General features: G+C 47.1%; 1 protein-coding gene across 6 annotated transcripts; it reads left to right on the plus strand.

Moving 5' to 3' along the window:
* The first annotated feature begins 15,863 nt into the window (after window positions 1–15,863).
* On the plus strand, window positions 15,864–59,594 carry SLC25A37 (solute carrier family 25 member 37). Of its 6 annotated transcripts, none has more exons than XM_054656591.2 (5): window positions 15,926–16,285; window positions 23,895–23,965; window positions 53,182–53,410; window positions 55,384–55,440; window positions 58,393–59,289. In XM_054656591.2, the coding sequence occupies exons 3-5, from the start codon at window positions 53,188–53,190 to the stop codon at window positions 58,911–58,913; spliced, it is 801 nt and encodes a 266-aa protein (XP_054512566.1). In that variant the 5' UTR covers window positions 15,926–16,285; window positions 23,895–23,965; window positions 53,182–53,187; the 3' UTR covers window positions 58,914–59,289. The 6 variants fall into 6 exon arrangements, with proteins under 6 accessions (XP_016814726.1, XP_001159098.1, XP_054512566.1 ...); XM_054656590.2 differs by lacking the exon at window positions 23,895–23,965 and adding an exon at window positions 30,126–30,249 and having other exon boundaries at window positions 15,946–16,285; XM_016959237.3 differs by lacking the exon at window positions 23,895–23,965 and having other exon boundaries at window positions 15,864–16,285; window positions 53,182–53,879; window positions 58,393–59,594.
* The last annotated feature ends 11,386 nt before the right edge of the window (window positions 59,595–70,980 follow it).

A 70,980-nucleotide genomic window follows, 5' to 3' on the forward strand; every position in this document is an offset into this window, starting at 1 on the left:
AGGCTGGGCATGTGCCTTCCTGAGGACAGTTAGAGCCTTCTGTGACCAAATAGGATGCCCACAAAGCATTTGATGCCCCGAGCAGAGGAGGAAAGAGTGGGGAGGGAGCGTAGAGTCATTGAGGAGCCCCTGACAGCAGGAAGGACCTGAGCCCTGATGCCGGCTCTGCATGGTCTTGTGTGAGTCACGGAACCCTCTCGGTTTCCCCATCAGTGAAATCCATGCCCTGTAGCTTGGTGCTGTCTCTGGAGTTTCTGCCCTTCTTCCTTACATTTAAAATGTGGCAGGCCTTGAGCAAATTGCTTGAGAACTCTAAGCCTGGGTTTCCTTGTAGGTAAAATGAGGACTATGATAGTGATGTCTCGGGGAGTGGTAGAAAGTCCGTGATATACTTCATACTTAACATAGTTACGACATACTGAGTGCTCAACAAATGTTCAAAACAGACAACTAAAAACTCAAAAATTAAAAAGGACCTGAAGGGCCAACCTGTCTAACTCCCACCCAAATTCAAGAATGTCCCTATATTTTCTTTAACCTCTGCCTCAGCTCATTTGCTGCCATTGTCTCACAGGGCAGAGCCTTATTTGTTTGCTGATTTTTTTATTAACCCATTTAAGCCTAGAGTTCCGTAATTGCAACGCTAAGCATGTGGGAGTTATTTATATCCTACTGCTCAAGGTCATCACCAAGGTCTGCAAAAATTCCAAAAATTGCATAACCTCACGCATAAATGGGTTAAAAATTTAATTTTTCCATTATTTATTGTGGTAAACGACATGCAACATAAAGTTTACCATTCTAACGATTCTTTTTTTCTTTTTTTTTGAGATGGAGTCTCACTCTGTTGCCCAGGCTGGAGTGCTGCAGTGGCTCGATCTCAGCTCACTGCAACCTCCGTCTCCTGGGTTCAAGTGATTCTCCGGCCTCAGCCTCCTGAGTAGCTGGAATTGCAGGCACGCACCCCAGGCCCGGCTAATTTTTGTATTTTTAGTAGAGACAGGGTTTCACCATGTTGGTTAGGCTTGTCTCAAACTCCTGACCTTTTGATCCACCTGCCTCAGCCTCCCAACGTGCTGGGATTACAGGCGTGAGCCACAGCACTCAGCCTCTAACCATTCTTAAATGTACAATCAACCGGCATTAAGTACATTCATGTTGCTGTGCAACCACCACCACCACCATCTTTAGAATATTTTCATCTCCGCAGACTAAAACTCTGCACCCATTAGCACTAACTCCCCATTCTCCCACTCTCCCAGCCCCTGGTCACCCCTACTCTGTTTTCTGTCTCTATGAATGTGACTCTTTTAGGTACCTCACGTGAGTGCAATCACATATTGTCCTTTTGTGACTGGCTTATTTCACTTAGCATCATGTTTTCAACGTTCATCCATGTTGTAACATATGTCAGAATTTCATTGCTTTTTAAGGCTGAATAAAATTTCATTGTATGTATAGAGCACATTGCGTTTATCCATTCATCTGTTGCTAGGCCCTTGGGTTTTGAAATTTTTAGTATTTCTAACTACTAGTTCCTTCTTACAGGGAACTGAAATCTGCCTTTCTAGGACTTAACTCTCACCCCTCAGCTCTGCCCTCAGGCCCCACTGCACCAGATGAATCCTCTTCCCACAGGAATCCCTGGATTTGAAGGGAGATCCTGAATTCCCACCCCAACTCTTCAAAGGCTGAGAAGTTTCACTGACTATTCATAAATTGCAGACTCATTGCCTTTGTGGTTTAAGTCTTCAGACCCACTTCAGTGGACTGATGTCTTTTTGAAAACGAGTCATCGTAAACTGAGCTGACCTGTACCCTACGCTGGAGAAATTGGGATAAATAAAATATATTATTAACATTAATTTCACCAGTTTCCTGTTACATTTTTTAAGGTGACTACTAGAAAATTTAAAATTATGTATGTGGCTTATAACAGCCTCTCTTATCTTGACACTTTATTAATGCAGCTTAAGAACACATTCTCCTCTTTTTGGCAGCCATATTTCATGGATTTATTTATTAAACAATTTTTACTAAGTGTCCTGAGAAGATGAGGCACTTCAGCGTAGTAGTTTAGAACTTGAGCTCTGGAGCCAGATTTCCTAGGTCAGAATCCAAGATCCATCTCTTGCTATGTGCCACTGTATACATTTCCTAAATTTTCAGGGCCTCAATTTCTTTACCTATAAAGTAGAGATAGCAGTAGTACCCACCTCACTGAGTAGTTGTGAGGGTTAAATGAATTAGTGCCTGTAAAACACAGATGAGTGCCTGGCACTTAATGCATGTGCTATTTCTCTCTACAGAGCACTGCCCCAAGGTGTTGGGGGTACGGCAGTCAGCCAGGCTGACCGGCTATGGGCTCTTTGTGGTTTGTAGTCTAGTGAAATGGTCAAACCATTACGTGACAACTGGAATTTATTCATGGGCAAAGGTGTAATGAAAAGATAGTTTTTGTTTATTTGTTTGTTTGTTTGTTTGAGATGGAGTTTTGCTCTTGTTGCCCAGGCTGGAGTACAATGGTGTGGTCTCGGCTCACTGCAACCTCTGCCTCCTGGGTTCAAGAGATTCTCTTGCCTCAGCCTCCTGAGTAGCTGGGATTACAGGCATGTGCCACCATGCGTGGCTAATTTTGTATTTTTAATAGAGACGAGGTTTCTCCATGTTGGTCAGGCTGGTCTCAAACTCCCGACCTCAGGCGATCCACCCACCTTGGCCTCCCAAAGTGCTGGGATTACAGGTGTGAGCCACCACACCTGGCCAAAAGACAGGTTTTTATGTAGAAACAAACCTCTGTCAATTACATGACAGGATACAAAATCTTATGATGAGAGAATTCAGAGTGATACAGGAGTACCGAACATTTATCTGCTCATTTATAAAAAATAAATACTTTTTAGGTTTCTACCATGTCTTACAAACCTCTGTAGATTCTGGAAAGTATCCATAAACAGACTGAAGTTCTGTCTCTCTTGAGACACATTTTCTGGGGGGAAACAGTTAATAAACACAAACAAATAAGCACAATAAATAAAACCATAAATAATCCAGTTAGACACTTAAAAAGACTACATACAGCTATACTGTATATTGGAAAGGAACACTTTGGAGGTAGAGCTGGCATGATTCTTGACTGATGGAATTTTCTGTGTGAAAGACAAGGACTTAAGAATGACTCCAGGGTTTTCGGCTTGAGCAACTAGAAGCAAACATGTGAGGTCAGCATGTCTTCCCAGAGGAGGTGACATCTAAATGGGGACTGGAAGGACAAGTAGCAACCATCCAGGTGAAGAGAGACAGGGAAAATTGTTCTAGGAGCTGGAGTTTGTGCCAAGCTTGGGGGGCGAGGACAATGCCATGTGAAGTTTTATCTGCTTAGGAGTGCTGAGTCTTGTCCAGTAAATCCCTAATGTTTAGGATTTAAGTGTAAAATTTTATACTTTTAAAGATTTTAAAAATAATTTTGAGGCCAGGTGCAAGGGCTCACATCTGTAATCCCAGCTCCTTGAGAGGCCGAGACGGGTGGATCACCTGAGGTTGGGAGTTCAAGAGCAGCCTGACCAACACGGAGAAACCTCGTCTTACTAAAAATACAAAATTAGCTGAGCATGGTGGCAGATGTCTGTAATCCCAGCTACTTGGGAGGCTGAGGCGGGAGAACCGCTTGAACTCTGAAGGTGGAGGTTGCGGTGAGCCGAGATTGTGCCACTGCATGCTAGCCTGGGCAACAAGAGCGAAACTCCATCTCAAAAAAAAAAAAAAAAAATTGAATTTTAACGTTCTAAGAAGTGACTCCCCCTAGCTTTGTCTTCTAAGAGGTTGATAAATCTGCATCCCAGGACTTTTTCTAGTAGTTGATTAAAAAAAAAATAGTTGAGTTGAACCTAAGTCAAGGACAGAGTCCTTTGTCCCACCCCCTTCCTGCTGATATTGTCACCATTAATCAACCCTCCTGGGGTGCAGCAACAAATGGACCCAAGTATCATATAAAATCACATGGCCTGCATTTCTCCAGCTTACTCCTTAATAACAGCCCTAAGAAGGAAGGGAGATAAGATATCTGAAAGTGCTGGAAAGTTATCAAGTTGCCATTTTTTAGGATGACTTGGCCACCAACTTCCGGGAATGGAGAGACACTGAAACTAAGTGAGTTCACTGGTCTCCTAGGACAGTGACGGAAGGACAGAGGGGAATAGAGCAAAGCTACAAGAAGGCACTTTGTGTTTCTACCTGTGTAAATGTGCTCGACTGTAACACCCTTGTGCCTGGGTGAGTGCACAAGCCTTTTAAGTAACATGGTTTACTTGTGCCAAATTGATCAATTTTGAGAGCCTGCTAATACCCTTAAAGTAACTTTTATGGATGTGACACAATTGATGAGAATTTGAATTGATCTATATCTTGAAATTAAGTTCATTAAACTGAGCAAATCATGTTCATGTCCTGATTTTATATACTTGCATTTATCAAATAGATTTTGATTTTTGGAAAAAAAAAAAAGGACAATTTTTTTTTTTTTTTGAGACAGAGTCTCCCTTTTGTTGCCCAGGCTGGAGTGCAGTGGTGTGATCGCAGCTCACTGCAACCCCCGCCTCCAGGGTTCAAGCGATTCTTGTGCCTCAGCCTCCCTGAGTAGCTGGGATTACAGACGCCCGCCACCATGCCTGGCTAATTTTTGTAATTTTAGTAGAGATGGGGTTTCACCATGTTGGCCAGGCTGGTCTTGAACACCTGACCTCAGTTGATCTGCTCACTTTGGCCTCCCAAAGTGCTGGGATTTTATTTATCCATTCTGCTACTGATGAACAGTTGGGTTGTTTCCAGGTGTGAGCCACTGCGCCTGGCCAGAGGACACTTAAAAAGCAGAATTAACTGTGGATTAAGAGACAGATCTTTGGTGAACATAAACATGCTATGAAAAATCTCTATGGCAGACCAGGCATGGTGGCTCATGCCTGTAATCCCAGCACTTGGGGAGGCCGAGGGTGGATCACCTGGGGTCAGGAGTTCGAGATCAACCTGACCAAAATGGTGAAACCCCATCTCTACTAAAAATACAAAAATTAGCCAGGCGTGGTGGTGGGTGCCTGTAATTCCAGCTACTCGGGAGGCTGAGGAAGGAGAATTGCCTGAGCCCGGGAGGCAGAAGTTGCAGTGAGCCGAGATCGTGCCATTGCACTCCAGCCTGGGCGACTGTCTATGGCTACAGTAAATGCTGACAAATATTAGCCAAACACTAAGGGGAAATTGACAGTTTGGCATATATATATCACTATTATATGTATTATATGTTATACATATAGCAGTAGTCTATATATGTATAATAGCATTAATATATATCAGGTGCCTTCTGTAATTTCTCATTTAATTCTGCAATGTAGGAATTCTTTGTGTTCATTTTATAATTGAGAACCAGACTCAGAGATGGTAAGTAATTTTTCCAAGGACATGCAGCTAGGTAGCAGGTGGTAAGTCAGGAGTTCTGACTTCAAAGTTTACCCTTCCTGTAAACTTCAAACTTTCCTGCTATTCTCTGCTTCCTCCTCAATCAATTAAACAAATATTTACTATATTTTTTCTCCAGAATATATAAATATTTCTACATTTATAGTTATATATTGACTTATAACATATATGTTATAAAAAGTGTAGAAATCGTAAGTGTCCAGTTCAATGAATTTCCATGAAGTAAACACACCAAATAAAAAAACCCAGAACACAACCAGATTCCCAGGAGGTCTCTCACGCTTCCCTGCAGCCACAGGGGTAATGACTATGCTGGTTTCTGACACTATCAATTAGCTTTTTTTGTTCTTGAACTGTATGTTAAATGAATCATATTGTCTACTATTTTGTGTCTGGCTTCTTTTGCTCCACATTGTGTTTGTCATATTGAACCATGTTGTTGTCCAAAGTTGAGAATCATTCCTTTCTGTTGCTGTGTCACATTGCATTGTGTGAACATACCACCATTTATTTATCCATCCTGCTACTGATGAACAGTTGGGTTGTTTCCAGCTTGGGACTATTGTGAATTGTGCTGATGTGAGCATTTTTGTGAACGTCTTTTGGTGCACAAAGTAGGTGTTCCTGGGGTATATATTAGGAGTCGAACTGCTGAGTCATAAGTCATGTGAATATGCAGCTTTACTAGATATTGCCAGACCGTTTTCTAAACTGGTTGCATCAGAGCTGGTTAGTTTTAAAAACTGGACTAAAAATACTCTTTCTGATTATGTTCACCAAATGTCCTGATTCTTGAAAATCTGTCCTGAGTAGGCAGATTTCTTGGGGAAAACTGCTACGTAGCATCTTGCTACATAGACAAATTTTATGAATTACCACATTTGGGCTCAATTGAGAAGGGTGTGTTTATTACATCAAGGAGGACTCTGGAAATTAATAAAGCAGAATTAAGAACTTCACAGTGTGTATGTGGCTGAATTTCCCCATAGCCTGGAGCTTTGATGTAGGGAAAAGGTACCATCCAGCCCATTCTCGCACAGCCAGAATACTGGGGCTCAGATACTGGGAGTCTCAGATACTGGGGCTCCATCTACCAACACAGTAGCTGAAGTGTTCAGCCTGGGAGCCTGAGAGGAGGGGGAAGATCTGGCTGCTCTCTGAGGCCACTCCCAGGGTTCCTCTCTGCTACCCAATGTTTCTGAAGGCCTGTCTCCACAGGCCACCAAGTGGAGATCCTTGGTTAACCCTTCTCTCCCACCTGAGAGACTCTCGGTGCTAACTTTGCCCCCCCTGCTTTGGTAGGTGGCAACCTGGCACCCTTTGCACATCTTTCTCCTGCAAATTCACAATCACTCTGCAATTGCCCCCCAACAGCAGCTGAAACAGAGGTCCAGACTTGAGAAACACATATGACTAAAGTCAGGAGAGACCAGCAAGGCATAATTAGATGCTGTGGACAGAGAAAACACATGGAACGCAAATGGAAAACCACAGTGGTTGGTGCTTCTAACTGCAAATGAGCTGCTTCTCCCAAGGGCAACTCTTGGAAGCAGTGGGTTTTACTCAGTCCTGATCTGTCTCCAAAGCACATGCTTGTTATTTTTATGCGACATCATCTCCATCCTCCTACAGAGGGGCATCTTCTCTGCTCAGTAGTCTATTTGAGGCAGGGAAATACAGAGACTTTGCTACCTGAAGGATCGTGGTCAGTGAACTCTCTTATTCACTGTGCAGAGAGCTCAGTACAAAACTGTGCAAATGTGGCCATGTGCTAATGTGCTGTGTCAGGTGAACCTGACCAGAGTGGAGAATTGATGACTATTGATTTTTACAGAGCAGGCATCTGAGATATGACAAATGATAGCAATAAAGGAGTTTTATCAGGCTCTGAGTTTATTTCAAAGGCGAGTAAGTGAACGAGTATTGAATGACACACCTGGGGTTTTATCCCAGCTCTGCCGCCAACCACTTTTGTGTCCTTGGACACGTTACTTTACCTTGGATCTCTTTTGTCCACCTGTAAGAAAGGACTTATAGACTATATCATACTCTAGTTCTCTTCCAGGTCCCCAGCTTAGTAACTCCATGTTGTCCTAAGAAAGGTAGTCCCCTGGCCGGGCGCGGTGGCTCATGCCTGTAATCCCAGCACTTTGGGAGGCTGAGGCAGGTGGATCATCTGAGGTCAGGAGTTTGAGACCAGCTTGGCCAACTTGGTGAAACCCCACCTGTACTAAAAATACAAAAATTAGCCAGATATGGTGATGCGTGCCTGTAATCCCAGCTACTCGGGAGGCTGGGGTGGAGAATCACTTGAACCTGGGAGGCGAAGTTTGCAGTAAGCCGAGATCACACCATTGCACTCCAGCCTGAGTGACAGAGCAAGACTCCATCTCAAAAAAAAGAAAAGAAAAGAAAAGTAGCTCTCTAATTTAGTGTTTGTGACATATACTTTGGAAGAAAAAAAAAGTCACCTTTTTCTCTCTTCTCCACAACCTGTGCTCAGAATCTCCAGCTCTGAGGTGCAACATGTTCTTTAACTCCCTCGGAATCATGGACGTCTGCAATATTTCATGCTGTTATATAGGAAGATGAAGCTCTTTTCCAAAGAAATTCTGACTCATTTAATAATATGTACTGTTTATTCATTGTGTGTATTCAAGGAACTTAGAGTGTAATGGGAGGGCTAAGACATGGCTTCCAGAGCTGCAATATAAAGTGCAAGATTCTAAGTAAGAGCTGTGGAAGAGGCAGGGAAGAGCTCCAGGGTTCCTCCTACTTTTTAGGGGTCAGAGAAGACTTCATGGAAGGTGAGGTGTCTGAGTTGAGAAATGAATGTTGAGCATCATTTCAACAGTGGAGATGTGGAGAGTCTTCCCTTCCAAGAGGATATAAGAAGAGACAAGGGCCATAGGTTGAGGGACATGGTTTTGGGGGTGGCAAGCAAGGTCTGCCTATAATTAGGTGACTCTATGTCCTGGTTTTCCCAGGATAGTCTCAGCTTATACCCTCTGTCCTGGTGGAATTGTTAACAGTGACCCTTTCCATTCTCAAAAAGTGTCCCAGTTTGGATGATAAATTACAGAGTCACTATAGCTATAGATGATGCTATCTCAGAGGCTGGATCCAGATGTGGCTAATAGGATCTAAGAGTCAAAAAAAGAGAGAGATGACTCTATGCTTGGCCGCAGGTTGGTAAAAAGGAGGTAAATGCAAGGGGAAAAAATGGCATTAGAAAGAGTTGGTGGCCAGGCGCAGTGGTTCACGCCTGTAATCCCAGGTGGACCACTCAAAGTCAGGAGTTTGAGACCCGCCTGGCCAATATGGTGAAACCCCATCTCTACTAAAAATACAAAAACTAGGCCAGGTGCGGTGGCTCACGCCTGTAATCTCAGCACTTGGGGAGGCCGAGGCAGGTGGATCACCTGAGATCAGGAGTTTGAGACCAGCCTGGCCAACATGGTGAAACCCCATCTCTACCAAAATACAAAAATTAGCCGGGCGTGGTGGCGGGCGCCTGTAATCCTAGCTCCTCGGGAGGCTGAGGCATGAGAATCGCTTGAACCCGGGAGGCAGAGGTTGCAGTGAGCCGAGATCATGCCGCTGCACTCCAGCCTGGGTGACAGAGTGAGACTTTGTGTCAAACCCGTCCCCCCGCAAAAAAAAACACGAAAAAATCCCCAAAATTAGCCGGGAGTGGTGGCGGGTGCCTGTAATCCCAGCTACTTGAGAGGCTGAGGCAGGATAATTGCTGGAACCTGGGAGGCGGAGATTACAGTAAGCTGAGATCACCCCACTGTGCTGGGTAACAGAGCGAGACTCCGTGTTAATAAAAAAGAAAAAAAGAAGGAGTTGGTGATTGTGAAGAAAGATTAGAAGGACAGAGCTGGAGGGGTCTGCATACCAGTGAGTCCAATCCAGATAATCATTTCACAGATGAAGGAACGAGAAAAAGGAATGTTAGGACAGGAACGCAGGCCTCTTGGTGCTCTTGCCTCACTGGACTGAGTTGAATAGTGTCTGTCCCTCCCGCCCAATTCATGTCCACCCAGAACCTGTGAATGTGACCTTACTTATAAATACAGTCTTTGCAGATGTAATCAAGTTAAGACAAGGTCATACTGGATTAGGATGGGCCCTGAATCCAATATGACAGGTATCTTTATAAGAAGAGAGGAGTTGGACAGGCACAGAGACACACAGGGAGGGTGCCACATGGCAACAGAGCAGGGGTCGGAGTGATGCGTCTACAAGCCAAGGAGGGACCAGAAGCTGGGAACTGGCAGGGGAGGGTCCTCCAGGATAGCTTTCAGAGAGAGCATGGCCCTGCTGACACCTCCATCTCAGACTGCTGGCCTCCAGACCTACCTACCTACCTACCTTCCTTCCTTCCTTCCTTTTTCTTTTTCTCTTTTTCTCTTTCTTTCTTTCTTTCTTTCTTTCTTTCTTTCTTTCTTTCTTTCTTTTCTTTCCTTCCTTCCTTCCTTCCTCCTTCCTTCCTTCCTTCCTTCCTTTCTTCTTTCTTTCTTTCTTTTTTTTTTGACAGAGTATTGCTCTGTTGTCTAGGCTGAAGTGAAGTGGCACGATCTCAGCTCACTGCAACCTCCACCTTCCGAGTTCAAGCGATTCTCCTGCCTCAGCCTCCCAAGTCGCTGGGATTACAGGTGCATGCTACCATGCCCGGCTAATTTCTGTATTTTTAGTAGAGACGGGGTTTCACCATGTTAGTCAGGCTGGTCTTGAACTCCTGACCTCGTGATCCACCTACCTCGGCTTCCCAAAGTGTTGGGATTACAGGCGTCAGCCACCGCGCCAGGCCACATTTCTGTTGTTTTAAGTCACCTAGTTTGTGTCATTTTGTTAGAGCACTCCCAGGACACAAATATTGTACGCTTTCTGAGCTTTAGGTGCAGCAGAATATTCAGGTAGAGCTGCCGGGAGGCAGATGAACACGTGGGACTGGAATGAGGAGGAGCTGGGGTTGGTAACTGGGGTGTGGGAATAGGAGAGATGACCAACGGGAGGACAGGACAGCAGCTGCCAGGACGGGGTTGCAGGGAGGGAGGAAGGAGAGGGAGAAAAGGCAGAGGGCCCCAAGAAAGCAAGCGGAAGTGAGGAAGGGATTCCAGAGGAGGCGGAGGCTGAGAGGTTCATGCTGGGAGGAGCAGCTGATGTGGCTGGCACGCAAAAATTCCTGTAGAAAACTGCAAGGGTTAGAAACTGCCACGCAATGGTGGCAGGCGCCTGTAATCCCAGCTGCTCAGGAGGCTGAGACAGGATAATCACCTGAATCCTTGGGGCCGAGGTTGCAGTGAGCCGAGATTGCGCCACTGCGCTTCAGCCTGGCGACAGAGTGAGATTCTGTCTTAAAAAAAAAAAAAAAAAAAGAAAGGAAAAGAAAAGAAACTGTCACGCAAAGGGTTAAGGACTGAGTGCATTTTTAGCAGAGAGAGCAGGGAGAGTCCTCTCCCGAGGACTTTAGGATGGAGGAGAGACTTAAGGTACTAGCTTCAGGTAAGGAGCAGGGAAGAGAGGTTCTATTAGGTGATGGGGGCACCAATTGTATTTGTGGAAACAAGCGAGGAGAGGGAAAAATGCAGATGTCAGCTCTTGCGGTGGCCCACCCACGTCACGTGGCATGATGATTGGTAGAGTCAAGCAGCAGAGTGGGAGGACGCCAGGGCACAGGCAGGCTCCTGGGAGGCAGATCAACGCTTCTCTCTCAAGTTACTGATTACACCCCAGCTCTGACCCTTGCCAGTCACCACTGGTTGTACAAGGATGCCTGGTAAAGTGAGGCAGCCCTGTGTTCTCCCATCTGATGACTCTTTCCCATCTCTTCTTTATTTGACTTGGGGTTTGAGAGGGAGGCTAGCTTTTGCCTCCATTTATTCGTCCATCTCATGGGGAGACTCATTTCTGTATGAGTCTCGGATAGATTTAGAAACACAGCACTGTCCCAGGGAAAGCAAGGAATCTGGGGCTACAGGACAAGACCTGTATGAGGGAGGGAGGGACTGTGTGCCCAGAGTCCTTTGAGGCCCTCCCAACATGTGCACTCCACTTAAAATTACCCAGGATGGGGATGAGAGTGCATTATAAAAAACAGGCCAGGTGCAGTAGCTCACACCTGTAATCCAAGGACTTTGGGAAGCTGAGGCAGGAGGATTGCTTGAGTCCAGAAGGTTGAGATCAGCCTGGGCAATATATAGTGGGACCTTGTGTCTACAGAAAAATTTAAAAATTAGCCAGGTGTGGTGACAAGTGCCTGTAGTTCCAGCTACTCGGGAGGCTGAGGCAGGAGGATTGCTTGAGCCCAGGAGTTCAAGGCTGCATGAGCGGTGATCATACCACTGCACTCCAGCCAGGGTCACAGAGCGAGACTCTGTCTCAAAAACAAACAAACAAACAAACAAACAAACACACAAACCAGAAAAACCCACAAAACATCAAAGATCAACAAAGCCTGAAAGCACACCACACCATCAGGTGCCCTAGTTGACATAATGCTAGCTGCAGTTGCTCCGTGGCCAAGAGTCTTCTCTCTCTCACAAAGCAGAGGAGTGCTGGGACCCAGGGAGACACCCAGCACTGGCTAAATTATAAGTAGGGTAGTAATGTACCTGTGTGTTGCATGGAGCAGATGGATATCAGGGCTAGAGTAATTCTTATGAAAAAAAGCAGGATTTGGGAGAAAGCCTGAACCTCTTCCCTCTGCACCCCTCATTTTCTGTCCTCTTTTCTCCCAACTCTCCAAAATTATATCTAAACTTCACCATGAGCTTCCATGGTGCAGCATATATAATTGAGATATATACTCTTCCAAATATAGAGTTTATTTTCCTCTATATTTTGTTCACCATGTAGTATGAATGACCAAAGTCTACAGAGGAGGAAGCTTGCCAGAAACAGGCCAGAGCCCCTCAGCTAGTGAACACTGGAAGCAGGGCTTGCACAGGTCCACGCCTCCAAGTCAGGTGCTTCTTGCCCTGCACATTCTACAGCTTCCTCTTTCTAAATGGAGCTTGGCTTCCAGTTAGGCCAGGGCTGCATGATGACATCTTCAGAACTACAACGTTCAGGAACTTTACGAAAGACTCCGATAGAAGCGACAAGTCATTCTGAGCTTCCTGGCCTGCCCCATGGGAGAGGACCAAATGAGCTGCCACTCCTCTGCTCCTGGTTGCCATGTTCTTGCCTTTCAAAGACAGAGCTGCTCCCTTCCTGATGGCAGTGTGGCCCAAGCACTGGGTTATGCTGTCTGGGATGCCACCCTCTCGCAGCATGCCTTCCCTAGAGGTCTGGGAGCTGGACCGGCTGCTGCCTTGTGACATCCGGGATGGCGCCTTCATTACTATGCCCTTTCACTGCTATGCACAAAACCGTGGGGAGGGGTTTAGGCACAGATCCACACTGCCAAACTGGCTTCCCAAGGGACTGGCTACCTCTGCCATGGCCTCAAAGGCAAGGAATCAGAAGGCCACCTACAAAGTCACGGTGCGGGGATCGGGAGGCTGCCACTTATCACTGCTGCACCCCCTCATTCCATAAATACCTCTCAGCATCCATGAATCTGGTGACCAAACACTGCCATGCTGTTGCAGTAGGGAACCCACTGCCCGCCCCAACTGTTCCTGCCTCAACTGTCTGTGACCTTGCTAGGCAGCAGAAAACACCAAAGAACAGGAAGGGAGCTTCAGCTCATGTTCACTTTCCAGATCTTTCTAATTCATCTATTGCCAGAATATAATTCATGGCTAGACCCTTGGCTGCAAGAAAGTCTGAGAAATGTGGCTTTACATGTTCTGGCCACTGCAGTCCAAGGAGGAGTGCAAGATGCTAAGTGCCAAACCACCATATCTACCATATATGGGGAGAAAAAAATATTGAATTCTGTTAAATAATCAATATTCCAAAGATTTTCAACTGTTTCTAACATTTATTTAATGAAATTAAACAAAAATCACATCTGTGAAGATTATGGGCATATTCACATTTGCTAAGAATTCTCTTAACCATCAAAAGGCAACTTCTTTCCACTGGTATCACCATTGCAAAGTTCAGAGGGTTTCTCATCCATTAGGAGGTGTGTGTGTGTGTGTGTGTGTGTGTGTGTGTGTGTATATATAAAATATATCTTATACATATGTATTATATATAATATAGGTATATATATAATATACATACATATATAACAGGTGTATATATGTACATAGTAGATGTATATATGTATACATAGGTGTATATATCATATATACATAGGTATATATTAAATATGTGTAAAATATATAGATGTGTATATATCTTATATATAAAATATAAAATTTATATAAATTATAAAATATATAAAATATAAAATTTATATAATATATAAAATATAAAAAATATATATAAATATAAAATCTATATAAAATATATAATATAAAATTTATATAAAATATATATAACATAAAATTTATATAAAACATACATAAAATATAAAATTTATATATAGAAAATGTACATATTTATACATAAAATGTATATATATTTTATATATACACATGGATATGAATGCTGAGAGGCTAAGTAAAAAAATACATTTATATATACACATATATCTATATATATTTATATACACATATCAACATATTTTATATATGTACATATGTGTATATTCTATATCCTATCTATATATCTTATACATATGCACATATCTATATTCTATACATATATACTTCTATATATAGATGTGTGTATGTATGTGTAAATATGGTATATATTTCCTAAAAAGAATGGTTTTTTATTTTTAAATTACAGAAATAATAAAAGTATTATTTAAAGTCTGAAAAATAAAGTCAAAGCAGTTGCCTATAAGCCTCCATCACTAGCACAGTAACCATGCGATTCTTTTCCCGAGCACATTTACATCTTTGTGAATGCAATGGTTATAGAATTTTGTTTTGTTTTTTTCACCTAACATTACATTATAATCATCGTCCATGTTTTGTAATGTAAATTCCACTTGTAAAGGCTGCATAATATTTCACTAATATTATGCACACATCATAATTTCCTTAGCCATTCCCTTCTGGTTGACCATTTAGGTTGTTTCCAATGATTTACTACTATAAGGAATGCTTTGAAGAAGAGCTTCATGTGTATTTGGGTTTTTGTTACATTCCCAGAAGTGGGGCAGTGGGTTCTTACAGACTTAATGCTTAAAGGGCATCCACTTAAAAATAAGGATCAACAGCTTCTGATCAGTATTTCTTAAAAACGACCTTTGACAAAAGTAGAGTTTTCTCTAGCCATTACAGAGATGGCTAAGTAAAAACACAGAGCCTGTTTTTACTTATCACATCCTTAGCACTCAGCTTGCCAGCTACTATCTGCAGCTACCAAAACTAGGGAAACAGTGCTCTTGGTCCTGACGCCTCTATTGACCTCTACCCCATGCTCACATTACTGTATCTCAAATCCCTAAGAGCTGCTTGGGATGCTGATCATGGTGAGGGTAGAGAGTAGGCTCAGCCTCTTCAGCGTCTTCCCCACCCTTTCATATCTCAGGATCCAGCTTTCCTGACGAGAAGCCTTGTCTAGATAAGACAGGGAGGCCCTGGTGCCTAGAAGTTGATCAGCCCAAGTCATCTTAAGCCCTGGAACATGCAATTTAGATGGACACTTCCAGAGGCAGACAGGTCCCTCCCCTACTTTCTGATTTCTCCCTTTTTCCCCAGACTGGAGCAAAACAATATTAAAACAGCCTGGGTTACACTTTATTGAAGAGGCCAGCTTAGGACGACTTTAAGAACTAGGTGACCACAGTCTTAAGACAGGCAGGGGCAAGGCTGTAAGATTTTACTCTCAGCCAGTTCACACTCCTAACTGTGAGATCAGGCCTCTATAGACCTTAAGGGCCTATCAAACCCAAAGAAAATTTCCTGGAGGTGCCTACTCAGAGGGGCTCCCTCCTGGTCACTCCTTATAGCCTTGCTCGGTCCAGGGCAGGGTGGGTTCGGCCTCTCGGTAAGAACAAGAGGAACACATTTAGCTCTGCATTATGTATTTAGGTTGAGAGAAACAATTTCGAATGAATGGGGGTCTCTCCAACAAAGCAGTCTAGAACGGGCCCCTGAGGTTTAAATTCAGGCCTTAGGAATGCCAAAGCTCACTGAGCGATTCTGTTTGCAAACCCACCCGCCACGGGGACGGATTTTCCCCGAGACACTGTCACCCATGCCTCCAGCTCTGGGCATACCCCACTGCGGCCCCTCCCCAATGACCTCCCCTGCCCCTCGCGGACCAGCCCATCCTCAAGATAGTACAACTTTCCGGGCCACCCCACGTCTCCTCTCGCCCCCGTCCGGTTGCTTGGAAATGTGCACGGGACGGTGACGTCACATAGGGAGGCGGGTCCCCACTGTCCCGCACACCAATGGCGCGGCGGCCGCCGGCCTCTTGGTTCCCGTCGATTGGTGTCTCTGGCCGCTGCGCTCCACCCCAGCCCGCCATGGCGTCAGGCGCCGCAGCCCCGGGGAGGTGGCTCCCACTTTAAGAAGTGAAGTTTTGCACCCCTCCCCCTCCCTGCCCACCTCCTGCAGCCTCCTGCGCCCCGCCGAGCTGGCGGATGGAGCTGCGCAGCGGGAGCGTGGGCAGCCAGGCGGTGGCGCGGAGGATGGATGGGGACAGCCGAGATGGCGGCGGCGGCAAGGACGCCACCGGGTCGGAGGACTACGAGAACCTGCCGACTAGCGCCTCCGTGTCCACCCACATGACAGCAGGAGCGATGGCCGGGATCCTGGAGCACTCGGTCATGTACCCGGTGGACTCGGTGAAGGTGAGGCGCGGGGAGACTTCGGGGACGCAACGAGCGGAGAAGGAGCGCGCGCGCGCATTTGCATCCCGCGCGCCGGCAGCCTCGGGGCAGCGTCCCGAAACCGAGCTCTCCCCAGGACCGCGGCTGGCCGGGGTCGCCCCAGGAGCAGCTGCGCGCAGCCTGGGCGCCGCGCCTTCCGCCGACCCCGCGAGGGTGCCCGGTCCTCGCCCCGCACCGCCCGCTGCTCCAGCCGCGTGCCCAGCCCCAGCTGCTGGCGGCGCTGAGGCGGGGGAGGCGGAGTGGCGAGCACCGCTGGCTTCGGCGGCGACTGGGCTCCCGGGGGACGCGATCGCTGAAGCTCTGCACAGTCTTACCACGCTGGCCGTTCGGGCTGGCTGGGGCCGCCCACACGTGCGCGGTTTCCGAGGGAGCTCCCCGCAGGGGAAGCCCTCACCACGCTGGCGCTGAGAAACGTGTGGCCCTGGCCCGGCCGCGCGCCCTCGGGACTTGGTGTGTGGCTGCTGCTCCCCGGGTTATTTCGGGAACTTGGGGCCGGCAAGTCTTCTCTCGACTAGTGGCAGCTCTTTACCGGTTCGACAGCGGCCCGTGGGATCCCCTTTCTGAGGGTTCCTGCACTTCTTCCCCCGACTTTGGGTCGCCGAGCCGCCGGGAGGCAATGACGTTTGCCTTCTCCTTTTGCTTGCGGGGAGGTGGGTGGGCTTGTGCCTTACAGCCCTTGCTGTGGATTGTGTGAGAGGCCCTCAGTTTCCTTTAAACCGTGTCTGTCACTTGCCCCGGTAGTTTTAACTGCATTTCTGTAAAGAGGCAGCGTTACTAGGTGCGTTTTGCCTGGTAGACTGAGGGCTGCCCTCTGTCAGCCTGCCCAGAACACCCCAGGGCCAGGATAGAGTGGTGCAGGAAGTAATGCCAGTATTGACTGTTACACGTTGCACTTTTATAGGCATAACTCGCCTAATTCATGCAACAGCCCTGGAGGTTAACAGATGAAGAAACTGAGGCGCAGAGAGGCGAACCGATTACCTTGCCCAGGCTCCTACACCACCTCCTATCCTCTGGCTGCAGCTGCAGTGTGCTTTGGGGGATTCGGAGGCCTCCCTAGGTGGCAATTATTTTGCAAGGCAGGTCCCACAGAGGCACCCCCAGCAGCTTTATCTTGTTGCTGATGCTGGTCTTGCATGAGCAGGTATGAAGGCCAGAAAGTATAACTCAGAGGGTTTTCCCGGCTCCGGGGAGCTCGCTTGGAGCCAGCAGTCAGTGTCTGGACAGGCAGAAGTCCAGTGAGGAAAGACATGGGCTTCCAAGGTGCTGCTGGACCTAAGCCTGAGCCATCACCCATATGTCCCTCCAGTGTCCCAGTGGGGAGTTAGAGGAATGGTTCTCATCTCCAGGAAAGACACTAGACTGATACCAGGTGGCATTTGTATGGGAAAGAATCTCTCAAATGTAATAAAATTCTCCATGATTGAAGCTGTTGTCTCAACTGCCCTGGGCAGAGTCTGGGGAAAGTTAGGAGCAGGGAGGTGTTATCTGAGCAGGCCCTAGTCCTACTGGTGTCTTGAGATGAATGTTCTATTCGGGAACCCCACAGTGAGTTCACTTCAGAGCATCATTTTAGCTTATTTTTAGGATTAGAAATAATTAGTTGTGCCTTCTGAGCACCCTTTGACTCTCTCAAAAGGCGTTTCTCACATGTTTAAATTGTGTGATCTGTGTTTAGTTTCTCCCTGCCCCATAGATGTTGTTATGTTTTGGTTCAGATGTCACCTGTATACTTAGTATTACTTTCCATAGCAGTTTTCACCTGTGGACAGGTTAACATGGTGTGAATGGTAGAAGGAGCCGGTCTGGTTTTCCTAGACAAGTCTGTAAAACAAGGCGTGGGTTAGCTAATCAGTGAAGTCTTCTAGGTTCTGGGATTATAACTGACCCTTAGGGGCCCTTCCATGCTGAAATGTGCAGGGTTGGTTTTGAGGCTGCCACTGAGTGCCAAGGTCTGCCAACATCAGCACAGTTGTCTGCCCAGCATGAGGAGTCAGGGGCGCATCCTCCATCATGGAAAGGCTTGGGGGAGACCACACCTGTGTTCCTCTTAAGTATTTTGGATGATGGCGAAGACCGGGAGTAACTGAGTCAAGAAACCCGGGTTGGGCTTCAAGCCCTGCTCTCACTTGCTTCATGCCTCGGGCACTGTTCTGTGCCTTAGTTTTGTCACTATAAAGTGGGGACAGTGGACCAGCTCAGTCCCTCTCCACATTTTTAACCCATGCCCCATTTCTCTGAACACACAACACCTATCGTCCTCTTTTATGTTACTTGAAATATCAAAAGAATTATTACAGCTGAAAACAAATCTATGTAAATCGGATCTTGAAAGAGAGAAAGCTTTCTCCAGTTTTGAAAGGCGCCATTTTTAACTTTGATCTTGTAATGACAAATAAGAATGTTGAATCGGCTGGCTTTTTTCTATCCTAGGTAATGTGGACTGTGGAGCTCTGTGCTGGTCACTTTCAACCCTGAACCTGATGCTACTTATCTTGCAGTTCTAAGTGCAAAGTCGGCCTGGTGGATGCTTCCCGTTATAATATTAAATTTGCTTCTTCATGAGGTCACACCTCACATCCCCAATGTCACTTTAATAACTAGTGTTTTTTACATGGTGGGCCATGACCCATTAGTGGACTCTGCATTTAAAAATAAATAAATAAATAAAAGAAGTTATTAGTGAGAGTATAAAAATACGGGTGTGCCTGGCATGCAGTGGGAGAAATGTTGAAATTCTGTTTGGGTTGTGTGTGTGTGTCTCTGAGTGCATTTTACAGACGTGTACAATGTACTTCTGGCTGGGAGTTCTGGTCAAACAAATATGAAAACCACTGAACCTGAGAAAATATCTGTGGAGCCCCAGCAGGCAACACTGAGATTATGAAATGGGTATTTGGAAGACCTTTGGCAATTTTCCTGCTGCTTCCTGTGTCGTCTTCTTTCCCTTGGTCCTCCCATGGTGGGATGTGAGCACTCATTCATCCATAAAGGGCCAGTCTACTGGGACCTTTGGCTGCCCCTGCGATGACAGTGAGCAGCAAAGTGATACCCAGGGAGGGAGTATAGGGTCTCTGCAGGGCTCTCACCAAATGGTGGCAATGACTTACTCCTGTCTAGGCGGGGCCTGGTGGCAGGTTTTCCAGGAGCCTCTTTCTGGTGTTCCAGAGTGGCAAGGGGCACTTGGGGTGGATACAAGAACCCCTGGTCTGGTCAGGAGAGCTCAAGACTTGAGGAGCATGCCAGGTGGGTGGAGGAGGAAATTCCAACCAGATTAGGCACACCACTTGGAGACCATGCCGAGTCCCGCCTGGGGAAAGCAGGGGCAGGAGGAAACAGGAAAGATTTGAAGCCGGGGGACTTCCGCTGACCCTTTCACAACCCTTCTTTTGCTTTGCTTGTTGGGGGAAACCCTGCCTGTGACTCTCCTAGGATGAGCCCTCCTTCCCAGGTTGGTGCACCACGGAGCGTTCCCTCTAGGAGCCTCCTGGCTGACCTTATGGCATGCACAGCCAGCCTGCCCAGCTCAGCAGAGCATTACCTCAACTTCTGACTTTTCTCCTGAGTTTTCTCCTGGCTGCAGGCAGACTGGTAGGAAGGGTGCTGGGGGGCAGTGCAGGCAGCTGCCAGAGTCCCCTCCCACCCACTTCATTGCTTTCCAAACAAAGTGCAGTTCGGTCCATGCCATTCAGCTTCAGAAGGGCGTGAAATCCCAAATTGCTCTAGTTCCTGGGACAAAATTATAATGATTTTTCTCTCTCCCTTCTTGTCTTCTCTCCCTCACATCCCCCCGCTCCCTTCTTTTCTGTCCTTTGATGAGAGGTGATTTTCTTAAAAGGCGAATTTGGAGCGAGGAATCAAAAAAGGGGTATTTGTGAGCTGCAGTCCTGTTCCTTGTTTCATGAACCCCCAGGCAGCCATGGCCTGTACCCCTCAGGCCTACCCTGAGGAGTGTGAGAACCTCATCCACTTTTCTCTGCCCTAAATTGGGGAGGGGCAGGCTGGAGCGTGGTTTGGAGGCGGGTGCCCAAGAGTACTGTGAACAGCAAAGGGGGCCTCAGCTTTTTAGTAGGGTGAGGTATTTGGGGTTGAATGGGAGGATTTAATCAGCTGCTTTGCTTAAACTATACAGGGGTGTGCACCTGGGGTGGGGGATGTGTGTGTCACCTGGAAGGGAGGAATGTGCTTCCCAAACCTTTTCCTGGCTTCCACTTGGGCACGTTTCAGCTGCATGTGGCCATCTCATTAGAGATGAGTTTTGTCCTGTCTTGCAGCAGTGACCAGTCTTGGGGAATCAGTTGCACTTTCTCTGTTTTTTAGTCTTGGGCTTCTGACTCTGTCTGACTTCAGGGGTTTCCTTCTTCTGACTCATCGGATGAACTCACCTGCTGGTGTGGAAGCCTTCAGCATCTTTCTTGAACCCCGGAGCTTTTTGGCTCTTTTCCTGTCTCCACTAGTACGGAACCTTTTCTTGTCAAAGAATTTGCGTTTTTGTTTTTGTTTTTAATCCGAAATACCGGCTGTCATGTCCCATCCATGCTGGCCACAGACATACCCCTGTGATCATGGTGTTGGCTGGACCATGGCAGGAGGCATGGCTTTGCCACTCCCATGCCCACCTTGAATGTTGTGTCTGATGTTTGTCATAGGAGGGGTATATCCAATCTCTTTCTCTTTTTTTTCTCCCTCTCTCTCTCTTTTTTTTGTTTTTTTGAGACAGGGTCTCGGTCTGTCACCCAGGTTGGAGAGTAGTGGTGTGATCGCAGCTCACTGCAGCCTTGACCTCCCAGGGCTTGAGTGATCCGCCCAGCTCAGCCTCCTGAGTAGCTGGGACTACAGGCACATGCCACCATGCCTGGCTAATTTTTTTGTATTTTTTTTGTAGAGATGGTGGCCTCAATTTGTTGCCCAGACTGGTCTTGAACTCCTGGGCTCAAGTGATCCTCCCACCTTGGCCTTCCAAAGTGCTGGGATTACAGGCATGAACCACCATGCCCAGCCTCTTTCTTTTTGTTGAACTGGAAACCTTCCCTAAAGTTCCCTCAACCTTCCCTCAAGTTCCTACTGAGATGGATTTCCCACCCTTAGAGAACTATCTTGGGGTTCAAATTCCAGTCTTTGACTTACTAGTTGGGCAGGACACTTAGCTTCTTCATGTCCTTACTTGTCAAATGGGGATCCTGATTTTCTTCCTGCTTTCTCTTTCCTGACCCAGCTTTCCATTGCTTCTTTCCCACTTCTCTCATTTTTCCAGTGGGCCTTGTGGAAGTTCCTTGTTAACAAGCTCCCTTACATCTTCCCCTCTTTACCGAATGTTTCTTTCACTTCCCCCTCCTGATGGAAATCCAGCTCCTCTTGCTAAGGGTTGGGAGCATGGACCCTTGAGTCCGAATCCCTGGGACCGGGTCCCATTTCCCAGTTAGGTGTGACCTTGGGCAAGTTTCTTAACCTCTCTGTGCTATTTCCCTATCTGTAAAAAGGAGAAGAGATGGTACTGATCTCCCAGGGTGGTTGTGAGGGTTAAGCCCTCGCTGCACTTCACGTGCCTGGTACACGCACAGAACAGTTGATACTCTCTGATGTCTGCTCTCATCTTTATCTTCATCATCATCAGCATGCTTGCCATCACTTTTTCTCATTCCCTGAGGACTCTGGCATCTGATGCACAGACTTCACCTCCACAGATCCCGTCCTCACCCTGAGGATGGCCCCTCTTCGTCCCCACCCAACTCAAGTCCAAATCACTCCATTCCTTACACCTCTGAGTCAATGGCCTTCACCTCCATGGTCCCTTGACCTAACTCAGAATCTTCCTGAGATCTTAAATCCAGATTATTATAGCCTGGACCCCAAGATTGACTGCTGCAGCTGCTGGGGCCTTTAGTTTCTCTGCCTTTGGTTCTTCCAACCCTGGCTTGCCCCACCTGGGTCCTGGACAGCCCATCTGTCCCTTGGGCAGCGAAGCCCTTCAGGGGACATTCACACTGCCTCCAATGCACATGCTCCCTGGCCTCAGCTCCACATGTCTGGGCAGCTGCTTGCATCCTTCACGAGGGTCCTGTTGCCCCTTAGCTCCCCACCCTATTGTTGTCAGCTTCAGCCTGGCATCTTGCTTCCATGTCATAGGGAAACCAGGACCTCAATCAAACCCATCTTCCTGTCACTGTCCTTCCAAACTCTCTTGCCTTCTACCCCCACTATAAGGGAACAGGTGTCTTCATTCCTTTAAGGTATATCAATGTGGCAGAGAAGGGAGATGTATACAAACCACCTTGACACCAGGATTTGAATACTGGCTGCACACCTGGGCACATTACCTAACCTCTCTAAGCTCAGGTTCCTTCTCTGCAAAGTGGGGATATGAATACTGTATTAGTCTGTTTTCAAGCTGCTGATAAAGACATACCTGAGACTGCGTAATTTATACAGAAAGAGGTTTAATGGACTCACAGTTCCACGTGGCTGGGGAGGCCTCACGATCATGGCAGAAGGCAAAAGGCACATCTTACATGGTAACAGACAAGAAAGAGGACAGAACCCAGTGAAAGGGGTTTTCCCCATATAAAATCATCAGATCTCGTGAGACTTATTCACTACCATGAGAACAGTGTGGGGGAAACTGCCCCCATGATTCAATTACCTCCCACTGGGTCCCTCCCATAACACGTGGAGCCACAATTCAAGTTGAGATTTGAGTGGGGACGCAGCCAAACCATATCAAATACCAAGAGCTATTTTATAGGGTTGTTGTAAGAATTAAATGAGGCAACATATGTAAAGTTCTTGCCACAGTGCGTGGTGCGTACGTTGTCAATAAATGGTGATGGTGATGTCATTTTTGTCCCCTCACTCTTGAGTGACTCGGTTCTGGGATCTTTAGCCTTCCTGCTCCATTGAGTTTTTCTCAAAAGTGTTTCTACAGATCCAAGCCCATCCTGTCTTAAATAAACCCCAGACTTCTCACCTTGACCTCACATGCACCCCCAATATTTCTTCCCATAAACAAACTGTTGCCCCTTTTTTTCCTCCTTAAAACAACAAATGTTCTGAAAGAACTATTGACACTGGTCTCTACTTCCTTACTGCCACCCCTGCTTCCTGGCTTTTGCACTGCCCAGCCGCAGCCTCACAGAGACTTCTGGCTACCCATCATCTTCCTGGCCCACCCTGCTGCCTCTGTTCCTGCCAGGGGCACCTCCGAGAGGGGGTTGGCCCTGCGATCCTCAGTTTTCCTCTTTGGGCATGGCTTCTCCTCAGGAATGTGCCCTTCCACCTCATTTTCCCCAGCACACATGCCTCAGTTTCCTCCTGGGACCTGATGGCTCCCAGATCACTATCTTGGGCCCAGACTTTCTGGAGCTGAATCTTCAGTTGCCTCGGAGCCTCCTCAGACTCAGTGTGGCCAGAATGGTGGTCCTGGCTTCCCCTCGGGCCTGCCCTTCTGCCTCCTTCTGCACCCTGGGATGGTCGTCAGCTTTTCTCCCACTGCTGCCCTGTATGCAGGGAAGGCCTGCCTGTGGCTGTATCTGTAATACTTCTTGAATGTGTTTCCTTCTCTCCCTCCCCACAGCTACTTACTGCCTTGGTTCAGGGACCTGGATGTCTCCTCTTCCTTGAGATCCCAGACTGCCCAAGTTAAAAGTGAGTTTAGGCCGAGCTCAGTGGCTCACGCCTGTAATCCCAATACCTTGAGAGGCCGAGGTGGGAGGATCACTTGAGGCCAGGAGTTGGAGACTAGCCTGGGCAACATAGCGAGACCCCATAGGTACAAAAAATAAAGACATTAGCTTGGTATAGTGGTATGCGCCAGTGGTCTCAGCTTCTTGGGAGGCTGAGGTGGGGGAATCGCTTGAGCCTGGGAGGTCGAGGCTGTAGTGAGCTATGATTGGACCACTGCACTCCAGCCTGGGCAACAGAGCAAGACCCTGTCTCAAAAAAAAAAAAAAAATGAGATTACTCTCGCCTGCCTCACATTTCCCTATTGCCCATTGCTGCTTTGTTTTTCTCCCCAGCAGTTGTTACTTCGTAACACACACCATCATTTATTTATATTGTTTACATATTTTACTTATATTTATAGTATTATTTGTATTGTTTATGGTCTCTCTTCCCTCATCAGAATGTAGGCTCCAAGTGGGCAGGGATGTATGCTCTTCTGTTCACCACTGTATTCCCATTGCCAGAAATACAGTAGGTGCTCAGTAAGTATTTGATGGAGGAGCTTCTGCAGTTCATTCTGCACGTCAGTCATGGCTGGTCCTGCTCTTCAGCCTCCAAGCCCAGCAGCTTCCTGGTGGGCTGCAGTTTTCTCATCGGAAATAGAGAAGAGTAGCAGTGCCGATTCTGCCTCCCTTGCAGGTCTTTTTAGTGCATCTAGTTGGAAAATACAGGCAGGTTTGCAGGGAACACAGTTTTCAAAGTGTAAAGCTCAGTGCAGGTGCTAGGTCATGGTGTTTATTGTCACACTGGGATCCTGCGGGAGAGGTAAGTTTAGCTGATTGGAGTGGAAGATCCAGCCCATTCTTCATGGTGCCTGCCTCAGAGCCTGCAAGCCTGCAGAAAGACAGGGAGTAGCCACGTCTTTCTGCAGTTCACACCTGTGTGTCTCCCCACCTGATAATCCCTTAGCACTTCTGTTTGCCTTGCATGTAAAGCCTGACCTTTGCATGGTAGGCACACAGACTGAAACTCTTTCCTCCTCCAGCCTTTCTTGGACTCATCCAAAGAATGACAAAGAAGTATTTTGTGAATATTGGTTGAATGAAGGAAGGCACAGCTTTTTAAAAAAGATGAAAAAAAAAAGTTATGAAAAGCTTTAAAACTTGCTATTGGCTGGGCGTGGTGGCTCACACCTATAATCCCAGCACTTTGGGAGGCCGAGGCGGGCAGATCACCTGAGGTCAGGAGTTTGAGACCAGCCTGGCCAACATGGTGAAACCCCGTCTCTACTAAAAATACAAAAATTAGCTGGGTGTGGTGGCGGGTGCCTGTAATCCCAGCTACTTGGGTGGCTGAGGAAGGAGAATCACTTGAACCTGGGAGGCGGAGGTTGCAGTGAGCCGAGATTGCACCATTGCACTCCAGCCTGGACAACAGAGCGAGACTTCATCTCAAAAAAAAAAAAAAAAAACAGAGAAAAAAAAACTTGCTATTAAACAAATTCCAGTTTTGATTTTTGTTTGGCATTGGTTTTGAATCCATGCATGTTATGGCCACAAAGAAGACTTTCTTGGCTCCGTTGTTTGTCGTGTGTGTGTGTGTGTGTGTGTGTGTGTGTGTGTGTGTGTAGAACCCAGCAAGCAGCAGCTATACCCCGATGAGGCAATGTCTTCATTTGGCCACTCATGTCATTCCACGTTTCCTGAGTGCCCTCTTGGCTAGGCACTGTGCTAGACACTGGGCTACAAAAATAAGAATGCCTGGTCCCCGTTCTCAAAGTAAGCTTGCTTCCTATAATTAGACCCTGAGCTAAGGCGACAGAACCAGCTCCCTTTCAAGACAAGAGTCGCCTGTCTTGATGGACTTTCAGATGGGCTGGGAGAACAAGGTCTGGGGTGTATGGACTCTGGACTGCTCAAGCTGCTGCCGTCTTGCAGGTCTAGAGCCTACAGGGTAGTGTCGTTCTAGTTTCTTTGCTGGGCGCTCTGGAATTTGTTCTTTCTCCTGCGAGAGACAGTGGTCCTCAGTTGTGTTCCCTCCCCACCATCCTCACCCTCCCTCCCACGGTGGTTAGTCATTCTGGAGGCTCAAGTTGGCTCACAGAAGGTGCTCTTGAAAACATCCCCCACCCTCCTCGTAACCCCAGACAGGAAGGGCCGTTGTCGGGTACTAAGAGGTGTTATGGTTTCACATTCGTGCTTTCTCTCTGAAGAGAAAACAAAACATGTTGAAATAGGGAGAAATCCCAGCAGCAGCTTGCTTGAAGCAAGGGTTGCATAACAGGTCTAGGAAACGTCTGGCCGTGTGGGTCAAGTTGAGGGACTGCAGCCTTGTGTCACTGAGGGAACTTCTTCCGGGTCCACCGAGCCTCTGGATCCATCAGATCCATCCAGAGAGCCACTTGGAAGGCTCTGGAACCTTGAGGTCTGGCTGGCCACGTGGTCTGCGATGGCTGTCACTGGTGAAAGAGAGACCCTGGCTGATATTTAGCCAACAGTGTTTATTCCCTGGCATGACCAGAAAGGGTGCATTTGAGACACTGCTGTGGGTGGGGGACCCGGAGGAGTGTTTGTGTGTCAGACTTACGCTGGTGTTGAGGCCCTAGAAAGGTCACCAAACTGGGGCGGGGTGCAGGCCCCGTGAATTTAAGTCCTGGTCCTGCCATTAACCAGCTTGGAAACCTTGGGCTAATCATTTCTCTGGACTGGTTTTCTTGTGAATCTAGACTAGTGTCATCTACTTTACCTTTTTGACAGGGCTGTTGGGAAGCTTAGGTGAGATAGATTTGTGAATGGCTCTTGCAAACCTTAACACGCAAAGCTAATGACAGATTGTATCAGAGGCAATGTGCTTGATTATTAGAGCTGTTTAGGTTAACAGCACAACCTCTGCGGCCAGACTGCCTGCAGTGGCACCTGGTCAAGTTCCTGAAACCTCTCTCTGCCTTATTTTTCTCATCTATAAAATGGGGCTAATAACTTTACCCATTTCAGTGTTGCTGTGAGAATTAATTGAGATGATACACCTAGAATGTTAAGGCACATGGCAAATGCCCCATTAATATCAGCTCCTCTTGTTATTTCTAAAAGTATTACTTCAATGCCTGGGTATGTTTGTATATTGCTGGTGCAATTGTTAATTATATTATTTTTGTATTGTTAGCTTTTATTTGGTCATTTGATCCTCTTAGCTCTCCTTTGAGGGTGAGAAAAGGCAGGTGTTGTTTCTCATTTCATATTTGAGAAAACTGAACTTCAGAAAAATTACATGCCCTAGAACTCGGGCCTTTTTCTGCTCCAGAGCTAAAAGCGAGAGAAGAGAGGAAGGGAATTAGGCTGGAGCAAGTCAGTAGGATGTTGGATGCAGACTCAGATGTTAATGGCAGCAGAGCCCTTGAGCTGGATTCTAGAATATGAGAAAGGGCTGAGATTGATGATGGGGCCCAGCTGCATTGTTGGGACGGAGGAACCAGAGTTGAGTCGAGGGAGTAACTCCAGGAAATCATGGCACCCAGAAAGTGTGGCACAGAATGCAGGGCTCTAACGTATAGTTAGGAGTTCTTTGGGCAAGTACTCAGGCAAGCAAGGAAGAAGGATGATGACATATGGTTATTGCCACAGGATATTTTTGGCTGCGTCTGGCTTCTCTCTCTGAAACAAATTGCAGTTGCTGTGACACCTTCTCATTTCAGCAGTGAGTCGAAGTTGCACTCAATATAGTGTTTTGAATTCGGACTAGTCGTGAAGATTCCTTCCCAGATCATAGTATATGTATATAAGTGACTTACTGGGAAGAGCACTACATCATAGTTCCGTGGTCCACTAAGGCTGCAGTTTTCTTATCTGAAATAAGGAAGGGTAACGGTGCCCATCCTGCCTCCCCTGGCAGGTCCGCTTATGCATGTAGTGAGAAAATACAGGCAGGCTTGCAGGGAACACCGCTTTAAAAGTATAAAGCTCTCTGTGCAGGTGCTAGGTCATGGTATTTATTATCACACTGGGATCCTGTGGGAGGGATAAGGTTAGCTCATTGGAATGGAAAATCCAGGCTCTCATTCCAGCACTAGGACTCAGTGCAGCTGCCTGGCCTTGGGCACTTAACCTCTCTCCTTACAGTGTCTCCCATCTGTTGAGCCAAGACAGGGTGGCTGTCTGCTGCCGCCCATTTGGCTGGCTAATGAGGAAGAGCCAGTGCTGCTCACAGCATGCTCATTTCGTGGTAATGTAGACAGGGGATAGTAGTGGCTGCGTGTAGCAGAAACCAGCAGGGTAGGACCGGATGAGCCCACCTTCAGGGAGGTGTACCCAGGGCTGTTAGTTTGAGGACGTCTGTGGGATTTTATATCCTTACTCTTATTTTCCAAGAAAGTCTGTCCCTTTGAGCACCAGGCAGATGAGTCTGGGGACGCTGTGAGGAGGGGTCCCCCAGGAGCAGGAAGGTGACTAATGATCCCGGAAGAATGACTGTGTGTGTTTGCAGACGCCTGGGCTCTTCCCCACTTTGGCCTTTCCCGTCACTGTTTTCCTCACTTGCTAAAGAGGAGAAGGAGGTAACGCACACAAGTGCCTTTGTCTCAGGGTCCCCACGGTGCCCATCTTGAGGGATTTGCGGGCGCCTTGCATTGCCCAAGGCCTGGCTTGAGAAGCAGAACATGGAGAGAGAGGTTGCAGCCTGCAGGAAGCTGGCCAGCCAGACCTGCCGGGCAGCGGGACCCGCGGGCAGTGCCTCTGACTCACGGCACGTCCTTGATGCGCAGTGCTCCCCTCCCCACTTTCTCTGCCCTCCTGTGGATCACGGGTGTCCTAGGGCTGTTGGGAGCCTGGATTAAAGTTGCTGAGTGGCCGGCTGATGATCAGATCCAGGGAGTCAGACCAGAGGTGGGGACATCTTTTCAAAGGCAAGAAGATGCTGCCAGTGCGTGTATATACATATGAGGGTGGAAGGGGTAAACCCAGGGTGTGCCTTTAACTGAAGAATCAAGAAAGCTGCTTTCCTTAGTCACCCGCCTCTGTGGTTCGTTTGCTAAACATTGGCTTGCGTTAGCCTGATTCACAGTAATGTGGCTCCCTAGGAAGATTCAAATGGTATTTGTGAAAATGTAGGTTCATCCCCTGCCCTTCATTGAATGACTGAATTACAGCCAGCACCACATAACGATGTTTCGGTCAACTGTGGACTCCATGTGTGACGAGACAGTGATCCCATAGATTATAGTGGAGCTGAAAAATTCCTATTACCTAGGGGCATCACAACACATTGCATTTCGCCCGTGTTTGGGATGATGCTGGTGTAAACCTACTATGCTGCCAGTCATGTAAAAGTATAGCACACACAATTAGTAGGTAATGCTTGCAAATAATAATGAAAGACTCTGCTTTCATTATGTATTTACTATGCTATACTTTTTGTCATTACTTTAGAGCGTACTCCTACTTTTTTTTTTTTTTTGAGACGGAGTTTCACTCTTGTCGCGTAGGCTGGAGCGAAGTGGCGCGATCTCGGCTCACTGCAACCTCCACCTCCTGGGTTCAAGCGATTCTCCTGCCTCAGCTTCCCAGAGTAGCTGAGATTACAGGCATGCACCGCCAAGCATGGCTAATTTTGTATTTTTGGTAGAGACAGGGTTTCACCATGTTGGCCAGGCTGGTCACCAACTCCTGACCTCAGGTGACCCGCCCTCCTCAGCCTCCCAGAGTGTTGGGATTACAGGTGTGAGCCACCGCCCCCGGCCTTTTTTTTTTTTTTTTTTTAAGTTAACTGTAAAACAGCCTCAGGCAGGTCCTTCAGGAGGGATTCCAGAAGAAGGCATTGCGATCACAGGAGGTGCCAGCTGCATTGGGACAAGATGTGGAGGTGGAAGACAGTGATATTGATGATCCTGACCCTCTGTAAGCCTAGGCTAATGTGTATGTTTAAGAAAAAAGTTTAAAAAGTAAAAAAATAAAAAATGTTAAAAGGAAAAGCTTATAGAATAAGGATATAGAGAAAAAATATTTTTTGTACAGCTGTGCAATGTGTTTTGTGTTTTAAGCCAAGTGTTATTACAAGAGTCAAAAAGTCAAAAAATTGAAATTTATAAAACAAAAACATTACAGTAAGCTAAATGTAATTAATTAATTTTATTTATTTATTTTTTTTTTAGAGACAGGGTCTTGCTTTGTCGCCTAGGCTGGAGTGCAGTGTTGAGATCATAGTTTACTGCAGCCTCGAACTCCTGGGTACAAGGAATCCTCCCTCCTCAGCCTCCTGAGTAGCTGGGATTACAGGTGCGCACCACCACACAGCTAATTTTTAAATTGGTGTAGCGATGGAGTTTCGCAGTGTTGGCCAGGTGGTCTCAAGCTCTTGGCCTCAAGCAGTCCTCCTGCCTCGACCTCCCAAAGTGCTAGGATTACAGGTATGAGTCACCATGCCCAACCTTGAAATTTAATTTATTATGGAAGAAAGCAAAAGTTTAAAAAATAAATTTAGTGTAGCCTAAGTGTACAGTGTTTATAAAGTCTACGGTAGTGCACAGGAATGTCCCAGGCCTTCACATTTACTCACCACCACTCACTCAAACTCACCCAGAGCAACTTCCAGTTCTGCAAGCTCCATTCATGGTAAATGCCCTACACAGGTGTACCATTAAAAAAAATCTTTTGGCTGGTTGTGATGGCTCACGCCTGTAATCCCATCTCCTGGCTTCATGCCATTCTCCTTCCCCGGCTTCCCGAGTTGCTGGGACTACAGGCGCCTGCCACCACGCCCAGCTAATTTTTGTATTTTTAGTAGAGATGGGGTTTCGCTGTGTTAGCCAGTATGGTCTCGATCTCCTGACCTTGTTGTGATCTGCTTGCCTCGGCCTTCCAAGATGCTGGGATTACAGGCGTGAGCCACTGCGCCCAGCAAAAAACAAATTTTTATGTGGTATTTTCACTGTACTTTTTTTTTGTTGTTGAGACGGAGTTTCACTTTTGTTGCCCAGGCTGGAATGCAGTGGCACAATCTCGGCTCACTGCAACCTCTGCCTACCGGGTTCAAGCAATTCTCCTGCCTCAGCCTCCCGAGTAGATGGGATTACAGGTGTGTGCCACCACACCCGGCTAATTTTGTATTTTTAGTAGAGACGGGGTTTCACCATGTTGGCCAGGCTGGTCTCGAACTCCCAACCTCAAGTGATCCACCTGCCCTAGCCTCCCAAAGTGCTGGGATTACAGTTGTGAGTCACCGCGCCCAGCCTTCACTGTACTTTTGGTATATTTAGATTCATTTAGATAACAAATACCATGGTATTCCAGTTGCCTGCTGTATTCAGTACAGTAGCATGCTGTACAGGTTTGTAGCCTAAGAGCAACACGCTATAGCGTACAGCCTAGGTGTGCGGTAGCTATCCCCTCTCAGTTTGTGTAAGTACACTCTGTGATGTTCACAGAAGGATGAAGTCACCTAACAATGCATATCTCAGAACATATCCCTGTCATTTGCGATGCGTGACTGTAATTAAGGAATGGGGCCTATGGGGTATGACCGTGGGTGCTGGGCAGTAAGGAGATGGAGGCTTGACACAACCCAGGCATTCCCCATGGGAGCCCCTTTGTGGCAGGAAGGACAGATGTCCAATGAATCATTCCTTTCAGGAGTGATGAGCTCAGTCTTCAGGGATCCTGCACCTCATGGGGAGGAGTTGGGAAAGGCCCCCCGAGGAAGGAATATCTCAGTATCTCTATCTAGACCTGAAGGAGATGTGGATGTTACAACTAAACTGTATGATTCTCTGTGTCCCTGAGAACATCACGGCCTATTTCCAAGGTGCCTGGCCATCCCCAGGGTGCCTGCATGCCGCTGACACTGTAATCTGGGGTTCTGCTCTGAGCTGAGAAAGTGTCTGTGGTTTGGGGTCATTAGGTGGCAGCTCTTCTCCTCTCTGTTCTGAAATCTTAATTCCCTGTTTGACTGCCTGGTGGCTTTCAGAGAAGCCCAGCCTCCTCCCAGGTGGGAACTTTCACTGTCGAACTAAGGACCCGAGGAGGGTGGAAACAGGAGGAAGGAAGGCTAAGTGGTCACATCAGAGGCATTTCTGCTCATCGTTGGCTCATAATAGGTGGCAGTAGGGGCTGGTGGAGCAGTGGCCAGGTAAGTTGCTAAAAATAAAACATGCTCATGTGACGTGTGCAGGTTTAGGGTTTGCCTGAATGAGCTTTCCTGGTCCAGGTCACAACTTGTAGGGCAAAGAGAGACTTGAGGATGGTGTAGGCGACAACTGTGCCTTCCAAAGGTCAGAGATGGACCTGGGATCTTGTAGTACCAGGGCCTGCTCTGGAGGCTCAGATTCGTGTGTCACTTCTTGTCTCTTTTGAAAGGTAACTGGAGAGCTGGACACTTTCCTGTCCTCTCTCTTTCCTTGTAGCCTTCCTCTCTCAGAGATGGCCTGCTATCAAATGCCAGGGGCACAGTCAGCTGGGCTTGGTAAAGGGCCTGAGATGAGAGCTTGGGGACTTTCCCGCTGGAGTCCATGATAGTCCAGGGTGTAGACAGAAGCTCTTGGATCTCGCAGCTTTGGAAACCGAGTCCTGTTTCTCCAACAGGCCAGTGCGGTGACAGGGGCACAGACCTGCTATCCTCTCTATTTGTGTGTCCACCGATTCCCTGGTACAGGGGGTCTTTGTTACAAAATCTCCTTGCTGGGTGCTTTGAAGGAGCACGTGTGTGGGCCTTTTTCAGGGTCATTAGACAATGCCAAGCTGTCACTCAGAAGAAATGGTCAGGATAGAAGCATAGAAAATGCCCTGTGGAAATGTAGATGAGTGTTCTGGCTCACACCTGTAATCCCAGCTACTCAGGAGGCTGAGGCAGGGGGATTGCTGGAGGACAGCAGTTCGAGACCAGCCTTGGCAACGGAGCAAGACCCTAACTCTAAAAATAAAAATAAAAAAACAGGCCAGGCGCGGTGGCTCACGCCTGTAATTCCAGCACTTTGTGAGGCCGAGACGGGCGGATCATGAGGTCAGAAGTTTGAGACCAGCCTGGCCAACATGGTGAAACCCCGTCTCTACTAAAAATACAAAAATTAGCTGGGTGTGGTAGCAGATGCCTGTAATCTCAGCTACTTGAGAGGCTGAGGCGGGAGAATCACTTGAACCCGGGAGGCAGAGGTTGCATTGAGCTGAGATCGTGCCATTGCACTCCAGGCCAGGCAACAAGAGCAAGACTCTGTCTCAAGAAAAAAAAAAAAAAAATTGGTTTTGTGTGGTGGTGCACACCTGTAGTCCCAGCTACTCAGGAGGCTGAGGTGGGAAGATTGCTTGAGCCCAGGAGTTTGAGGTTGCAGTGAGCCATGATCATGCTACTGCACTCTAGCCTGGGTGACAGCAAGATCCTGTCTCTAAAAAAATTAAAATAAATAAGTAAAAGAACAGAAAATGCCCTATGTGGGGAGAAGGGTTATCTGTGAAAGGAGTTAGAAACCTCAAGTGTATGTAAGTAAGACTGGAGATCTCTCTGTTAATGAAATTGTGGTTAAAATTTTTTTTTTCTTGAACCTTGGCTTCTCAGGCAATAACTGAATTTTAAGGTGTGTGTGTATATATATATATAGGTATATATATATATGTTGTGTATATATATGTGTGTGTGTATATATATGTGTGTGTGTGTGTGTGTGTGTGTGTGTATATATATATATATATATATATATTTGGGCCAGGAAGGGTGAAGTGTTAAATTGCCTTACTTAGAAAATTAAGGTAGATTTGTGTTTAGCCCTTAGAGCTTCAAAAATATCAGCTCAGAAATGACTTTTAATTGTGCAAGTGATAAAATCACAAGAAAAAAATTCATCTACAAGTTGGAATGACTCTTAGCTACTTATTTGTTTTTAAATATTTTTTTCCAATTTTGGAAGGAAGTAGAGAAGGAGTTAGAACTGTAATTTGCTATTATGGGGGTTGGGGTGCAGTGCGTATTAGTACAATGTTAGGTGGTGGCAGGTTCCGTTTATCCTTGGAATTAGCACTGCTTCCCCCACAGGCTTCTGGGAGTTGGGAGCGGGCTGGTTGGTGACGCTTTGCCTGGCCTTGGATAAGAACTCTTGTTTTCAAATTCCCTTGAGGTCTCTTCCAAGAATCTTTTGCATTTTTTCTGATAAATCAATCATAAGGAAGTTTCTGAAATTCTCTTTCAAACCCTACAACCCACAAGTTACTGCAAAGCTGGGCTTCTACCAGAAGTGAGTGATTTGAAATTGAAAACAGATTTCGGATCTCACCTGAGTAGCTCGAGTGTAAGGGAGGGACTGGGAGAGCCACGGAGAACATTTGTCAATCCAGAACCGGCCATTCATGGTGTTGCTTGACTGGAGGGCAGGGAAGGAAAGGACTAGAAGCAAGGCGAAAGCAGATCTTTCTGTAGATACACACGTGTAAGGCTTGGATTTGCATTTTAGGGTAAATTGTAATTAGCTTGAGATGACCAGGGGCCCACCAATCAAGTGACTCTGGGAAAAACACTTGTCTACATCTTAAGTTTCTTTGTCTATAAAATGTCAAGATTGAACTAACACTACATGAGTCTCTTGGGAACTCACCAGTTCTAAAATTTCCACTCCTTCTTTTCACAGGGCAGTATAACTTTAACTCCCTGTTTCAACTTTGGGTGTAAAATACAGGCTCACAAGCACTTTTGCTTTGCAGCGGAAGCTAGGAAGACCCTGCTGTGGAATTTTGCAGAGGGGCTGAGCAGTGGTGGGAAGGACCAGCGGCCCATGTACCATGTTGGGCCCCTGCATTCCAAGGTGTCTGCCTAGAAATAAATGATAGTTTATTTAACATACTTGAAACTTCCAACGACAACACTTCAAGACTGCAAATCATCCATCCGGGCAATTACAGAAATGCTGAATGGCCACAGCCCCGCCCTGGAATCAAGGGGAGAAGTGTGGCAGATGCTTCTGGAAGGCTCTGTTTACAGCTCTCTGACTCCTTCCTGCCAGAACCTTTCACAAGTTCACTACCAGGAAGCTGAGTCATCCAGGGGTCAGCCGGCATGGCCAAGGTCACCCCGCACTGCCAGCAGCACAGATGGGGTTAGCCCATCATTCCAGAGGAGCATCCGTGGGAATGATGGGGTTGGGGAGCTGGGGAGCCTCCCTGCAGCATCTCCCCGCCATGGTGTTTTGCATTTCCTGTAGATTTCGCAGTGAGAAACGGTCTCCTCTTATATTCACTTCATTTCTTCTCTCTTTCTTTCTTTCTTTTTTTTGAAATGGAGTCTGTCTCTGTCGCCAGGCTGGACTGCAGTGGCGTGATCTCGGTTCACTGCAACCTCTGCCTCCTGGGTTCAAGCGATTCTCCTGCTTCAGCCTCCTGAGTAGCTGGGACTACAGGCATGTGCCACCACGCCCAGCTAATTTTTTGTATTCTCAGTAGAGTTGGGATTTCACCATGTTGGTCGGGGTGGTCTCGATCTCCTGACCTTGTGATTCATCCGCCTTGGCCTCCCAAAGTGCCGGGATTACAGGCATGAGCCACCATGTCCGGCCTTTTTTTTTTTTTTTTTTAGACTTGTTGCCCCCCCAGGATGGAGTGCAGTGGCGCAATGTCGGCTCACTGTAACCTCCACCTCCTGGGTTCAAGCGATGCTACTGCCTCAGCCTCCCAAGTAGCTGGGATTACAGGCATACACCACCACACCAGGCTGATTTTATAGTTTTAGTAGAGACTGGGTTTCTCCATGTTGGTCAGGCTGGTCTCAAATTCCCGACCTCAGGTGATCTGCCCGCCTCAGCCTCCTAAAGTGCTGGGATTACAGGCATGAGTCACTGCGCCTGGCCAAAGGCAAGAGATGAGGACCATATAGATGGAAACACAGCATTAAGGGTAAAACACCCTCCCTCTGCTCTGCCTGGTGTTCAGGGCCCAGCATGGGCTGTATGTCCTACACTTCGTTTCAGGCTCATCTTCAGGTGACACCAGCCTTCTCGGAGCCTCTGTCCACATCCCACCTGTCACTACCTCTGCCCTAACTTCACCTTCAGTGGTCACTGCCAGGACCCCTCCCCAAATCTAAATGAGGTCCCCCTGCGTTTGCCCTCATTGCACCTTCTACTTTTGCCTCATGGCATTTAGAGTTTGGAATTTTTTATCGATAGGATTTTTAGTACTTTTTCTCTCCTCTACTAGACTATAAACTCCTTGAAGGCAAAGACGACACCTGCTCCCTCAGTTCCAGCAGCCCCTAACACTGTGCTGACATTTAGGTAGTAGCAGCGTTTTCTTGCAGAACGATCCTGTAGTTTTACCAGCTGAAACTTCTGTGGTCTGGGGAGTCACTCATCTCTGGTCCCTGCCTCCTCCTCTTGCTTTTGGAAACCCTTCTGGCCAGACGGCTTTGGTTTAAATTATATGCCGGAGCTCTTGGTTTCCAGGGAGAGGGTTTTAGCATAAAAATCTCCCTCATGATGGAAGGTTCCTGCTATTACCTTTTGCATCCAATACGACTTAAATTGACTCCTCCAAAAGCTTCGGAAGTAATTTGTACCTATTGTCTAGCATAAATTCAGCAAGTGGGTCCCGGAGGCTGAAAGTCGAGTCTTGCGGTTGTTTCCTCTGGTGTTTCTCCCTGACACCCTTAGAACGGCAAGCCTGGTGCGTCTGGTGTCCTGTCATCTTTCTCTGCGATTGTCATCAGTGTGAAAGGTGTGTGGAGAAAGAACATCCCTTCGAGCTGTGGCTTAGAGCTGTGACTTGGTACCACGTGGTAAGTCACTATCAAGTTAGTAGCCTTTGTGGGAAATCTGGCTTTGGTAGGATCTGGGAAATTTGGACCCCTCATTTGCCCCCTGGCATCTCTAAATTCTGGAGCCCAGCTTTGATGGGGCTTACATCCCCAGCTGTTAACCTGTGGGGTGGGCCCCAGACTGTGGCCAGGTGCATTGCGCTAGGGGAGACAGATCCACAGCAGGCAGAATTTGAGGAGGACTTAAAATACCTGCTTTGGGAGGCCGAGGCGGGCAGATCACCTGAGGTCGGGAGTTTGAGACCAGCCTGACCAACATGGAGAAACCCTGTCTCTACTAAAAATACAAAATTAGTTGGGTGCGATGGCGCATGCCTGTAATCCCAGCTACTTGGGAGGCTGAGGCAGGAGAATCGCTTGAACCCGGGAGGTGGAGGTTGTGGTGAGCCGAGATCAAGCCACTGCACTCCAGCCTGGGCAACAAGAGCGAAATTCCGTTTAAAAAAAAAACACAAAAAAAAACCACAAAAAAACAAAAACCCGCTTTGTTACCTGCCTATGGGTGGAATTGAGTTCATCTCTGAATCCGTGGTAGTCATTTATTGAGCATGTGTTTTAGTGAGCATGGCATGGCGCTGGCTCCGAGATCACAGTGCTGCCGCCCTCCTTCACGTTTCTCTGACCTTTCATGGGAGTCACATGCAGACGCATCACTTGGTATAATTATACGTGGAGGAATGAGTAAGAGGAGGCTGGCGACGGGGCTGCTTTAAAAATCCTTTCTTATGCGGATAATAGGCTAATAGTGGGGTGTGCTTTAGAAGGTGTGGCCTCCGCCAAGGGCGTGGGAACTGCATTTGTAGAAGCTGGGAGGACCACACCTGGCTTGGGAGACAGCATGGGTTTCTGAGGTGCCTGGCTCCCTGGCCTGTCTAGTGTGGACAGCTTACGCGCAGCTAGGTGAAATGATTGTGCAGTTGCTGAGGGATTGGGTGGTAGAGCTGGACAGAATTTAGGTCTTCTAACTTGGAACAGGGCTGTGTCCATCTTACCTAGGTGTACAGTTTGGGGAGCACTGCTGTTTGGTCTAGTGAGACACACTTGGTGTAAATATCTGTGCCCTGTAGTACCCAGATTCCAAGGGACCAGAGAGCATGCCTGCACCCACGGGCTGGGGGGAGCCTAGGTCCTCCAGGGCTGCTGTGGAGCATGGGCTTCTTGGTGCCCAGTCCTATAGCTGAACTTGGGCGGCCTCTGGCTGTTGCCCCCAGGGCTGGTCTCCCTATAGTTCAGAGGCGAGCCAGCTCTCAGCAGCAGGAAGGGCCTTTTCCATAGTATGAACTTGGCCACACCAGACCAGTCAGCAGTGTCGGGAATCTTGGCCCTCAAGGTCCGTGCCTAGCCCTGGCCTGGACTTCAGCACTGGTCAAAGGTCCCCAGAGCTGCCCTTGGCTCTGAGCAGGTGAGTGAACTTCCCAGAGCACTTTTGTCTGGGCCTCTGTGCCAGTGTAAACTGATAATAGTGATTTCCCTCCCCCACCTCTCTGCCAGCTATCTAAGTTTTCTTTGTTACATAATCAGGATTAATTTAAGCAGCCTAGGCCATCCATTTAGAAATGGTTAGTGAAGAAAGGTGAATGGGGAGGGGTCAGAGTCCCTTAGGGGGCCACCATATGCGAGTCCCCTTGCTCTTTGGGGCCTTGGTTTCCCTTCTGTGAGTTGGGGCAGCTGAAGGGAAGGGCTGCTCAGGTGGTCCTGCCACATCCTAGTGTTGTGTGTAGTGAGTACAGGTGAGAGTACTCCCAACCAGGGCAGATCCTGCTGCTAGGCAGTGAGTCAGGAAGGAATTGGTAAAAATGACGTCATTGCTAAGAATGACGTCTTTTTTGCTGTTTATCCAAAGGAAAAAAAAAAAAAAGCAGAAATAAAAGCAGCAGGCAGCTGTCCACCAGACCCCATGCAAAGGGCTTTTCCTTGAATCCTCACAGAGACTTTAGGCAGTAGGTGCCATTAGGAGCCCCACTTACAGATAAGAAAACGGGGGCAGAGAACTGAAGTGAGTCGCCCAAGGACACACATTGAGGAGGAAGCCACAGAGCTAGGATTTAGATACAGAGGGGTCTCCAAGCCTGTCCTTCCAGCTTTGAGGTCCTGGGCCTATATATTCCATCAGAAACTGAAAGGTGTGTTGGGGGGGACCTAGGGTCACCATGGGGTTTTATTTCTGTCCCTTCCTTGTGATGCTGCAGGGACTGTGACCTGGAGTTCCCAACACCAGTGCCCTGTGGCTGGTAGCCTCCTCCTGGGACTCCAGGATCTATTGTTTGATTTAGCCATTTTCTTCTGTAGTCCGATGGGAGGGATTCAATTCAAACCTGCAATACTGTTCTTTGTGCCATACAGCCATTTATCAGCAAGTAGAGAAAAACACCCACACCTTCTAGCAAGATTAAGCTAGTTCTGTGGTTCTTAATGATAATTTAAGCCATTTTGATTAACCTAGGTGGTGGTTTTCTCCCTACCAGGTAGGGAATATACTGGAGCCTTTCTAAAAATAGTTCCGATGAAGATAAACATTTATTGAGTACCTACTGTACTCCACTAGGTGAATGCAAGGATTTCTCGTTCATCTCAGGAAGCATGGTTAGGGGATTTTACAGACGAGGGAACTGAAGTTCAGAGAAGTTAAGTTACTTATCCAAGTTCATATAGCTGAAAAATAGAATAGGATTTTGACCTTGTGGTAGGTGGGAACCGGGCTTGTCTTTGTGCTCTCAGGCATGTGGCTGGCGTGGGGTAGAAGCTCTCTATATAATGGTTGAGTGACTGGATGAGCTTCAAAGCTGGTCCCTCTGGCTTTTCCTGCTACCCCAGGCCACGTGCCCAGAAGGAACGCTGTCTTACCTGGGAGGTCTTTATTGACTGTTTGACGCCCTTCCCATCCTATCCCAACCCCTTCCCCATGGCACCTAGTTTCCCCAACCAGAACGTACGTTACTTATGGGCAGAGACGGTCTTTGAGCATTGGGTGGGTGGTTGAACTCAGTTTCTTTGAGATTCTGTGATTGGGATTTTCAGCAAAATATGGTAGCAAGTTGGTCAGAGGGGCGAGTCTGGCAGTAGGGGAGCCCGGGCAAGTCTAACTGTTTGCTCACTGGCAGAACAAAGTTGGGGAGGTTGGAGGGGTAGGGGAACTGAAAGCAAAAGAAAGCTCACAGGGAGCCCCATCGTGCAAAACCGATGATGGCAGAGCTGCCGGGCTGCAGCGTGGAGCGGGGCGGGAGCCTTGTGTGGAGTCTGTGAACGTACTCTAGGTGCCTGGATACTCCTCTTATCTCCCCACTCATGGGTTGATGTGCATGTACGGTGCTTTGACGTGGACTCTTGTGTTAAATTTGTTCTTCTGCGCAGCTTTGTGACGCTTCAGTGAGTGTGTCTATATACAAAAGGAAAACAATTTTGGCTGGGTGCAGTGGCTCACGCCTGTAATCCCAGCACTTTGGGAGGCCGAGGTGGGTGGATCACCTGAGGTCAGGAGTTTGAGACCAGCCTGGACAACATGGCGAAACCCAGTCTCTACCAAAAAACACAAAAATTAGCCATGTGCGGTAGCATGCGCCTGTAATCCCAGCTACTCGGGAGGCTGAGGCAGGAGATCGCTTGAACCCGGGGGCTGGAAGTTGCAGTGAGCCAAGTTCACGCCATTGCACTCCAGCCTGGGCAACAGAATGAGACTCCGTCTCAAAAAAGAAAAAAACAAAAAACAAAAAAAACCAAACAATTTTGAGGATGAGGCATTTCTTCCTTACTTATGAGTGGAATGTTTATGGGCCGGTGACATTGACAAGGCTGGCAGAGTCAAGGGGAGGCCCTGGGTAGTCTAGCTTACTAGCAGTGAATTCAATTCTCTCTTGAAAGCACCGTGACTGTTGGAATATTTCAGCCTTAGCCTTTGAATACTGACGGAGTGCCAGGCTTTCGTCTGTCAAGATGCCCCTCTGTGACCTCAGCTTGTTAATGTCTCAAGCGCTTCTTTAGGAGACAGAATGGGTTTGTATTGAACCAACCACTATTGCCCAGTCTCGTGATGACCAGGGTGGTGGAACAGATAAGTTGTGTGACCTCCACGGGTCAGGGCTGTTGACTTTGCCTGTAAGTTACACTCTTGCAGCTGGGCATAGACACAGCCCTCAGGGGTTTTGTGGACATTAACAAGTAAGGATTTAGGTGACTCTGACATAGGGTCTTCCCCAAGGTCAGGCACAGAGGAGGTGGCATCCATGGGACTTAGCATGTTGTAGAAACAGAGCATATTGGGACAAAAGGGAAGTTGAAGATCACCTGGGATCCTTTAGCGTCCATCCCTTTGTGAGAGATAGGATAGCCTAGTGGTTAACAGCATGACTCTGGCCGACCGCCTGGCTTCTTTCTAGTCTTCCTTCTGTACTTTGTGACCTTGAGGCAAGTCATTTGGTCTCTGTGCCTCAGTTTCCCCATTTGTAGAATGGGGATAACTGGTTGCTAATATTGCTGTTTTTATTGTTATAATTATTTTGTAAATAGAAGGGTTGAAGGTTCAGGGAAGCAAGTTGATTGACCTGAGGCCATACAATGTATCAGTGCCAGATGCAGGATGAGAAAGAACTGTGACTCAGGCCCTGTCCCTCTTACCAGGGCAGGGCAGGGCAGGGAAGCTGGGCAGGAGAGACTGGCAGCTCAGTTCCCCCTCCAGTCCAGGGTAGTCCCTTCCCTTTCTGTCTCGCAGTGAGGTCACCAGTTGCACTCATGAAATCTTAGTCCTGTTATCTGGCATCTTTGGAATTTGCCCCACCTGTAGGGCAGAGATAACTTAATCCTTTTTGGTGGGCCACATATGGGATATTCTGGGTGTGTTCTGGGTACACTGGGCATGGGCCAGGCACAGACCCTTCCATCCATTGGAGGCTTTTCTAGAGAAGGGGTGGAGACCAGATTGGGTTCCTAGGGTCGGGGGATGTGGGAATGGCACCCTCTGAACTACAGGCAAGGCTGGGAGCTGCTGCCAGTGGGCGGAGAGGGAAATCTAACTGGTATGTGATGTTAGTGGTGGCCTGGCAAGCAGCTGCAGCTTTGGAGAGAGCGACCAGCCTGTCCAGGGGCCTGGTAGGGAAGGCTTCTGTTGCACGGCCTGTTGCTTTCTCCCAGATATTGGAGAGCCTGTCTGTCTTGCTTACTGCATGGCTTTTCACAGCTCCCATCATATTGCTGTTGGGTGCGATTCATAGCCATGGAAGACACCTGATCATAAAGTAAATTCCACACACTCCAGCAAGGTATTCAGGGCCTTGCATGGTCTAGCCCCACCCTACCTTTCTTCCAGCAAACAATAATTGATCATCTAAGGTGGCAGCTTCTCTCCTAAGTCTGAGGCTGCTTCTCTACCCTCACCTGACTGCTGTCTTCTCTGCACACCAGACCCTCCGGCCACAGGTCCTCATTCCCCAGATGCACCAGCATGTTCACATCCTCCTGCAGCGGGAATTGTTTTCTTCCTCTCCATGCCAAATTTGTCTTTTTCTTTCCCAGTCAAAGTAACATATGTACATAGTCACAAAATGAAATAGTGTAGAAGAGATTGTAGTGACAGCTCTAATTCTTACAGCTTGACATACTCTTCCTTTTTCTAGGTGGCTGTTCAAATGGCTTCCTTCCAGCCACCTTCTCCAGGTTGGATGTGATCTGGACTCTGGATCTCTACCCTATAGCATGTCCTGCTGTGGCCTATTCCAAGGAGAAGGGGGGTTTGGTGCTGGGTCTTCTCTCCTGGGAGGCTGAGGAACTTGGTTATTGCTATCTTAGCAGAATCGCTATTTTCTACCAAATGTGCAATGAAAACTCTTCACTGAGTCTTTTGCCCCTAGCAATAGCAGTGCCTCCTGAAGCCCCAGTAGACCCTGAAGGTTTCAGGACTGTGTCTGGAGAGCATCAATGACAGGTGGCAGGAATCCTCTGTGGTCCACTTCAGAGGCGGCAGATGACCAGGAGGTGAGACTGTGGCTGGTCTTTTCAGAAGGACAAATGTGACCCTTCTGAAAACTGGGACTATTCGGGGACATCGGTGGAAAGACAGAGGAGCCTTTATGGTTTGTTCTCACACATATGAACCCACTTTCTCCCCCCTCCAACATCAGGGTGACCTGAACGCTGAAGGAAGTCTAGGCCTTCCTGTAGGTGAGGCAGGGAAAGCCACGTAGACCTGATTTAGTTGAAGTGTTTTCCACCAGGTCTCAACTCTTCATTTTGTCTTGGTATAGCTTTTCTGGCTGACTTTCTAGCAAGCTAGTTGGGCTCTTTGCTTGTTCCAAAATGGTAGTTTTCACCAGAGACTTTTCAGATGAGCAGGAAGCTTTTTTCAGAATGTATGTTCTTCTAACTCTGCTTGAGTCTCCCGCCGTGTATTCTGATAGGCATTTGTTTTCCCACCCCATCCCCCCCTTTTTTGAAGTGGGGGCAATGACTACTTTTAGGGGAATCATTTTTCTGTTGCTGGTTTCAAAACATTAAGAGCACCAATTTTTTTTTTTTTTTTTTTTTTTGCAACAGAGTCTTTCTCTCTCAGGCTGAAGTGCGGTGACATGATCATAGCTCACTGCAGCCTCAGTCTCCTGGGCTCAAGTGATCGTCTCACCTTAGCCTCCCAAGTAGCTAAGACTACTGGCACCCACCATGCCTGGCTAATTTTTTAAAAAAATTATTTTCTGAAGAGATGGGGTCTTGCTATGTTGTCCAGACTGGGCTTGAATTCCTGGCAGCAAGTGATCCACCTGCCTTGGCCTTCCAAAGTGCTGGGATTACAGGTGTGAGCCACTGCACCCAGCTCAAATTTTCCTTTTCATTAAAAACATACATATATGTATATGTATGTATATACATATGTATATATGCATGTGTATATATATGTGTGTATATGTATATATGTGTATATATATGTGTGTGTGTGTATGTATATGTATTATATGTATATTCTCTTTGTGTATTTATTTTTGCCAGTTTGGGAGATGTTAGAAAAAGACATGATTTGGAATCTTCAACTTAGGGATAAAGTTAGTTGTACTCTGAGAGCTGCAGTTAAAGGATTATTTGTGCTGCTCTGCTCTTGCCTGCGATGTGTGGGAATGATGCTGAGTGATGTCCTCCTGCTTATTTTGCATGATTTTTTTTTTTTTTTTGAGACAGATTCTCACTCTGTCACCCAGGCTGGAGTGCAATGGTGCGATCTTGGCTCACTGCAACCTCCACCTCCTGAGTTCAAGCGATTCTCCTGCCTCAGCCTCCTGAGTAGCTGGGATTACAGGCGTGTGCCACTACACCTGGCTAATTTTTATATTTTTAGTAGAGATGGGATTTTGCCATGTTGGCCAGGCTGGTCTCGAACTCCTGACCTCAGGTAATCTGCCCGCCTCGGCCTCCCAAAGTGCTGGGATTACAGGTGTGAGCCACCACGCTTGGCCAATTTTGCATGATTTTTACATGGCTTTTCAAAGGGCCAGGGTGGGACTATCCAAAGCCCTGTTAAGAGTCCCTCTTCTGTCAAGGAGCCTAGGAAGGGAGCAGGTTTGAGTGAGGAAGGCTGGTGGTTTTGGATGGAGAACGGGTGGTTTTGGACGGGGAGCGCCAACGGTTTTTGTGTGCGTGGTGCTCCTTGATGTGGTCTGGGTTTCTGCATTTGTAGTGTGTGCCTTCTAAGGATGCTGGAAGGTGAGACAGGGCTTTCCAAGGCCTAGATGGGGTTTGTGGCTTTACTTAGGAAGACAATCCTTTCCATAAAGCATGGTGCCAAATGCTTTTCCTCCTGGGCCTCCCGCTGTGATTTGTGGTGTGGAGTTTCAGTGAGGGAGGGCTCTGCAGGAACCAGCTCCTTGGTCTGATCCTTTCTAGACAATTGTGGATGGGAGTTGGCTTCTTGGTGTCTTGAGAGTGTCCTCAGCAGACCCCAGTGAAGCAGGAGCATAGAGCTCTGGATGGGCTCATGGTGGACATGGGAGAGCTGCTGGCCAGGGGGCTGCAGGGTGAGGCTTGGAAAACGGAGGGGGCTGGGCTTGGCCCCGCATTTTACTGTGGTTTATTTAGTGAATGTCAGTGCTAGCTGGGGACAGTTGACAGACAAGAGAAAACACTGGTTTGATTTTGAATTCTGAAGCAGACATTGGGCAGCAGAGGCTAACATTTGGCATTTTATCCTAAACTTTCGAGGTGCCCGAGCCTTATTTCCTTTCTCTGGGAGAAAGTCTGGAACAGAGACGGTGCGGAGCAGCCTCTAGGGCTCAGCCCTGGGCCCCCCTGGAGTTGTGCTGCTCATGGTATCACAGTGCTTGTTTGTTTCCTGTTTGTATCCCCATTGCACCTGGCTCAAGGTAGGTGTAAGGCAAATGCTTTAGAATGAGCCAGTGAGTAGATTTCACACGATCGTCTCCTCAGTCCTAGAAATGCCACGTGAACTTCGAACATGGAAAGTTTTTTATTTTTGAGAGATTGGAGAGGTGGGAGTTACAGGCTGTCTCCAGGTCAGGCAGGGAGTCAGTGGCTGAGTTTCTGATGCTACAGATGGCTGGCTTGGGTGGCATGACCTCTGCAGGACCCCTAGAAGGGCCTGAGGCCCCCTACCAGGCTCAGCTTGCCCCCTTCTCTTTTCTCTTTTGGTCCTAGGCCTGGATCAGAGGCTCCTTACCCACAGGATCTTGGACAAGTCATTTTCCTTCTTGGGCCTCAGTTTCCCATCTGAAAAGGCGGGGGCTGGGCTGGATGTGGTCTCCCTAGGGCCATTGTTGCTTCTGTTACATGATCCCGCCAGCTCACCTGGGACAGAACGTGCATTTTCCACTCTCCCTCCTCCCCGCAGCGGGAGAACGGGCCAGTGAGACAGGCCTTTCCTGTTTTGTCATCTTAGGGGAGAATTGGTGTCAGGGGCTGACCCTTCACTTTGTTCTAGCTTTGCTAGGAGTTTGTGGAGACAGTGGATGCAGATACAGACAGAGTTCATATCACTGGGAGTTTCACTGTCCTGGAGCAGATCTGGAGCTGGAGGGGACTTGCTCAGGTCACACTGGGAGTGGCAGTGTCAGGCCAGAGACCCTTGTCTCTTGATTCCCCGGGCAGGACACGTTTCTCCATCCTGCAGGCAGGTGCAGAGGAGGAATGCTTATTCACAGGCAGCACGTGAGGGCTCCTCTCAGCTGCTTATTTGGCACCCTCTTTCCCCTCCAGGGGCCAGCCACACAACCACCTGCCTCCGGCCTGCTCCCCACACAGTTGCCAGAGGGGTCTTTCTGACTCTCTCTGACACCTGGATGTTCTCGGCACTTGCTGCTTCAAGGGCTTAGGTTCCCATTGGCTACGGCTGTGTTTTCACACGTGTGTTTGGTCAGGTGTCTCTGGTTATTAAATGAGCCAAGGCTTGCATTGCTAAAGACAGAGGTTTAGGAAGTGCCTCGGAAAACCAAGTGAAACAGGTTTCTTTCCGGAAGGATTTCCCAGAGGCTTTAGTATGGTAATGTGCTTATGCATTTCCAAGAGGGGAGAACTAAAATGCAAACGTGGAAACTGATTTTACCGAACAGGAGGAGACTAGAAGCTAGGTCTTGGGCAGGAACTGAAACCTGGACAGGAAAAGAAATTTGTGAAATTCTCTGTCTCCGGTTGTGTGTGTGTGTGTGTGTGTGTGCGTGTGTGTGTGTGCACGCGCGCGTGTGTGTTTATTTTTAATCTCTGCTCTGTCTCTGCATCCTGATTCATTCATTTCCTTTTTCCTCCTCTCCACCCTCACTTCCCTTTCTTGTATTTTTAAAAATTGTAGTAAAATATACATAACAAAATTTCTCATCTTACCCATTTTTAAGCATACAGTCCAGCGGCATTAAGTACATTCATACTATTACACAACCATCAGCATCATGCATCCACAGAACTCTCCTCATCTTGCAAAACTCAAACTTCTGTACCCATAAAACAAGAACTCTCCGTCCTGTTCCCTCCTCACCCCAGCCCCTGGCTACCCCCATTCCACTTTTTGTCTACAAATTTGACTACTCTAGGCACCTCATATCAGTGGAATCATACAGTATTTGTCTTTTTGTGACTGGCTCCTTTCACTTAGCATGCTGTTGTCAAGAACTATCTATGTTGTAGCCTGTGTCAGAATTTTCTTTCCTTTTTTAAGGCTGAATAATATTCCACTGTATGGATATATTACATCGTGTTTATCCCTTCATCTGGTGATGGACACTTGAGTTGCTTCCACTCACTCCCAGATGTTTTTTCCCCTCTCTGATCCTCAAGGAATAGAAAATGCCCAGCCTTCATTTTTACATTTTACAGGTAGTGGAGCTTTAAAAAAGAGAGTACTTTGGGAGGCACAGATAGGAGCATCACTTGAGCCCAAGAGTTTGAGACCAGCCTGAGCAACATAGTAAGACCCAGTCTCTACAAAAATCAGCTGGGTGTGGTGGTGCGCACCTGTAGTCTGAGCTACTCAGGAGGCTGAGGTGGGAGGATTGCTTGAGCCCAGGAGGCTCAGGCTGCAGTGAGCTATGATCGTGCCACTGCACTCTAGCCTAGGTGATAGGTGAGACCCTGTCTTAAAAAAATAAAAATAAAAAATAAAAAAGAGACTAAATTGAATATTGTCTCTCTGGCTGTGGCCACTTCTGCCTGCCTTCCTAGTCGCCTGCCTTCTGCCTCTCTTGCCTCTCCTGAGGCTGCTGCAGGGTTGATCCCTCCTTGCCTCTTCCTTACACTCCTTCGAGGCACGCTGGTGGTTCGTTTCCTCCTCCTGTTATCATACACTTTCCTTGTTTTTCCCCATTGTTTTTTCTCCTCTGTATCCTGGTGCCAACCTCAGTGGGTGCTCCCTGCAGGCAGGTGGAAGAAATGATGGTGCTGCAGGATGAATGACGCTCTGGCCCCAAACTTGGCTGCTGTGGCTGCAGTGGTCCCAGCGGGGGCCTGACCAGGCCCATCTCCGCACTTCTGGGCCACTTGCCTCTGACTGGGGCTTGTGTCATTAACTATGGCCTGCCCTTGAGTAAACCACCCTGAGGACAGAGAAGTCCACTGAGGTGCGGTGACTGCGGCAGAACTCAATCTTTTAGAGGTTTATTCTATCAGGGTTGAGGATGCACCGGGAAAAAGAAACACAAGTTATAGTAGGATCTGTGTCCTGTGCTTTTTCCAAAGAGGGCTCTGGGAACATCAGTATTTAAAGGGGAAAGAGCAAGCAGGAGGGAGAGAAGAAAAATAAAAGGAGGAAGGGTAGGCATTAGGCAAGTGGTACCATTCTTGTGAGGCTCTGATTAGCACTTAGTGAATCTGCATTTTACATGTGAAAAGAAGGGAGTTGGGAAAAGTGAATCATGGTCTTGCACTCAGTAAATCTACATTTTACATAAGATAAAGTAAGCTTATGAAATTAGAGCTGTCTGTTTGGGAACAAAAAGAAGGTCAGTTTTTGCATGACTCACTTCCCAAGCTTAACTTTCTTTTTCTTTGACATAGTGAGTTTAGGGCCCTGAGGTTTTATTTTTCTTTCACAGCACAAAGATACCCAGTTGACCTTTTTTTCATAAGAGAATGATGCATTTTGGTTCAGTAGTGTTTCCTCCAACTGCTCTACCCCTAATTTAAAAAGGGGAGGGGGTGAGAAATCAGTCCCAAATGTCCCTGTAAGTTTTGGTGTGATGCCAGCCTCCAACTGGCTGACATGAGCAGTTTTGTAAAGGAGAGACCCTCTTGATGGCTTCATGTGTATCATGGGGTGGGATGGGGACAGTCATTGTTGACAGCCAGCCTGTGCCAAGTGTTTCCCAGCAGCTCTCTGGGCGATTATTCCAGCCAAGGATGGCCATGCCCTAAGGTTAAGGAACCTGCTTGAGGTCCCAGAGCTGGAATTGAGATTGACAACCTCGGGCTGGGTGGCTGTACAGCCTGGGCACCCTCTCTGCCCCCTGCCCTCACTCAGCCACTCCCTCCATAGGTAACCAGGGGTAATTCCCTACTGCCCAGGCAGAGGGCTGGGGCTGGAAGGGGTCTAGATGGTCACTTAGTGGTTCCCCAAGCTGAGTCCTGATCGAAATCATCTGGGGAATTTTAAAAAGAAAAAGAAGACTTGAATCAGTGTGTGCTAGGGTGGTGTCTATGGATGGGTATTTTCAAACATTTCCCGGGTAACTCTGATCTTCAGCCCCTGCTCTGATCCTCCCTTTCATTTTCCAGTCAAGGACACTGGGGACCGGAGAGATGAGATGCCGTGACCAAGGTCACTGGGTTGTAGCCAGAGCCAGCATCAGGTCCAAAGTGCGATCTCAGTAGCCAGTTCTCCATGCTGTGTTTGTTCAGACTGCCAGCCCTGCTCAATGGGGCTCTGGAACTTAAGGAAGGCCTTTGACCATAGGCTGGGCTTGCAAAACCTTGGTAGGACCCTGCCCTTGGCTGGAAACCTCAGGGCTCCAGCCAGGGCTCATCCCCAAGAAGATACACTGCCATTCTCCAAAGTGTGGGGGCCTCTCCCCTGAAGGGCACTGCCTGGAGCCACCTCTTGTTCACAGGCCCATGTTAGGCCCCCTGGGACAAGTTGCCTTGGCTCCATATGTGGTTCTGCAGATCACACCCAGGCTTGAGAAATGCGGTGACACGTGAACTTTGCATTGATGTGAAAAGGTCCAAATTAAAGGTGATGGCAAGCATAGCTAAGTCCAAGAAAGTGTGGCTCCTATTTAGGGGTGGTGGGCTAAGAGACAAGACACAGTACCCTTTCACCCCGGTGCGTATTCTAAGTTGGGTTAGTTTGTTCATCAATTCATTCATTCAGCAAATATTTATTGGGTTCCCAATAAATCATCTTACTGGTCCTTGGAGATCTGCTGTGAACAAGACAAACACAACCCCACCTCTGTGGCCTGCACAACCCTGGAAGGTCACACACTAGAACCCTATCACTTGGCCTCTCCATGAATCACCATCATGTAGCCCCTCGACAGGGGACTCTTGTGTTATTACTGACAATATTGATGGTTTTAGACACATATTATCCCATTTAATTTTCCCAACCATTCTCTCAAGTGGGGAAACTTAAACTTAGAGAGTTTAATGACCTTGCCCAGGGTCACACCATGAGTGATGGAATCTGAATTCAGCCCCAGTTCTCTCTGATTCCAAAGCTGGGGTTCTTGACAGCCACATTGTACCACTTGGTACCCTTGCTTTTTGTCAGGGGCAAGTATAAGAAGAAGGCAGGTGACACGCGAAGCTTTATTTGCTCTAAAACTTGAGCGATTTCCTATGTCCTAAAGGAGGAGTTTTGCCTCTTCCTTCCCAGCATGAACACTTGGCATGGTGTGTACATCTTCATTCATTTGGTCTGGCCAACAGCCACTCGGGAGCTGAATGAGGTGTTGTGACCATGACCTGGGTATTCTCTTGGTTCACATACCTTCTTGGTTGGCACATTCACTTGCTCGTCCTTCTCTTGGTCTTTCTTGCTTATAATATATCCCTTTTTTAATTTTTAATTTTTTTTAAGACAGGGTTTTGTTCTGTGACCCAGGCTGGAGTGCAGTGGCACAAACATAGCTCACTGCAGCCTCAAACTCCTGGGCTCAAGGGATTCTCCCACCTCAGCCTCCCAAATAGCCAAGGCTACAGAGGTGTGCCGCCATGCGTGGCTAATTTCTTATTTTTTTGTTGAAATGAGGTCTCAGTATATTGCCCAGGTTGGTCTCAAACTCCTGGCCTCAAGCAATCCTCCTGTCTTGGCCTCCCAAAGCGCCAGGATTACAGGTGTGAGCCATCACACCTAGCCTAATGTATCATCTTATTAAATCAGATCAAATCCTTTTTGAAAAGACTTAAAATTGAAATCACTTTAAAAAACGAAAGGATGCAGGGCTACCCTCCCTAGGACCCTGGGGCCCAGGTGTCTTGGCAGCTGCCTTGGGCTGGGCCAGAAGATGTTTTCGCCAGTCTGTGGTAGGAAAAAGGGTGCAGAGTAGCGAGTTTTTAAATAAAGCGAAACTGGCCGGGTGCAGTGGCTCACGCCTGTAATCCCAGCACTTTGGGAAGCCGAGGCAAGTGGATCTCGAGGTCACGAGTTTGAGACCAGCCTGGCCAACATAGTGAAACCCAATCTCTACTAAAAATATAAAAAATTAGCTGGGCGTGGTGGAGGGCGCCTGTAATCCCAGCTACTCAGGAGGCTGAGGCAGGAGAATCGCTTGAACGTGGGAGGCGGAGGTTGCAGCGAGCCGAGATTGTGCCACTGCACTCCAGCCTGGGCAACAGTGTGAGACTCCGTGTCAAAGAAAAAAATAAAAATAAAGCTAAATCTAATTTAAAGTACCATTTTATAATCAGAGGTAGTCTTCCTTACTTTTTTTTAAGCATTAAAAATGCCCTTTCTTTTACGAAATCATGTTTGTGGTGGAGGGCAGTGGTGATTGTTGCTTATATTGTTATTGTTTTTGTGTCCTTTCTGGGCAAAATAAAGTTTGCCTTGGTGTGTCCATTTCCTTTGTGGTTTTAATAGCTGGTGAAATCTGAACTCTGAAAATGACCACTAATTCAGGTGATTGGTTTTCACCGTTCCTCCAAGCCCTGGGGTACCTGGGGCTCTCTGTCCCAGTGAGTAAGAGGGAGCCCCAGAGAATCCTTTGCCCATCTTCAATCAGAGAAGCCCTCCTTTTTTATATGTAGGATTAGATTTTTTTTTATGATTTTGTTTGGAGATAAAAGGATACCCCTGCCAAAAGTTGAAAAGCTTCTCCTCTAGGATGTGTGTTGGGGGGGGGGAGTGGGGGAGGGAGGGAGTCGGGGAGGGAGGAAGGGAAGGGTGGGAGGAAGGAAAGGAGGGAGGCAGGAAAGAAGGAAGGGAGGAAGGGAGAGAGGGAGGAAGAAGGAAGGAATGTAGTGACTTTGGTGGGACTGAGCCGTGGTGGATCTTCTACTTGGTGAGTATTTCTTGCCTACTGTACTAGTCAGAGTTCTCCAGAGAAACAGGTAATAGGATGTGTAAAGTCTACTTGGGTTTGTAAGACCAGCCTTTGGTTGAAGACCTTCCTTGGGTCCTAGCAGACAGAAACCAGGAGAGACAGAGACATCTATATCCGGCTACATAGAGAGGTTATCTGTCTAACTCTCTGCCTGTTCTCTATCTATATCTGTCTGTCTGTCTGTCTGTCTACCTACCTACCTACCTGTCTGTATCTGTCTGTCTGTCTGTCTACCTACCTACCTATCTAATCTACCCACCTACCTACCTATCTGTCTGATCTACCTACCTACCTACCTACCTACCTACCTACCTACTTAGAAATTGAGAGATTTACTTTGAGGATTGACCCACATGATTGTGGGGACTAGCAAGTCCAAAATCTGCAGGCTGGAGATTTAGGGAGAGCTGATGTTACAGTTTGAGTCTGAAGGTAGTCTGGAGGCAGAATTTCTTCCTTGAGAGAGACCCAGTTTTTTTCTCACGAGGCCTTCAGCTGATTAAATGAGGTGTATGTACCCACCGTATACAGGTTAATCTACTTTATTCAGAGTCTACTGATTTAAATGTTAATCTCATTTAGAAAATCCCTTCATACGTACATCTAAACTAGTGTTAGATCAAATATCTGGGTACTGTGGCTCATCCAGGCTGACCCATAAAATTAACCATCACACCTGTGCAAGCGCTTTTCCCTCCTGGATGGTGTCCTAGGGATGACAGAGGAGGGGAAAGCCAGGTCTCTGCTTCAAGGAGACAAAGTTATGCATACGAAGAAATTAAGAATGCTGCTGTGTCTGTGGAGTAGCCATTCTTTTATTCCTTTACTTTCTTAACAAACTTGCTTTTACTTAAAAAAAAAGAAATTAAGAACAAGACCATTTATATTTAAGTACCAACTTATGAAATGTAAAAAGGTATTTAGAGGTGACAAGGCAAGTGAGGGCTGGAGGATTTGGAGAGATTTCATGGTGTAGGGACTGAATAGGAGCTTCCAGAACATGGAGGTTTCAGATAAGTGAGGACACAGAAGTCTTCACAACCAGAGTGGGCACCACAGGACAATTCTACATCTCTCTAGGACTCTGAGTTTTTGAAGGGTTTCCATATGCATTGTTTGGTTTGCTGCTTGCAACAACCCTGTTGTTTTAACTGAAGGTCTTAGGGCCTAGGGATTCCCCAGAGGCCACACAACTTGCCAGTGGCAGGGGAAGGTCTTCCTCTTCCACAGCCTTCTCTGTCTTTCTCCCTTTATGGAGCATAATGAAATGTACATGCACACATTCATGTAGATTTCATTATGTCCATGTAGAATTCATTTTGATTTCAAATATGTTTCCTTCCCAGAGAAATGCTGTGAAACTACGACATTGTTTTTCTCTCTCTCCTTCTCCAGGTCTTATTTTCCTTCTTTACCATCCTGATTAACTCTATTTTTTGTTTGTTTTCTCTTCTTGCCCGCTCCCAGACACGAATGCAGAGTTTGAGTCCAGATCCCAAAGCCCGGTACACAAGTATCTACGGAGCCCTCAAGAAAATCATGCGGACCGAAGGCTTCTGGAGGCCCTTGCGAGGCGTCAACGTCATGATCATGGGTGCAGGGCCGGCCCATGCCATGTATTTTGCCTGCTATGAAAACATGAAAAGGACTTTAAATGACGTTTTCCACCACCAAGGAAACAGCCACCTAGCCAACGGTATTTTGAAAGCGTTTGTCTGGAGTTAGAAAGTTCTCTTCTTCAACACGTCCCTCCCCAGGGTGTTCCTCCCTGTGACCCAGCCGCCTCGACTTCGGCCCGCTTGCTCACGAATAAAGAACTCAGAGTTGTGTGTGCAATGCACACCCAGACACACGCACACACATGCGCGCGCACACACATGCTTTTTTCTGTTCCCCTCCGCTTTCTGAAGCCTGGGGAGAAATCAGTGACAGAGGTGTTTTGGTTTTATTGTTATGTGGGTTTTCTTTTCTATTTTTTTTTTGTTTTGTTTTTAAACATTCAAAAGCAATTAATGATCAGACATAGGAGAAACCCTGAATAGAAACAAAACTTTTGAATGCTGGATTCAAAAAAAAAAAAAGTTATCTGGACAGCTTCTTTGAGACTATTTAAAAACTGGTACAACAGGTCTCTACAACGCCAAGATCTAACTAAGCTTTAAAAGGTCAAGAAGTTTTATGGCTGACAAAGGACTCGCGCAACGCAGAAGGCCTTTCCCACCTTAAGCTTCCGGGGATCTGGGAATTTTACCCCCATTCTCTTCTGTTTGTCTGAGTCTCATCTCTCTGCAAGCAAGGGCTGAAATCATTTTGTTTGGTTGTTTTGAGGGAGAGAGGCGGGGTGGGGGGGTGCAAATCTGCCAGCAGCTCTTACATAAGGCATGTTTTATTGCGGAGGGCTGAGCTTTTATTTTCTCCTCTCCAGTGGGGTTGGCTTTTGTTGTTTCTTGTTTGGGTTTGGAATGGAAATATGGATAGCAGCATAAAGTACTTTTATTTTGACAAAATTCATTTTTTTCAACAATGGAGACATAGATTTGACCAACAATAACTTCTCCCCCTCTCTTTTTACTCTGCTCAAAAAGCATCTCTCCTCCCATTACCCAACCTTGGTCATAAGTGTGCCTGGCTGGTTTGCAGATATTTGTTCTGCTTTGTAAAAATTGGCCATTAGTGCATTTATTGAGATGATCTCTAAAGAGCTATGCCCTGACCTACCCCTGATTCTATGACATTGGGGCCCTTCTTTTGCTGAAACTGCCTTACATAATGGTTTTACTCCTTGAAAGAGATTTGACGGAATCCATTTTATGCCAAGTGCTGCCCTGCACTGTTTCTGCAATGTGTGGTGTATGCTGTGGTGATCTTGCTGGGAATGATTATAAGTGTGTGTGTGGTGGGGGAGTGGGTACTACATGCATTGCTGAAGAGTCATCCTGGTGTTCCTCATTCCTCCCACCTTCCCGTGGTCATTTTAATTACGGGGCAGTGTCACCGCAAAGGGAGGAAACTCAAAGCCGAAAGCAAAATTCCAGGCCTGATTCTGGCTTTTGAGGTTCCTGGTTCTTGAAGCCAGGCCTGACCCGACTCTCAGATGGGGTCAGTCCCGTCGCTTTGCAGACTGACCCTGGAAATCTACAAAATGCAGATTCTCCTGATTTCCTCTTTTCTTGCCCAGTTTTTTTTTTTTTTTTTTTTTTTAAAGCCTGGATTTTAACCAGATTTTCTTTTTTCCCCCTTCTCAGCTGTAGATATGATATTATCTCCTTTCAGGGCCCCAGCTTAAGGGCAAAGTGAGTTAATGTGTAGACAAAGGCGAGGGACAAGAGAGAGTTAACATCTAGACAGTGGAAAAAGCCATGGTGTGTGGTTTCTGGGAACCACCAACACTTGCAGGTTTAGCTTTTTCCCAGGGTTGACTACAAGAAAGAAAACCATGTTTTTGCAAGATTAAAATGTGGTTGAGTGTGCCTAAATTAACCATCCCCATTTTTATCGTATTTCCACCGTCACTTTAGGGTTTTAAGAGTCAGTGCTCACCTGGGCGGAGCTGGTAGTACATTTTGCTTCTTAGAAAGCTAAGTCCTGGGTTCCGTCCGATTTTAGGTTCCAGGAACTTCCTGAGAACACCCGATCGCAGAGGGTAATTTTCTGGAGTTTGTTTTGCAGGGATAGCTGGGAGTATGGCCACCCTGCTCCACGATGCGGTAATGAATCCAGCAGAAGGTAATGTTTCATGGTCCCAGGGAGGGGCAGTAGGGGATGTGCAAAGGGGCACAAAAAATGGTTGTGGGGGAGTGGAGAGGACTGAAGGTGGGCAGAGCGGCTCCTAGTCTCCAGTCAGAGCGGCTCCTAGTCTCCAGTCAGAGCAGACAGGAGAATTGAATTTTTTACTACGTTATCAAAGGCCTCAAGAAAGGACGTGAACATAAGAGTTTTTGGTATTCCTGTGCTCGGAGCTACTCAAAGTGTGTTCTACAGACCAGCAGCATCAGACATCTTGAGGGGTGTTGGAAATGCTAATTCTGAGTCTGGGTGCAGTGGCTCATGCCTGTAATCCCAGCATTTTTTGGGAGGCCGAGGTGGGCGGATCACTTGAGGTCAGGAGTTTGAGACCAGCCTGGCCAACATGGAGAGACCCCCATCTCTACTAAAAATACAAAAATTAGCCTAGTATGGTGTGTGCACCTGTAATCCCAGCTACTGGGGTGGCCGAGGTGGGAGAATCGCTTGAACCCAGCAGGCAGAGGTTGCAGTGCACCGAGAGTGTGCCACTGTACTCTAGCCTGGGCCACAGAGCCAGACTCCATCTCAAAAGGAAAAAAAAAAAAAAAAAGGGAAATGCTAATTCTGGCCAGCATGGTGGTTTAAAACTGTAATCCCAGCACTTTGGGAGGCCAAGGCAGGCAGATCTCTTGAACCCAGGAGTTCAAGACCAGCGTGGGCAGCATAATGAGACCCCGTCTCTATGAAAAATACAAAAATTAGCCAGGTGTGGTGGTGCGTGCCTGTAGTCCCAGCTGTTCGGGAGGCTGAGGTGGAAGAATTGCTTGAGTTTGGGAGGTTGAGGCTGCAGTGAGTCGTGATTGCACCACTGCACTCAGCCAGGGCGACAGAGCAAGACTGCCTCAAAACAGAAAAGAAAACAAAGGCTAATTCTCAGGCTCTACACCGAGCCTGCTGGATCAGAATCCCTGGAGCTAGGGACCAGAATCTGTTTATTGGTGATTCTGTTGCATGCTTTTGCACTATTCTAAAACCTATGTGTGCATACACACACACACACACACTCTCACACACTCACTCTCTTAGCCCTTATCAATCCTAGACAAATGTATGGGGAACCCATCAGAGGCTATTCTGTAGGGCTAGTGTTCAATTTGACTGTTTTTAATATGAAAGATTATGGATCACATTTCAAACATATGTGAACGTGGAGAGAATAATATGATGAACTGCAATGTGTCCATCACTGTGCTTCAGAAATTCACATTGGGTCATTTTGTTTTAGCCATCTCTTTCCACATTATCTTCTTTTTGTTCTTTTAAATTTCGGGGGTAATATGAAGCAAGCCTCAGCTGGGCAGACCAGAGTCTGTTCCCTTTTTATATATCCCGGCGTCTTAGCCAGCTCGTGTCTGAATAGTGAATACCTTTTGGGCCTGGCACTGGGCAGGCCTTCAGCTGGGTCATTCTCTACCTGGCGATGGCTTTAGGTGAGTTGTGGAGCTCTTTTCACCTTTTTGCCTCATCTGAAAATAGTTCCTGGCCAGAAGGGAGAATTGGTGAGAAAAGTTTCAACATTTTAAGTCTCATGCTATAAGTTTGCCTATCTTTTGTCTTTCAAGGTGAAGCTATTAAATTTGTTCTCAGCTACCCTCCATGTCCTAGCAGATAGAGGACTTGGTCTGACCTTCAGGGTTGTGATGGGGCAGGTTGGGAGGTGGGCGGGGAGTCTCTGTGGTCTGGGTGCTGAGGTTGACGCGATGGGCAGGTGAAGAAAATCACCTTCTCCATTCCCGTTGATTTCTTTATCGTGTGCCACACGAGGCATGCTGGAGGGACACACACCTTTCCCCCTTTTTATTTACAAAGTAGAGAGCTGAGAAAGACAGCTCGTGTTCTGTTTTGTTTTGTACACATTATCTTTCTCAAGAGATGTGATGTCCTTAAGTAAACTGACCTGCCTTCATGGCTTGTCCTGTAATGAATGCGTTCAAGACAGTGTTTTGGGGACAGGAAAGAGGCATTCTTAGGTAAGCGGCGGCGGGGGGTGGGGTGGGGTGGAGAGGAAACCCTTCTAGGAAGCAGTTCAACGAAAAACCTAAAAATGCCCAAATAAACATTCGCTTACATATTATATATCTTGGGCTTCTTTTTATGACAGTTCATTCAGGGACCCAGTCAGTAAACAGGTAGTTAACTTCGTGTAACCAAGCAAGGGTTTTGTTTATCTTTTTTAAAGGAGAAAAAAGTGAGGCTCAAACTCTTTCTCCTTGTCATAACTATTGGTTTACAGTCTTTATTTGTTTAAAAGTAAAGCACATTGTATGTATTTATTTGGCAATACATGAGGCCATTAAAACCCTGAGCCTAAGGTACCACAGTTAGTCTCATTTGCCTCTTGTCCTGTGAACTCCACTTAGAATGTCATTGAACTTGGGCAGACATAATTCTAGTGTCTGTTCCAAACGCACTGTGTCACAGAAGCTAGAATTACCATTAGAGGCACAAACCCCTGAGAATACACAAGCGGACACGCTTCCAGTAGATGTGTTGGGGAAGGAGGAGGGCAGAGGGGACAGGGGACAGGATTCAGCTTTGTGGTGGGTCCTGAGGGTTCCTACCAGGGGTAGCCAGGATCTGGGAAACAGATCAGCGACTCTAGTCTGAAGTGGCTGCGTGGTTCGGGGGCTGCCTTCAGCAAGATTCAGGCAGGAGAGACGGAAATAGCCACCTTCCAGGCGTGAGTCCTGGAGATAAAAATGGATTTTAACCTAGGACTGCCGGGAGCTGGCCCTCCGCGGCTGCTCAGACTAGGGCTGTGTGTGCTGGCCCTCTCCTGTTTCCGGTGTCTAACTGGCTTGTTTCTCTTTATGGCTTGGCTTCATTCCGACCTGGGGTGGGGCCACATCCAACCCGCTGTCCGTCTGGCCTGCCCCGCGGTTCCAACCACAGTGGTGAAGCAGCGCTTGCAGATGTACAACTCGCAGCACCGGTCAGCAATCAGCTGCATCCGGACGGTGTGGAGGACCGAGGGGTTGGGGGCCTTCTACCGGAGCTACACCACGCAGCTGACCATGAACATCCCCTTCCAGTCCATCCACTTCATCACCTACGAGTTCCTGCAGGAGCAGGTCAACCCCCACCGGACCTACAACCCGCAGTCCCACATCATCTCAGGCGGGCTGGCCGGGGCCCTCGCCGCGGCCGCCACGACCCCCCTGGACGTCTGTAAGACCCTTCTCAACACTCAGGAGAACGTGGCCCTCTCGCTGGCCAACATCAGCGGCCGGCTGTCGGGTATGGCCAATGCCTTCCGGACGGTGTACCAGCTCAACGGCCTGGCCGGCTACTTCAAAGGCATCCAGGCGCGTGTCATCTACCAGATGCCCTCCACCGCCATTTCTTGGTCTGTCTATGAGTTCTTCAAGTACTTCCTCACCAAGCGCCAGCTGGAAAATCGAGCTCCATACTAAAGGAAGGGATCATAGAATCTTAAAGTCATTCTCTGCCTGCATCCAGCCCCTTGCCCTCTCCTCACACCTAGATCATTTTTTTTTTTTTTTTTTTTTTGCAGGGTGCTGCCTATGGGCCCTCTGCTCCCCAATGCCTTAGAGAGAGGAGGGGACAGCACGGCCGCTCACCGGAAGGCTGTGTGCAGGGACATCCGAGGTGGTGGTGGACAGGAAAGACTTGGGAAGGGGAGTGAGAAATTGCTTTTTCTCTTCCTCCCTGGGCAGAATGTAGCTTTTCTGCTTCACTGTGGCAGCCTCCTCCCTGGATCCTTAGATCCCAGAGGAGGGAAGAAAATTTACAGTGACTGAAAACAGTAAAAAAAAAAAAAAAAAAAAATTATGTATATAAAAGTTCCATTACACAGTACAAAATAGATGGATAATGTTTATCCTTTATTTTTCTATGTAGAAGTTTTTGAATTTGTGTGTGTGCTTGTGCGTGTCTACACCTAGTATTACGGCTGGGACTCTCCAGCTGTTTTTGTTGTTGTTATGTTTTTAAATAAGAGGGTTGAATTCTTCCATCAGGTGAACGAAAAAGGCACCAAAGTAATAAATCAGTGAATGTGGCCTGCAGCTGTGTTTAGCCCCTCCAGATGGAAGTTTCACTTGAATGTAAAATAATAAAGTTTATATTTTGAATTTCTCTTTTCATGGGGGAAAAAAGGTACGTTAAAAAAAATCAAAATAATGATATGTCACTTGCAGCTACCTTTTTTTTCTTTTAAATTCAATCAGCCACCTTCATGTGCCTTTTTCCTTTGTCTTTCCCCAAAATTCCAGGACCAGAGATCTGGCCCTGGCCTATTTTCTCTTGCGGTGTACACACACGCACACATGCTCGGTGGCAGGATCTCGCCCGCTGGAGGGTGGTGGAGCCCAGTAGAATTGGGGTGACTGGGCATAAACCTGCTGAGACTGCTTCCTTCCCTGGTTGTGAGTGATGTGAATGCCTGCCTTCCCGGGTCAGCACTTAGAAGCCCTTGATAGGCAGCATTTGGCGACTTGTGGGGCAGGTGTTTGGGATAAATCCTACCTTCATCCTAGGACTTATTTCTGCATCAGCCTTTTAACTCAGGCACTTCAGGTAACGTGATCTATGTGTGTTTTGACTGAATCTCATCTCCTGTGTTTCCCTGTGCAGTCTAGGGAAGCATGTCTCTGGTCTTTGTCCCCGTCTTGTCCCAACCATTAATTCTCATGTCACAGCTTCTCACTGCATGTGACAAGAGCCAGGCCTATCTGCTAGGGCCCTGCGGCTGAGGTCTGACCTGGACCCTCATGCCCGAGTCGGAAGACCCCTCTCCAGAAGCCATTCTGCATCCTTGTCTGCTCTGCATCACCCGAGAACACAGGCTTCGCAGCCTCGCTTTCTGAAATGGTGTGTGCCGAGTCAGATTGCCGCTCAGAGAAAATACAAGCCCGTTTTCCCTAGCTGTGCCATTTGGTGCCCTGCCAGGCTGCCGTGCAAGGGAATACCGACGAGACGAGCTGCACTGTCTCTGATTTGGAGCCCTCACCGGAGCTTGTCTTTAAAAATGAGCAGGAAGCTCATGTGTGTTTGCATTTCAGTGAGCCGGGTCCTGACCTGCCGCCACCCACCACGGTCAGTGTGGTGCATCTCACCGAGGAGGCGCAGGCCTGGATTCTTTTGAGTGGTGCTACTGCCTAGGAAGTAATACATGGAGAATTTCCATCTTGGGACCATGCACACAGTGCCTTGGGGAGTAGATTTTGCCCTAATAGCGATGAAGAATTTTATCAGTCAGTTGACTTCCTTTTTCAGATCAGGGATGGGAAAGAGCCATACTGGGTACCTCCCACGTGTGCCCCGTGAACAGCCCCTTGCAGCTGGGCTGTGGGGCTTGGCTGCTGCCCTGTCCCATCTGGCAGTTAACGCCTTCTCCCTGCTCTGCCCCCCACTCCCCAAAACCAGTTGCAGCCTCAACCCACATGGGGATGTAGAAAGCCATAAAGTCCACGCTGCTGTTGAAAATGTTTACATCTCCGCTCTCAACCTGCCTTGGGTTCGTGTTAAATTGTGTTAAATGCAGGGGAAAAAAATCAAATTCTAAATTTCAAAGTAGAATTTAAAGCAAATTTGTAAAAAAATTATCCTACCACCCCTTTTGGTCCACTTAAGATATGCCGCGCTGAAGCAAGGTATTTCCTACTGGATTTTGCTTTCACTGGTGTTTAGAAAGTAAACTTGATTTCTCTAGGAGCACTCCTTTGGTTAGGGGGATGCAAGAAGGAGAGGTGAAGGTGGGGTGTGGTGGCTCATGCCTGTAATCCCAGCACTTTGGGGAGGCTGAGGCAGGCGGATCACTTGAGGCCAGCAGTTTGAGACCAGCCTGGCCAACATGATGAAACCCCATCTCTACTAAAAATACAAAAAATTAGCTGGGCGTGGTGGCAGGCACCTGTAATCCCAGTTACTTGGGAGGCTGAGGCAGGAGAATTGCTTGAACCCAGGAGGTGGAGGTTGCAGTGAGCTGAGATTGTGCCACTTCACTTCAGCCTGGGCGACAGAGTGACTCTGTCTCAAAAAAAAAAAAAAAATAAATAAATAAAAGGAAAGGCAAAAACCGGACCCTGGAGCTCTGTGGGCCCTGATTGCAGGCCCCTCCCTGTGTGATGAGGGATGAGTCAGCTTGGGGAGCCACTTGGCCAGCCTGCATGCCTGGTCATTAGGAGGTTGAGAAAAGCCTTGAAAGTTGTGAAGCACTGAGCAGATACAAGTGTTTGTTAATTTTGTAGAAATTAACTTTCCCCTCTGGCCTTTATCTCCAAAGTTGGTATTGTTGCCCCATGCAGACTGCAGTCCGGTTTCTTATTGTGACTTTGACATTGCAAAGTGCAAAATAGGAAGAGGCCTCCCCACCCCACTATCCCACCCTGGTGACCAACTCAGTGTAACCATTGCACATACTCAGTCATTGGTGTCTTTGGAGTGACATCTGCAGCCAGTCAGTGCCATCTGAGTACAGCACTCGTACTTTTACGTGGTGTGTGTGTGAGTAGCTCTTCTGTCCAAACCATGATTTAAGGTTCAACTACCTGTAGATCAAAGCTTTATTTTAGAACGATAAACTGATTTTTTCCAAATGGGTGAAATCTTCTCCCTATGACTATGTTTTCTTAACTTTGCATTGAATCTATTTACTGGGTTACATTCTATGTGTAGTTTGCTTTCTTCATTTTTTTTTTTCTTTTAAAATGCTCATGTCTTATTCCAAGCACCTTCCTCCAAAGTCCCCATAAAGCTGCATCTCCAACACATTGTTATGCCAATAAGGTTTTATTTAACTTTATTTAAGGATGATTGTGTCTTTGAATGACAAATGTACTGCTGCTTCCTACCTGCAAGACGCACAATGTATGTTTCAAGGGTGAGCAAGTGTTATTTCTTAAATTTCTCAAATGCCTGTAGTAACTATTGTTTCTGCCTCTCAATTGTTGCCAGCTCTTTGAAGAAGGGGAGAATTGTGTGTTTTTGTGTGGGGATGTTTCTGATATGCTGCTACAGTTGCAAAACACTGGAGCTAGAGAAAATAAAGTACTGATCTTCGAAGTGTTGTGGGCTCTGTGGTGGGAATCCTGAAATGAGAAGGGAGTGGATGGCAAGAGGGGACGTCCTTCACGGGGCCTATGCTTGTTCCTCTTGAGCACTAAGGACCAAGGTCTGCAGCTTTGATAGGAACAGCCCCTGCAACCCCATTTCCCCAGGGCAAGCGGATTGATGGTGGTGTTTGCATTGTCTTGCTGGGCAGGAGCGGGAGCCCTCCCACTGGCTTGGCTCACCATGCTGGGGAGGGTGGCACTTTTCTTTCTCATTGTGAGAGCCTGGCTGTGTGTGGCAGGCTACAAGTGGTTCTTTGGAACGTGCTGTGCTCGTGCCTGTTTTCTGTGTCTTACACCTCAGCTTAAGGCAGAGAACGTGACCTCTTTTGGAGGTGGGAGGAGGGAAGGTTTGGACCCCTTTGAGAAGCCAGGGATGACTCTGATGCTTCCCACAAGTTTGAAAGTCTGAGCACCCACCTTCAGTATGACCACTGAAGCCCTTGGCCTGCCATGGTCAGCGTCAGAATTGAGGTCAGGCCTGAGAACTGGCCAATGCAGGGGTGCCCGGAGGTGGAAAGGGGTGGTGGTTAGCGGATGGGGAGCGTTGGGATAAACTCCCTGTTTCGTAATTTACCTGTGGCCAATGCTGTGCTACTCCAACTTGTGGTTGCTTCCCCTCCTCTGGGGTGGGCGGCACAGCTGGTCTGCTTCCAGTAGATATGGATTCATTCAACAGATATCCCCCCTCTCCCTCCACCATGGAATCAGTCAGCCAACAAATTGGCTGTGCCTCCCATGAGCAGAGCCTCATGCAGGTGCTGGGGACAGAATGAAGTATATGATGTGGTCCCTGTCCTCGAAGGCCTTACAGCCTAGTAGAAGAGTACAAGGGGAGATGCAAACTCCTTAAGACGATCAGATCTTGACCCATCAAGATGGTAGCAAAGTCAGCCATGGAAGCAAAACAGTAGCTTTGTGCCCATTAGACCAAGCTTCATGAGACAATGGCCTTGTCTGTCCTATTTGCTGCTTTATTCCCAGCCAGTGGTGTGCTGGGGCTGGCCCTGCACCAGCTCTCTAGGTTGTACAGCGCACATTCCTTCCCAGCTTCACATTCCATATTACCATGTTGGTAGCTTGAAATCAGCAACAGTGGGAATATTTACACCACAGAAATAGTCAAGCGCTACTTATCAAGGCCTTTGCTTTTCCAATGGCTGGTTTATCAGCACACCACTGCTGGCACTTAGCATAGTGCTTGGTATGTGCTAGGTGTTCAGTGAAGATTTGCTGAGAGGAAAATATGAAAAGTAGAACCCAGTGTCAACCTGGGGGGCCCTTCTGTGGTGCCCCTCTTAGTTTGCCACCTGCCTCCTCATGGAGGCATCTTTCTATCACTCAAGAGCCCTCTCCAGCACGACCACATTCAAATTCCAGCCCTAAAAAGGCCATGAAAGGAAGGTATACCTTTCCTCTAGGGGCAAGGTCTCCTTACTGAGTTGCATGTTTTCTAGTTATCAGCTACCTCTTCCAGGAGAGACCTCTGCTCCTACCCAAGGAGGGGACTTAATGTGACAAACATTTCAGAGAAGAAGTAATGAGCCTAGTCTTGTACAAGAGAAAGACACAGCCAACTGGGCAGATGTGGAGGTGGGTTATGATTGCTTGCAAGGGAACAAAGCATTGCCTCTGGTCTAAGTCTGAATGCAGTGAGTGGCCTAAGAGAAATAAGAGCAATTTGGGAGAAAAGAGCTTGGTTTGCATCCATAAGGGCTTTGTAGGAGACACCCTTATGGTAAGTAAGCTGCACATAAGAGCTTTGACTGCCATTGTAAGAAGTTTGACCTTTAAGCAGTAGATAATGGGGAGTCTTATCAAGAGTATTTGAGCAGGGGACACCATGGAGCTTGGTTCTAGGGAAACTCATCTGGGTAAAGTGTACAGGACCAAGTGAAGAAGAAATACGGAGGAGGCCAGGAGATGGTCAGTTCCGTGTCACAATGAAATTGTCCAGAAGAGGGATGACTAAGAGAAAGGTGAAGGAGACTGAAACAGAATGAGTGGGACTGGATCGATGAGAGTGTAGAGGTGAAGTCAACAGAGGCCTGGGGGCGCAGGACTCTAGGGCATGCTGAGAACAGGCTGGGCTGTCTGAGAGGAGTAGGAAGACCTGGCGGAGAGGACTAATACATGGCGGCAGAGAAGATCCCTCATCTCTAAGTCCATGGGTCTCTCCTTAGTCCTCCTCTTCTTTGGGCATGGAAAACTCATCTCAAGTCCATGGGTTTCTCCTTAGTCCTGCTCCTTCTTGGCATAGATGCCTGATCTCCAAGTCCATGAGTCTGTCTTTAGTCCTACTCCTCCCTGGGCATAGACTCCACATCTCTAAGTCCATGAGTCTGTCTTTAGTCCTACTCCTCCCTGGGCATAGACTCCACATCTCTAAGTCCATGGGTCCCTCCCTAGTCTTTCTCCTTGAACATGCACAACACTTGAGGGCTCTCTCTTTAGCTCCCCTACTTGACTTCCATTTCCCTGCTTTCTGCTGGCCTCCCACCTCTATGACTACCTTCTCTGGCCCTTCACCAGCTTCAGCTCCTTTCCGGGCCACCTAAGCATGGCTGCTTGGAAAGGTTCTGCCACTGGGGATCCTGTCTCTCCACACCCCCTTGGTGCTGATCTGCCCTCCTCTGGAAGATGATTCTTAGATGTGGGGCTGTAGCACCCTGATTCTTCTCCTGAACTCCAGATTTCAATGTCCAGTGGCCTGCTGGAGATCTCTTGGATCTCAACTTGTCCTCCATTCTTAAGAGACTATCCCCCCCTTGCTGCCAGAGGCTTACCGTGTTACTCAGTTGCTTAAGACCTTCAAGGGCTCTTCATTGTTGATTGAATTTAATAGGCTTTCCTGCATATGGCAGTTCCCAGTTTAGCTTCGTGTGTAAGGTAATGACTAGAGAGAAACAGAATAGGTCAGCAGGATGGTTGTGTAAGACCCTGAGGTCTTAATCTTCTTAACAGGGTGGTGCTGTGCTCTTTGCAGAACTTTGTTCTCATTGGAATGTCTTCCTTTCCTGCCACCTCCTCTCTGCTCATTCAAGTCCCCTTTTCAGGCTGCTTGAAGATAGCATTTACTACCACATTGTGGAGCTCCTCCTAATTTGCCTGTCTATGTGATCTTTCTTTCCTCTTTGTCAGTATCTACAGCCTCTTTGACAGGCCTCCAACCTGCCATGGCTGACCTCACTTTGCATTTTTGCTGCCTTCTGCCCAGAATTATGTGCCCAGTGAGGGCAGAGACTGTGGTTTATTCACTCCTGTTTTCTCCATAGCCCTCCAGCCTACTGTTTCCCGCATTCTGCATAAGAGTGACAGTTATTGTTCGTTGTATGTAACAAACTTCTGATGTCCTGTTAAGCTTGAAACTCCTGTGGGACATCCAGGTGGAGACCCCCAGAAGGAAATGCAATATTGGTGGTCAGGAGAAAGGCTGGAACTGGAACAAAGGACCTGGCATATAGGCCAAGGGATGTGGTGGCCAAAGCCATGGGCAGAGGAGAGTCCCTAGGGAGAAAAACAATCTCGTGGAAGGCTTACATTTAATAGTGAAGAGAGAAATGGGAACCAGGAGAGGCTGGAGTGGTCAGAGAGTTATGAAGTAACCAAGAGGTGAGGCTTTTACAAAGGAGGGGTAGTAATCAGTTCTACAAACTTAGGAGTGAAATATAAGCAACCAAAGCTATTAAAAAAAAACAAAAACCTACATTGTCTCTCCCTGCTCTTGTCTTCTTTGCTCCCGGTTTGTTTTTCCCTACACTTACTCTCTTGCCTTTTTGGATTCCCTTTTAAATGTCACCTTCACCAAGTTCAGCTGCTTCCACACCTCCCCCTCCCCTGACCCCCTGCACCCAGCACCATTCCTACTGTATCTAGCATAATATTTCAGAGGCTACCTAAAGGCAATAATTAGACAAACACTCAAAACTGCACATCCCAGGCTTGTTCATGAAAGTGAAAAGCTGGAAAACAAATGATATCTATCAAGAAGTTAAATGGTTTATAGACAATCCTGGCTGTCCTGGTATTTTTGTAGGAAAGAAATTTCTTTAAGGGTCCCCAGCAACATACCATAAAATCTTTATTCCCAATACATTTATCAAATTTAGGATACTTCTGAGCTTCCCCATTTCTCTGGCCTTGCCTCCTAAAGGTAATGTTATTTTGGTAAACATGTGACCTCTCTTTTATGAAGCCATGGATATTACACAATTCCAGACTTCCAGGTTCCTGTTGCCATAGCTTCTTTAAGAAGCTCTTCTTTCCTTATGCTCATACTTACCTATGGTAGCTTTGATATTTCATTTTCCATAGTAAGTGAGACTCTGGGCAGATCCCCCAGCACTACTGCTAAGAGGACACAAGGGCCATTTTAGCAGAGACAGACAGCCCAACCCCTGTCCACTGTCATCAGAAACTCGTCTGTGACAAAAAGTATAAATCAAAATCATACCAGTGATGTTTTAGTCTTCAACCTGAAGCAGTTGAAGCTTGGGTATCGCCTTGGAGTCCTGGTGTATTTCTATTGTTGTGAAGTGCTCTCAGTGTTGAATGGGCACCCGACTGCAACCTCATGAAGCCCAGAGCTGCAGAAAGAGGGACTGTGGACATCTGGCTTCTTCATTATTGTCATGCTGCCCCTTGGGGTGGCTGCCTTTAAGGGAAGAGGGGGTTTAAAAAGAACAAAGGGAGATATGTACCAGGGGTGTTTGTCCTCATCAGTATGTGAGTTCGTGGAAGGAGTTCTTGCTGTCTGCTGAACAGTGAAAATATTCTCTTGATGGACACCTTTAGCTTGGATTGACAGGTGATAAATATATATCCCAAGATTTCTACGTTGAGCCTAATGCAAGCAGCTGGTGGAATATACCAGCACATCCTCAATCTTTCCCTGATTGTGTCTGCATAAAGTTTAGAAATAAATAATGTGTGTATTAGTTCATTCTTGCACTGATGCTATAAAGAAATACCTGAGACTGGTAACTTATAAAGAAAGGAGGTTTAATTGGCTCACGTTTCCACAGGCTGTACAGGGAGCATAGACAGGGAGGCCTCAGGAAAGCTACAATCATGGCGAAAGGTAAAGGGGAAGAAGGCTTGTCTTACATGGCCAGAGCAGGTGGAAGAAAGAACGAGGTGGGAGGCACTACACACTTTTAATCAACCAGATCTCGTGATAGCTCACTATCATGAGAACAACACCAAAGGGGAAATCTGCCCCTATGATCCAGTCACCTACCACCAGGCCCCACTTCCAACATTGAGGATTACAATTTTACATGATATTTGGGTGGGAACACAAATCCGAACCGTATAGATATATATATATATACTTTTTTTTTTTTTGAGATGGAGTCTAACTCTGTTGCCCAGGCGGGAGTGCAGTGGCATGATCTCAGCTCACTGCAACCTCCGTCTCCTGGGTTCAAGTGATTCTCCTGCCTCAGCCTCCCAAGTAGATGGGACTACAGGTGTGTGCCATCACACCTGGCTAACTTTTGTATTTTTAGTAGAGACGGGGTTTCACCATGTTGGTCAGGCTCGTCTCAAACTCCTGACCTTGGCCTCCCAAAGTGCTGGGATTATAGGTGTGAGCCACCCCACCCAGTCCCAAACCATATCAATGTGCAAATTTTAATGTAAATAGTTATGGATATTCATAATGTCTTCTGTCTGTAGCTCTGGGCTTCATGGGACTTTAATGGGTGCTGCTTTCTATTAGCACTTTCAACATTGAGAGTCCTTGACCGCAGCAGAAAAACCTGAGGACTCAAGACCAATGCCCAAACTTCAGCGGCTTTGGTCTAAGACTACAAAAACATCACCAGCCTGGAAACTGGTAATACCTAAGTGCTAGGAGCTTCCTTGGGTTTTTGCGTAGTCTCTTGCACATCCAGTGATCCATTCACGGTTTGGTGTATATCCATAATAATTGAACTCCATGGTCATTTCACAATCTTTAGGTAGGGTCCAATGTCTGAGGGCAAATTGTCCTGCATGACTCCCTCTCACATTTCCCCTCAAGCTCACAAATGAGTAAAATCTGGATAAATTACACATGAAGGAGGTTATGGTTAATGAGACTGAGAGGCAGTCATACTGGGAAGAGCAGCCAGGAGAAAAGAATGTTCTAGATGGGAAGAATGAACTAAACCCTGGGCCTATTATTCATCATGGTAGAAAAACTTCCTTTACACAGAATGGAACGTGAAGTTCTAAGCCTCCTGGTGTTCCAATGAGCTTGGGTTGTCAAGAGCACTCATTTAACAAACGTCCTTAGACTCTTACTGTCACACTTAATCTGATCCAGCTTCCTATCTTGAAGAGATTATTTTTGCTGATTTTGACTTCCATCAAAATCTTTGTTTCTTGATGCTCTCTTGAATGTCCACCTTGGCTTCTATAACTCTTTTGTTTTTAAGATCAGCAAGTTTCTCAAAGCCACATTTGAAAAGCATACAATTACCTTTGAGAGGATTCCAATGCAAGGATAATTTTCTTATTTGTTCATATAATGAAGTGATTTGTTTGCTCTGGTCCATTTTAACCACTGAGCATATAACAGATGGGTCAGAGGCCTAGATGCTAGACCTGCAGGTCACTAAACTGGTTGAGTGATCTTGGGTGATGTTGGGTATATCACTTAATCTCTCTGGTCTGCAGTTTCCTCAGCTGCGAAATGAAAGGATTGGGCCAGATGACGTGTAATAATAGCTCCTCTAGCTTCTCTAGCCTGTAATAATGTCCACAGAGTACAGGCTCTATCTAGCCTCTAAGTCTATGATTAAAATATGATTACATGCTTTTTAGATGAAATTAGAAGGAAAATCTCACAGGCCTTTTAACTTACCTACCATAAAGAATCATTCATTACCATTTTGCTTTACTACTTCTCACTTCCCTCTTCCTAAACTACTCTACAAATAAAGACTAAAATCCAGGAACCTGATATAGGAGAATGATGGATGTGACTATTTCACATCCTTTTCTTTAATATGTTTTTAATTACTTGCAAGTAAATAATTTATTTGCCTATATATCTTTCTGAACTCTGAGTGGGGACTGTTGGTCTCTGGTACAGTCCAAGCCCTCCGGCCTACTGCTTGAAACAAAATGGGTCTTGTGTGCCAGCAGCTCACGGAATGTGATGCCCTTATTTTCCCACAGTCTGTTACTATAGGAAGGCACATTGTATATTCTCCATGTTTTTTTTTTTTTTTTTTTTTTTTTGAGATGGAGTCTCATTCTCTTGCCAGGCTGGAGTGCAGTGGTGCAATCTCAGCTCACTGCAACCTCCGCCTCCCGGGTTCAAGCGATTCTCCTGCCTCAACCTCCCAAGTAGCTGGGACTGCAGGTGCGTGCCACTACGCCCAGCTAATTTTTGTATTTTTAGGAGAGAGGGGGTTTCACCATGTTGGCCAGGATGGTCTCGATCTCTTGACCTTGTGATCCACCTGCCTTGTACTCCGAAAGTGCTGGGATTACAGGCGTGAGCCAGTGTGCCTGGCCTCCATGATGTTTTTTATTGTAGGGTCTATATGTCTAAAACTTTTTTAAAAAATAGACTTTTTTTGTTAGAGCAGTTTTGAGTTCACAGCAAAACTGATAGGCAGATACTAGATTTTTTCCATAACGCATCCCCATGTATGCATTATCCCCCCACTGGCAACATCCCTCATCAGACGGATGCATTTGTTATAACTGATGAACCTATATTGACACATCGTTATCACTCTGAGTCCATGGTTTCCATTAGGGTTCATTCTTGGTGGTGTACATTTTATGTAGTTGGACAAAAATATAATGGCTTGTATCCATCACTGTACTATCATTCAGAATAGTTTCACTGTCCTAAAAATCCTCTGCAGTCTGTTTATTCTTTCCTCCTTCCCGGTAGCCCTTGGCAACTGCTGATCATTTTATTGTTTCTATTGTTTGGCCTTTTCCAGACTGTCAGGTAGTTGGAAACATACAAAGTATGTAGTCTTTTCAGATTAGCTTCTTTAACTTAGTAACATGCATTTAAAATTCTTCCATGTCCTTTCATGTCTTGATAGCTTATTTCTTTTTGGTGTTGAATAATGTTCCCTGGTCTGGATGTACTCCATGTATTCACTCACCTACTGAAGGACATCTTGGTTGCTTTCAAGTTTTGGCAATTACAAATGAAGCTGCTATAAACATCCATGTATAGCTCCTGTGTGAGCATAGAGTTTCAGCTCCTTTGGGAAATGCTAAGGAGGGCAATTGCTGGATCATAGGTAACAGTCTGCTTAGCTTTGTAAGAAACTGCCGGGCTGGGTGCGGTGGTTCACGCCTGTAATCCTAGCACTTTGGGAGGCCAAGGCAGGCAAATTGCCTGAGCCCATGAGTTTGAGACCAGCCTAGGCAACATGGCCAAACCCCG

This window comes from Pan troglodytes, chromosome 7 (assembly GCF_028858775.2).
Source record: "Pan troglodytes isolate AG18354 chromosome 7, NHGRI_mPanTro3-v2.0_pri, whole genome shotgun sequence".
Lineage (NCBI taxonomy): Eukaryota > Metazoa > Chordata > Mammalia > Primates > Hominidae > Pan > Pan troglodytes.

Coding starts and splice junctions, on each gene's coding strand:
- SLC25A37 (XM_001159098.7), top strand. CDS start 16,076: ATGGAGCTGCGCAGCGGGAGCGTGGGCAGCCAGGCGGTGGCGCGGAGG. Junction 53,411..55,383: donor AAACAGCCACCTAGCCAACG/GTATTTTGAAAG, acceptor TTTGTTTTGCAG/GGATAGCTGGGAGTATGGCC. Junction 55,441..58,392: donor GGTAATGAATCCAGCAGAAG/GTAATGTTTCAT, acceptor TTCCAACCACAG/TGGTGAAGCAGCGCTTGCAG.